The sequence below is a fragment of the Lactuca virosa genome, chromosome 5 (genome assembly GCF_052849685.1).
Source record: "Lactuca virosa cultivar CGN04683 chromosome 5, Lactuca_virosa_CGN04683_v6, whole genome shotgun sequence".
In the NCBI taxonomy this organism is placed as follows: Eukaryota; Viridiplantae; Streptophyta; class Magnoliopsida; order Asterales; family Asteraceae; genus Lactuca; species Lactuca virosa.
Window position 1 is genome coordinate 383147758 of NC_136430.1, and position 72089 is coordinate 383219846.

At 33.9% G+C, this 72089-nt stretch overlaps 2 protein-coding genes and 2 long non-coding RNA genes across 5 annotated transcripts; 2 read left to right on the forward strand and 2 right to left on the reverse strand.

The window, feature by feature from the left end:
* The first annotated feature begins 5174 nt into the window (after window positions 1–5174).
* Window positions 5175–12001, forward strand: LOC145117628 (putative RNA-dependent RNA polymerase 5). Its single transcript, XM_079053926.1, has 17 exons — window positions 5175–5670; window positions 6212–6806; window positions 6876–7014; window positions 7214–7288; window positions 7414–7600; window positions 7694–7919; window positions 7995–8082; window positions 8178–8321; window positions 8665–8736; window positions 8811–8882; window positions 8971–9077; window positions 9153–9301; window positions 9385–9610; window positions 9687–9912; window positions 10822–10964; window positions 11071–11378; window positions 11455–12001. Exons 1-17 carry the CDS (start codon window positions 5364–5366, stop codon window positions 11850–11852), a joined length of 3462 nt encoding a protein of 1153 aa, XP_078910052.1. The 5' UTR covers window positions 5175–5363; the 3' UTR covers window positions 11853–12001.
* An 8546-nt stretch (window positions 12002–20547) lies between these two features.
* Window positions 20548–21090, forward strand: LOC145116355 (uncharacterized). Its single transcript, XR_013712035.1, has 2 exons — window positions 20548–20623; window positions 20716–21090. It is a non-coding gene; the product is annotated as an uncharacterized LOC145116355 (long non-coding RNA).
* On the reverse strand, window positions 20918–22698 carry LOC145116354 (uncharacterized). 2 transcript variants are annotated; one of them, XR_013712034.1, is made up of 3 exons: window positions 22588–22698; window positions 21852–22117; window positions 20918–20976 (listed from the first exon to the last, which is right to left on the reverse strand). It is a non-coding gene; the product is annotated as an uncharacterized LOC145116354 (long non-coding RNA). The 2 variants fall into 2 exon arrangements; XR_013712033.1 differs by lacking the exon at window positions 20918–20976 and having other exon boundaries at window positions 21726–22117.
* A 46912-nt stretch (window positions 22699–69610) lies between these two features.
* LOC145115824 (uncharacterized) lies at window positions 69611–70460 on the reverse strand. The gene has a single exon (XM_079052178.1). It carries the CDS (start codon window positions 70402–70404, stop codon window positions 69712–69714), a length of 693 nt encoding a protein of 230 aa, XP_078908304.1. The 5' UTR covers window positions 70405–70460; the 3' UTR covers window positions 69611–69711.
* Between the last annotated feature and the right edge of the window lie 1629 nt (window positions 70461–72089).

Here is a 72089-nt window from a genome sequence, read left to right on the forward strand (position 1 = left end):
TATGGATTTTTGTTCAAGAATTTTTTTAGACCAAGATATTTAGATAATATTGTAGATCTTTTCAACACCTTTCCGTGGATACAAAGAATGTTGAAAACGGAGTTGGAACGAAGAAGTTACGACCGTTTGAAGTTATGACGGTTTTTGGGTTAGCCGCATATGCTGGGCGTACTAAGGCATTCCTAGTACGCTGGGCGTACGCGATCAGTGCCCAAACCCTATTTTCGTGGTTTGAGCCTTAGTTAAGCTCCTTAACTTCCCCAAACACACTCCATTCTCAACCTCCACCTCTCCAACACCCTCTCTTGAAACCCTAACCCTAGTTTGAGCCTTGTGAGCAAAATAAGGTGTTTTTAAGTGCTTTGGAGTGTTCTTGGTGCACCTTGGAGAAGAAGGAACTCATTGAAGAAGCGTTGGTTGCATTGAAGCTTGTAGGTCTAGACCTTGTTCACCTTGATCTTTCTTCTGGAGGTATAAAGTTTGGATCTTGATTATGAAATTGTTAGATCTAGCTAGTTTTGGGTGTTATGAGCTTTTGGTCACTTTAAGTGTATAAAGTTTAGATCTTGAAAGTTTTTGACCTTGTTATGGATAAAGTTAGAAACTTTATCCATCTAAACATCATATTGATTCAGATTTGAAGGTTGGAGACTTGGACTTAATGGATTAAGTTGAAAAAGATACACTTTTGGTCCCTTTGAGACTTAAGGACTAGATCTTGTTTGTTAGGACTATTCTAATAGATAAAGTTGGAAACTTTATCCATTATGGAGCTATTAGGAACCATAAAAATATGATCTTGGACCTTCTATCCCTTCCATACAAGAGTTGTGATGTCTTAATGAATTACTAAGTTAGGGTTTTAGCTTTTGGACCTTCCCTAGCCATGGAAAGTCATACAGGTGGAAACTTTATGAATTAAGACAATGTTTTGAGGCTATATCTGAGTTTGGGTGAAAAATCCTTAAGGGATTAAGTGCTTAATGGAAAGGATGGAACCAACTCGAGTACTTTGGGCGTACTAAGCCATCCCATGTATGCGGGGCGTAAGTTGAGTATGCAGGGCGTACTCAACCAGCCTTGGACTTTGACTTTTGTTGACTCCGTTGACCATTGACTTTTTGACCAAGTTTGACTTTAGGTCAAATTTGAGGGTTTTGATTGGTGATTGAGATTTTATATGGTTCTGATGTTAGTGGATCTGCAGGAGCAAGCAATGTAGCATGGAGCGTATCACAGTGTTCTCGGGTTTCTTCATTTTAGGTGAGTTTCGCCTAACTGTACCTATGGGTCGATGGCACCAATGTCGACCCACTAGTTTTGGTTATCTATTAGTAGAGGGATGCCTTAGGTACTATATATAGTAATGTAGGATAGACTGAGTACTCTAGATCTAGGCTCTTTTACATGTTCCTTGTTTGGTTGTGGTTCCAGAGTAGGATCACCTGTCTGGGTGTCTATCTCACCTCTGAGTATATACGGTTATGCATTCCTTGGATTATTGGTATTTAGTATGTTGCTATGTTGTAGTGATCGGTTAGATCTGTATCCTGGTATAAAGGATGTTCTTATGCTATTATGATCTGTTAGATCTGTATCCTGGTATATAATATGTTGCTATGCGGTAGTGATCTGTAGATCTGTATGTCTACCTGTAATTGCTGGTTATCATCTAGTGGAGTGCCCTAGGGACCGTAGGTGGTCATGTAGGATAGCCTGAGAACTCTTGATCTAGGCTTTCTTGCTTGTTCCTTGGTTGGTTGTGGCTTTAGAGTAGGCTTTCTTGCTTGTTCCTTGGTTGGTTGTGAAAATGGGACATTACACTGACCATTCAACATGACTTAGCAAACAATTATTTACTTTTCATTTTTGTGAGACATTTGATTTATTACATAACTTGTCCATTTATTTATTAAAAACGAAGCTTCATACGACATAAGTTTTTCAACATATTCCTCAACTATATATCAACTTATCCAAAAATCTAGGAATATACATTTACCTTCCTAGTCAATGGCAAATCATATGAAAAATTAGTTTCCGACCCACTTCCACTCGAGTTTCCATCAAACCAAGATGTAAGTACTTATGTATGGATCTTTGGGAAAAAAATGTTCAATATCAAACCAGAATTACTAAAGGAAAAGGCCTATATGGAAGGATAAGTAGTTAACCAATCCTTCATATCTCCTTTCATTACCGGTTCCTCTCATTACTTCTCCCCACTGCAACCTCTGAGTAAAGGTAAACAATAATAATGGAAATATTTTAAAGGGATATATACTTCTTGGTTAGATGAAAACCCTTTCTAAATTTTACTCACTTCCATTGTCAGTTCCCATGGCGTCGAAACATGCAACCCAAAAGCCATCATTTCTTAATCGTTATTTGATTGATAATTTAACTTGTATAAACAACACTAGACCATTATATACCAAATTTAACGAGTTATTAAGCAATAAATAACATTTTCAAGAGAAATATAATAGTAATGTAAAACTAATAGTTGTGAAGTTGTAATAATTATTTGTGAAATTGTTCAACATTAAGACATAATATCAAAATTAATAGGGTTACCTATTTGCTACCCAAAACAAATTGGAAAACACTATGTAAAAAGATTATAAAATGATGGGAAAAAGATGAACACATAAAGAGGGGTTAATTGTTATCTTCTGATAAATTAAGGCTTTTAATAGTCTTACAAACAATAAAACACAATGAGGGCCCATCCCAAAACACCCATGTACATCCCATAACTACAATGTTATATATGGTTTTAAGGTTTATTGGTTACCAAAAGTGAGATGTGGGAGAAAGGGTGGTTAATGATTGTGGGATGTGGGGGAGGGATGGTTTACCGAAAGTAGAATATAAGGGAGTTGGTGGTTAACGATCATGAGAGATAGGGGTAAGAGGGAGAACATGGTTCTGATAATGGTACAATGGTTGTTGAAAGCACAAATGGAAGTTATAGTAACCATAATATCGGAAGTGAAAGTTAAGGTATCGATCATGAAAGGTGAGGGATGGGTGGTCTACTAAAAGTGAAAGGTGATGGATGGGTGGTTACTGATCGTGGGAGGTGAAAGGGAGGAGTGGTTACCAATCATAAAAGGTGGGAGAGTGGGTGGTTACTAATCTAGTTATCATATATCTCTCTTTAATTCATGAAATAACTATATATAATGCTTATTTATTTTTACTTCTTAAAAATCAAGGTTGACGAATATGAACCCTAAGAAACAATGAAAGACTAACCCAAAACACCCACACGACTACAATGTTATATATGATTATGGTTTAGTTGTTACTAAAAGTGGGAGGTGGAGGTGGGGTGAGGGTGGCTACTAATTGTGGGAAGTGAGTGGAGTTGTGGTTTACCAAAAATGAGATGTGGGGGGAGTGTGTGGTTATTGATCGTTAAGTATGGATGGAAGGGAGATAATTATATGGGTTCGATAATGATACAGTGGAGGTTGAAACCACAAATGGAAGTTATAATAACTATAAAGGGAAATCTCCGATAAAATTCTAATATTTTAGGTCAATTTACGATTTAATCCTAACATTTATTTTTTGAATAAAAAAGTTATGATTATCTAATTTTATACGATAATCTATCATTTACTATTGAAAAAAAAATAAAGACTGTTTCGTTAATTTAGGTAAAATATTAAATCATCAAGACTTTTCTGTTCAAAAAATAAAAGTTAGGATTAAACCGTAACTCGCCTCAAAATATTGAGACTTTATTGAAGATTTTCCTAACTATAGCGCTGTGTTCTTGAGTTTAAATTTTAAAGAGGGGGAGGAAAGGGAGGGAAGGGGGAAGAAAGGGAAGAAGATGGAAGGAGTAAGAAGAGGGGATAGATGTGTTCTCGAGTTCAAGGGGAAGGAAAGGTAGTTTACAGTTAAATTACGTTTTTATCCCTGTTTAGGGTTCATCAACTTCAATGCTTCATCAAGGAAGAAGAAAGAGAAGATGAGGATAAAATCAATCATTTTCTTATTTCCTTCTCAATCCGCCTAAATTTGAGCGGAAAGAGAGTTTGCCTCTTTTCTTCTTCTTCCCTCCCTCTCACAATCCTCTCCTCCCATTTTCTTTCTCCCCTTAAAAAAAATCAAGAACACCTTTCTCCCTCTCAATCCTCTCATTTCCTTCAATTTCTCTCCTAAAAAAACTCAAGAACACAGTATAAATAAAAAAAGTGAGAGGTAGGGGAAAATAGTGGTTATCGATTGTGGGAGGTAAGGAGAAGATTGGTTATCGATCGTGGGATCGTGGGAGGTGAGGGGAAGGGTGGTCACCAATGTTTTAAAAACCGGTTTGAACCGGCCGGTCGAACCGGTTGGACCGGGAACAGGAGGAGGGAGCGATTCAACTATCACCGGTTTTACGTCGATTTCTGAACCGGATTGAACCGGCCGGTTTTTAAAAAAACCCAGTTGAACCGGTCAAAAAAAACCGGTTGAACCGGTTAAATCGAATAAAAATACATGAAAAGAACCATTTGCATAATAAACTTTGGTGATTTTTTCAAATCTATTTAGTTTTTTCTAAATAAAAACATATGGTAAATGTTATAAAGTTTTTTGATATGTTTGTATTCATCTAAAACTATATTTTGTTTCGGTATTATATATATATATATATATATATATATATTGACGTATATGAATTGATGTAAAACACTAAAACTTATGGTTATGTGTTATTTCAATGTATTTGGATTGATCTACAACTTATTTTTATATGTATTTTTAATGTTTGAACTTGTAAACGTCAAATTCATGATTCATATATGTATGTATGTATAAAATATAGAAAAAAAGATGAAAATTATAGAAACCGGTTAACCCTATGGTCGAACCGGTTAACCGGTTGAACCGGGAACCGGTCACCATGCCGGTTCAACTAAAAAACCGGTTTTTAAAACATTGGTGGTCACGAATCTTGTTATAATTTATTTCTTTATAATGCATCAAATCATTGTATACAATGCTTAATTATTTGTATTTATTAAATTTCACATTCAAGATTTGATGAATATTCTTTTATATATGAGCACTAATGGTAGTATACATAATTTTGGTAAACGACAAACTTGACTATCTTGCTATAGGGGGGACACTTTTGCTATACGGTATAAAAATATGAATATGAAATTAAAATGTAAATTGTCCGTTGAGAATGTTCTAATGAGAAAAATCTCTTCTTGCTAGCAGGTTCACAAAACCCTCTCCTTGCAGGAGTTTTCACCGACGACGACAATACACTGTTGCCGGCGATCAAAACTTTAGTAGAACAATAAAAAATAGTTATACACTTCAGATTATTACATTTTTCTTCGTTTATTGGAATGTTAGATTCTTCAACTGAAGTTCCTCTACAACCTTCAGTCGAGGAACTGATCAAGAAGATATCCGTAGAGAAACGCATAACGCCTCCCGATGTTTCCGCCCGGCGGTTACTCTCAACGATCACTGAAGCCTCAGCAATCGAAATTTTAAATATAATTGCTGCTTCGAGTAAGATCCGTACGTTTTCTGGTTTCATTATTCATATGGTGAAGGCGAGTTCAGCTGGGGTTTCTTCCCCTAACGGCGTTTGTAGTTCACCACATAAACGATCTCCTTCTCCTTCTTCCGCTTCCGGAAGTCCCAACAGTAATTATTCTTTCTCTTCAAAGCATTTCGAAGTGTCATGATTCTCACTTTTGTCTTTCGTCACGATCCTTGTTTTAGATCGTAGTGATCTCTCATATCATGAGTGTTGCGTTTGTTTTTCTTTGTGTTTCTGTTGTGATTTAGGGTTTATGCATCTTCAATTTCTTGTATACATTCATATGAATAATTTTGTTTGAGAGGAGTCTCTAAAGTATTTCGAATATTCGGATTAATGGACAGTATATTTGGTAATGTACACAGTTCGAATAAAGTTACTTCTTGTACGATGGAGGATATCAGTAGTACAATGAATAGATTTTGGTGCTCAAAATGCAAAGAAATTAATATCATCCCTTGAGTTCGGATGATTCTGTATCTGGTTTAATCTTTTTCATATCAAGACCTCAGTGTCAATTTCCAAAAAGCTCTAATAGCACACCTTAATTCAATCAAATAAGTTTCATTCTGATATAAAGTTGAATTGTAGTAAGGAAATCTTGTATATGTTGCAATGCTAACTTGTGTTCATCTTTATGTGCAGAATATGCACGCCATGTTTCTCCAAATTCCAAGGAGTCTGTAGACTCGCCTTTTTCCAGTTCAAAGACCAGAACCATTCCTCAATACTTCCCTAGATCTCCACATGACTGTGGTTCTTCACTTTCAAAGCAAATTACATGTTTGAAGGATGCAACTCCTAACACCACTACTTATCACCTGGCTGAATCATCAAAGGCCACTCATATTGTTTCAGCCCAAAAGCAACTTACATTCTCACCATGCTCTAGTTTAAAAGATTCAAACCCTTCAAACCCCAATGTTCTTAGATCTACTGTAAACAAACGACTTGCATTCTCACCTAATTGTACTTTGGATGGTGCTAATTCTAATAAGGGAAAACAGCAGTTTTTTGACACTCCAAATGTCATCTATCATTCTCCTTCAGTCCAAAACCAGCAAACACTGTTGCAGTGTTCTAGTTCAAAGGGTACTTTTGGAGGGCCCACTCCTGGGAATATTTTATCAACTTCAAACCATTCAGACCATACAAGTAGTCTTGCAATTAGCCTACAATCATTGGTCCTTGATGAACTTGAATTCAGGAAACTGTTCATGGTTCATAGTTATCTTGGGAGGTTAGTACACTTGTGAATTCTAATGCTTTCATTTTCACTTACTTAAAATTTAGCTAAAGTTTTGCACAGGAAAAAGCTTGAAGATGTTGTCTCTGATGAAGATGCTGTTGAAATAAAAAAAATGAAAAATTTGTCGATGATTGATTTTGAGGCTAAACTCTGGGCCAAGTATGGCCGGACATATTGTGAACCCTGTGATAGGGCAATGGTATGTAAGACATTTCATGACTTTCCATTACGATTATTAATAATGTAGGCATCGAAAAAGGTCATTTTATCAAAAAAAAAAAACTTTCAAAAAGATAACTTGCATTAGTAATGTATAGTTGCCCTTTTACTTTACAACTTTCTATAGTCAGATAACATTGTTTCATATTGCAAGATTTTGATTATCTTTCTTTTTGCAGCATCTTGATTGGGATTCTGGAAAGACGTATCTTTATCATTGTTATGTGAGTGCAGATGGAAATCACCAATTTAAGGTTTGTATTTTCTTCTTCCTTATCTTTATTTTGCAGCATCTTGATTACTATATAAAACATATCAATAGTTTTTTGTTTCTTCAATATCTTCTTGCTATGTTATGGGATGCTATTCCTTATTTCAGGGACCATATCTTAATACTAGAAGAACTCATCTCCAAAGGGTATTAGGAGATGACAATGTATTGATTGTCCAATTTACAGATGACCCTGAGACATCTGACACACCATCCAATTATTGTAACTGGATTGCAGCTTATCAGAGGATTTCTGGAGGGATTTCTATTGGCTTGCGCCATTATCGTCTTTTCGGTGAGCTATTTACGGATTTACCCTTCTTTTGTAACTTCATTCTACTATGCATTAGTTTTTACTTTTTACCCCATGCTATCTTTATCTTGTCAGCATTTAAAGATGGTAGAGGAGATAACAAGAATCCTAAAGCATACAGTAAGAAGAAACAAGTGTCTTCATGGGCTGTGAAATGCTATTTTGTTAGAAAAGAATCTATTCATGCACCATGGAAAGACAAAAATGACCCTTACATTTTGTTCAAAAAGACAAACCATGAGGCAAGATGTTTATTCATGCATGTGCATATGGTCTCAAACATGGCTAAATACATCTCTAGGTGAGTCTACAACAAACTCTATTTATTCCATTTGCTTATTCACTTATTCGCTGTTTCATTCTGTTTTGGTTGCAGATGTTCACTTGCTCTATCAAATACAATAAAGCTTCGTGTTGATCTTTCTTCTGTGCATGTTGAAAGAATTCCAGATATCCCTTGTCGTGTGTGTATATCTATAATTCTTTATCCTTTTTTTTATATCTTAATTTGTTCTATAAACTGTGTTTATAAATTGTAATGAGTTTTTCTGGATTACAGGATGAAAATGGGAATGTTGTTTGTGATAAAGATGGTGAAACACTCATACATACAGATGGGACAGGGTTTATTTCAGAAGATTTGGCAATGTTGTGTGCAAAAGATTTCATTGAAGCAAAGGGCAAACATGATGGAAGTTTTGAGGTGAATATTTTCACATTTACATTACTTCCATTACTCATATATAAAGAAAGAGTCACACTCACACTTCATGCTTTCAGAGTTTAAGTCTTTCACCACTGATATTTTTGTCCGATTGTTATCCTTTTGGGTCTTTAACTTGGTTTTTTGATCTAGGGCAAATCACACAAAAAACATTATATTGTGGGCAGTTTTGATTACAGAATTACTGGTGATACCTGATGTAAAGGTTGAAATGGTTATTTTGGAAAATGTCTGAATCTTTTATGGTTTGATTGGATTAAACCACAAAACTGCACAAAATACAAACTTTTATCTAATTATTGTTTTTCCAATTTATTACAAGTTTGTTGATCTTCTCAAGCTTGAGGAAGAAGCATTGGGATCGAAAGGCACAGAAACTTGCATTAGAGAATCGGTAAACAAAATTATTTCTTAATTTGTAGAATCTTCTAGAATCTTCCATAATATTATTACCTTTTGTACTACTAGCCTTTACTTGTCCAATGCCGATTGTTTAAAGAAGGTTATGCTGTCAAAGGAACACTTCTTGTAAACAAAAAGGTAGTGAAATAACATCACTTACCTTTTACCTTTTGTATGTAGTGAAATAATTTAAATTTAATTCCTTTTCTTGACTATTTCTTTAAAGCTTAAACCCCAAACAATTCAAGTCAGACCTTCAATGATAAAGGTGGAGAAAGATTCTAGGCTTTCAGATTCAGATTCATTCAGTTCTTTAGAGATAGTTTCCATAAGGTAAATTTTCATTTGCTTTTATCACATTACACAATATGATCTTTATATTTTATTTATTTATTTATTTAATTTCAGTCGAAGACCAAGGAAAGCTAATCTCTCAAAGAACTTGATTGCACTTCTAAGTGTAGGAGGTGTTCCTAAAGAATACTTTTTAGGTTTACTTGAAACTACATTACAAGAAGCTCAAAAAGTATCCTCAAGTATGCGTGCAGCAGTTAGAGGTAACTTTTTTTTTTCAATATAGAATTTGCAATTATTCTTATTTCTTAATATATTGATTGACATAGTAATCTTGTTTTTATAGTTGGACTTAACTATGGACAAATGGATGATTCTGCAACATCTGTAGCAATGATTGGATCTGGAATTCCACTTGATGAACCCTATCTTCAATATCGTTTGTCAATTTTAGCAAATGAAGAAAGAAAAGGTCTTTGTGGTGGAAAGCTTCCAGTCAATGAAAGTTTTTATCTTATAGGAACAGCTGACCCTACAGGAATCTTGAATAGTGATGAAGTCTGCATTATTCTGTATGTATTAATTTTCTACTTTAATAAGTTATTCTCATGTTATTAGATTTAGTAATTATGATTTTTTTTTTGATAGTGAAAATGGTCAGATATCAGGAAAAGTGTTGGTGTATAGAAATCCAGGGCTCCATTTTGGGGATATACACATTTTAAATGCAAGATATGTAGTGGAATTGGAAGAATTTGTTGGAAATGCTAAATATGGTATTTTCTTTTCCACCAAGGGTAAGAGATCAGTGGGAAGTGAAATTGCTAATGGTGACTTTGATGGAGATCTTTATTGGGTCTCTAAAAGCCCACAGGTAATTATTATTATTATTATAAATTAAAACAAATTGGCTTAGGAATAGTATAGTTTTATGGTTTTAGACTTTGGCCACAAAAGTTTCTTATTTTAGACTCTGGCCACAAAAAGTTTTAGGGTTTTAGACTTTGGCCACATAACTTTCTTTTGTTGGCAGATTTGGTCCCTAGACTTTCATACGTTTGCACTTTCCACCCCCTGACCTCCTTACTTTATAAAATGTCACTTTTACACCCTCAAATTTGAACACTGACATTTTCAACCCCTTTATTATATTTATAATTATAACCCATCTCTGAATGGCTTGTAATTCGGGGACTAAAATGTTAAGAGAAAGTGAAATAGGGACGAAAAATGCAAAAAGGTTGTTTTTTTGGACTTTTAGAGAAATTGATATACCACAGGGACCAAAAGTGTATTTTACTAAAAAAAACGAAGGGTGTCGAAGAGGGAATGGAATTGAGCATTAAAAATCTCAGAACTTCAATTAAATTATATATAGTTTTTGAAGTTTTCCAAAACTAACTAAAAATAAATTTTATTATAATTCTATTTTAAGGTTTCAAAGTAATTATTATTTCTTTTTGCGAAGAATTTTGTTTAAATACATATAGTATATCTATTAAACGACATGAAATATGTTTATATGCAATTTATTTATTGATATATCTTTATTTGGTTAATTTTTTTTTTCTATGAAATAATATATTTTGTTTTATTTAGTTTTCTAATTATGCATAATAAACTAAATGTTTGATTGACTTGACTTGACTCATTCCATTCCTTCAACCCAAACATGACAACGGAGTGTCATATTCCATTCCTTCCATTAACCTTGCCCTTTCAATTACATTGTTGATTCCATTCCATTCCATTCCATCATACCAAACAAACTGTACACTCTCAGCTGTTGCATTACTTCCAAGTAAGCAAACCATGGGAAAGGCTTCACTCTACACCAAGTGGGCCCAGCAAAAAACCCAGTGACCTCTCATATGAGGAATTGGAGACTGAGCTTTTTACTCAACTTTTTGCTACACAAAAACAGAGGTACATTTTCCAACATTTTTCTACTTCTCATAATATTAACAAATAACAACACCCCATTTTATCACTTAATAAAAATAATGTTTGACTTTTTTTTTTTCTTTTTCAGTATTGTAGCTGGTAAAGCAGCTGATGCATGGCTTACATGGATGGATCAATATCTGAGTTTGGGAGAAAATGATGTTCATAATAAGCATGTGATTAATGAAAAACTACTCAAGTTAGTTGACTTGTATTATGATGCTCTAGATGCACCAAAAAGTGGGAAAACAGTTGAAATTCCTAAATATTTATTGCCACAAAAATATCCCCATTTTCTTGAAAAGAAAATCGACAAGACGTATAATTCCTCTTCTGTTTTAGGAATAATTTATGATACTGCAAAGGGATATCTACCTGATAATGCATCAATACAAGGTGATTTTATTTTATGTTGTCTAAATTATACCCTTTTTTTAAGGAATTTCACTAAAGCATATTTTCATTCTTATAGACATCTGGAAACTTCCGTGCTTCAATGTGGAGATTGCAGAGGCTTGTTTAGATTTGTGGAAGAAATGGTACAGCTCATACAGGCATGAAATGTCTGATGCTATGAATTCAGGAGATGAATCAAAACACAACTCTGCAAATATTGTGATTAAAAAATATAAACAGTTGTTGTATGGGACTGAGGATTTTGCAACAAGTAGTAGGAAGATTGATGATATTTACAATGAAGCCCTTGCAATTTATCATGTAAGTTATGATTATGCTCGGAGTTATGGAGATGTAAAGAAGTGTGGGTTTGCATGGAAGGTAGCTGGTGAAGCCCTCTGTTCATTTCATGAAATGAAGACTCCTGGAAAGTCTATTCCTTTCAAAGTAGCTGTTTTATCCATGTTTATTTAACATTTAGAAGTGGATTTACGTATGTAACATGTATAGCTATGTAGGTGTGTATGTATGTGTTTGTTGTATGAAGGGATTAATTAATGGCAACGATTGAGTCCCTGTGTTGGTTGGTAGTGAATAATATATAAAATCAAATGTATTTTTTATTGATGATGTTGATGGGTCTATAGCTTTCTTTGCTCTTTTTGTCCATGGAGTATGTGAAGCTGTAAGGGGAGACTTAGGAGCATACCAGAGGACCAACGGGTGATTGTAAGGGGAGACTTCAATTGTCATATAGGAAGAGAGATCGATGGATATGGGGTGTGGTGTACATACTAGGATTCATGTGTGACACTCGTTCCTTGAGTTTGCAATTACACACAATTTGACTAACAAATTCCTTTAGAAAGAGGGATGAATGGATTACCTTCCAAAGTGGTGGCCATAACACTCAAATTGACTACAACTTGGTGCACAAAGGAGACCTAAGGGATTGCATGGATGCACGGTGTAACTGGGAATGGCATGCACATGACAACATGAAAACCCTTGGGGATATGATTATATATGTTGTGATGCTCCACTATGTTAATAAGTTAGAAACAAATAGTAAATGATAAACGATTATGTTTTGTTTAACAAATTTTAGCTTTAATTTAAGGTCATCCATAAAGTTTGACAGCGAAACTGGTTGGCTGTGGTACTATGAGCTGATAACAAGCAACGTGAAATCGAAGTTAGACATGTCGATAATTTTTATGTCTCGCCATAAAATTTTATGTGCAGTTTGTGATGCTATCTTGACCATGTCTGAGAGAGAGAGAGAGAGAGAGAGAGAGAGAGAGAGAGAGAGAGAGAGAGAGAGAGAGAGAGAGAGAGAGAGAGAGAGAGAGAGAGAGAGAGAGAGAGAGAGAGAGAGAGAGAGAGAGAGAGAGAGAGAGAGAGAGAGATGCGATGACGATGCAACAACAATGACAGGTGGCCGATGGTTGATGGTACGGGTGAGCAAAAACCGAACCGCAAACCGAAAAACCGCAAAATAACTGAAAAACCGAAACCAAATACAAAACCGATGGTGCGGTTTTAAATTTTAGAAAAACCGCAATTTTCGGTGCAGTGTGGTTTTATACTGTCAAACCTCCACCATAAAAGCGAAAAACGCAATATTTAATATATATATATATATATATATATATATATATATATATATATATATATATATCAATTTAATAAAAAGATATTTTGCTAAAAAATTGTGTATTCTTCTCCACTGTATAACAACTATGCTTTTCTAGTTTGCTTTACAATTTGAGCATCTGTATAATTACATACCATTAACATTTTTCATTTTGCTTATGACAAGCATAATACAATTCAAATCAAAAGACATCTTTATATATAAGCAATAATGATTGCCCTAGCAATGTAGTTTGAGATTATAAAATCAAATCCTTTGTAAGGCCATATATAATGCAGGTCTCAAAATCTTAATATCATATATATATATATATATATATATATATATATATATATATATATATATATATATATATATATATATAGAGTCAAGATCAAATAAGAAGGAAATTTTTGGTAGGAAGGTAAGAAGTTTTTTTTCTATATATTTTTTTCGCGAACAACCAAAATGAATCATTAGATGATTCATTTGTAAGATGATTCACAAGAAAAAATTCTCAAAAAAACATCTCGATGATTCATTTATACAATGATTTTGTTGTTATTCACTAAAATTTGTAGTAAAAATGAATTTTTTCTTAGTTTACTTAAAAATGAATCATAAAGATGTTTTTTTGGGAATTTTTTCTTGTGAATCATCTTACAAATGAATCATCTAGTGATTCATTTTGTTTGTTCGTCAAAAAAATATGTAGAAAAAAAAACTTCTTACCTTCCTACCAAAAAAATTTTCTTACCGGATCTATATCATATATATATATATATATATATATATATATATATATATATATATATATATATAATTTTTGATCGGAATTTACCAAATAACATAAAACTATTTCATAGGCATCTTAAATACATTTAAATTGGTCAAAATGGTGATTATTTGTAACAAAAATATGAAAATAAAATAAAGTCCACAAAATTCTACATTTAAACCGTACCATTTTAACCACAAAACCAAACTATAACACCCAGTTTTGAAAGTACTCGATTGTGATTTCGGAGGACAAGGGGATAGGTGTAATGTGACGATTCGGTCTTTTATGGGTCTTGGGTCTTATTCGGAAGGTTTTAGGCTTGGGGGTGTAGCTAGGAGCGTAGGGCGTCCCGCCACCTTTTCGTGGATATAAAGTTCGTCAGAAAAGAACTTAGAATGAAGAAGTTATAGCACTTTGAAGTTATTGGCATTATTGGTCCCTAATGGAGAAAAGTGGCAAGAAGGTACCATGCATGCAAGGTGGCCAGCGCGGAAGTACGCCCAACGTAGAGGAGTAAGTGGACGCGGGTGTGGGAGGAGTACGCCCAACGTACGCTCAGAGTTCCTAAACCCAAATATTGGGGCTAAGCACTATATAAAGAACATAATGCCCTAGATATCAGCCTCCCTTTCACCCTTAGACAGCCACCACGAAACCCTAACCCTTCTTTGAGTGTTCTTGGAGCTTAGAAGGCCATTGGAGAGCATTTTGGTGTGGTGAATCCATTTTCCAAGCAAGTGAAGAGCAAAGCAAGGTGGTGGTTCAAAGGAGAAGCTGTAGATCCGAGATTGTTGTTCCATTTTAGATCATCTTGAGGTATAAAGCCTTGAACTTTCCTCAAGTATGCTTAGATATAGTGTAGTGATGTTTTGGACATTTTTGGTCCCAAGAATGGAGCTTTATGGTTCAAATCTGATTCCTAGGCTTAGAGTTGCCACTCTCAGTGCCAAATGAGTCCCCAAGATAGAAAGTTGCCATCTTGGATGTCTTAATGGGTTCATGCATGAGTTAAGATAACTTTCATGGAAATAGAATACCATTTTTGGGAGTTGGGTTTATTTGGGTCATGTAAAGTCACCAAGTTAGTGACTTTATGGATTAAGACGTTGAAGAGGACCTGGATATGTGATTATAGCCTTTGGAATAGAGTATTATGTGCTTAATGGGAAAAGTGACTTAACAGAGACGTACGTTGGGCGTACATGCATGTACGCGCAGCGTACAAGCCATATAGCGTGTACGCTTAGCGTACAAAGGACTACCCCTCGTGTACTCATCAAATATGGGCTTGCCGTGTTTTGGGCCTCAGATTGGGCCATACATTAGACTTTGGTTATTTGGGCCTTAGTGGGCCATCAGAAGTCAGACAATTTGGGCCAAGAATATGTTTGGGCTTAGGGTAAGGCCTATTAGAGGGATTGGGCTCAATTTAGCAAATTGGGCCATTAGTGGGCTTGGGAAGTCTACCTAGTATTGGGCCTTTCATATTATGGTTTTTGGGCCTTAGTTTTGGACCAATTTAGATAAGGGGTAAAATGGTCATTTTACCCTAAGGAGGATTGTTGGTTTGGACTAATTGTTATTTTGGTAAAGGTAGCTCGGGGAGTCGAGAGATCAGCAGTTCAGGGATCTGCCAGCTAGCAGCTAGAGGTTTATTCGCAGGATTCTACAGTCAGCTTGTGAGGTGAGTTTTCTCCTGTAGGAATGGGTCTAAGGCACCAATGCCGAGCCGTTTATGTAAGTTAGTGCATACCAGATTTAGATCCGATGCCGGGGTTAGCCCGATGTAGTTTATATGCTTCCAGATTACGATCCGATGCCGGGCGAGGCCCGAGGAAGGTTTATATGTATGTTTCCGAACTAAGGTTCGATGCCAGGTGGTACCCGAGGAAGAAATGCATGTTTAGTTATACTTGTTGTCTTTGTGATACTTGTATGTGCCTGGTAAGGAGGTGAGTATGGGCGGGGGCCTGTATCTCATCACTAGCTAAGTGTGGACGGGGTTCCATATCTCATTATTAGCAGAGTAGGGGCGGGGCCCAAGATAGGCGGGGCAGTGAGACTAGCAGTTATAATGTTGTGTTTGTCTGTTATGTACTAGCATGATTATGATTATATGTTTGTATATGTATAGCGGGCGGGGCCCAGAGACAGGCGGGGCCTGGTAGAAACAGATCTGTATACCGAGCGAGGCTTGATGCCTGGCGGGACCTGATGCCGGATTCGTCCGATGCCGGGCGGGGCCCGAGGTAGCGGGCTAGGCCCAATGTATGTGGTTATGTGATTATGTGTATGGTATGTGGTAGTGTAGGGAGACTCACTAAGCTTTGTGCTTACAGTTTTCAGTTTTGGTTTCAGGTACTTCTAGTAGCAGAGGGAAGAGCTCGGGATGACTGCATTGCACACACCATGATGATTTAGCCTGGGATGATTACTCTAATGTTTTGATATGATACTCTGATAATGTTTTGAATTACTTTACTTATATTTTGATGAAATGATTGATAACTATGGTTTATTAAATGGTTTAAAACGAAATTTTTGGTCTAGAATTTTGGGATGTTCCAAGTTGGTATCAGAGCCTTGGTTTGAGGGATTCGGGCACACTCTCGGGTGTGTCTGAACTCAAACTGAGGACTTTGTATGAAAATTTTCAAAAGAAAATCATTTTTATAAAAAGAACTTTGAGAAAAAGAAAAGAATTTTGAAAAGAGAAAAGAACTTTGAAAAAGAGAAAACAGTGTGGTGCATGCAATCAGCCGAGCTCAAGTAAGTACTCCCAAATTACCCATACAAGTTTATGTTATGATATGTTATGAGAACTGCATGCTAGAGTAGGACTAAGGATCTAGGAAGGATGCCTTAGATGCCTGTTATATGTATCTCAGCTTTATGAACTGCATGCTAGTACAAATTAGTCAGGGATGGCCTGAATGAGATATGCTTGATTATGTTTACTCGATGCTCGAATGCTGCTTGCTTTGTGCTTTTAGGAGTTCTAGTTATCTTTTACTAACTAGTAAACGAATATGTTAAGTTACATATTGTGAGGACTAAATAATTTCAGAAGGTTAGGTCTAGTTCTATTCCGCAGCTCTTGTTTGAGTCCAACCGTTGTAGGGTAGGACCTCTCATTCGAAGAATTATCTAGTCTTAGTAATATGTAATAGTATTCGCGAGCTAGTTAGGGGAAGATAGCAGAGGCTTCTTATGCACGAAAACCGCACCAAACCGCACCATGCTCACCCCTAGTTTGATGATGAGGTGGTTGAAAAAGAATGAAATGGAATAAATGTTGGTCTTTATTCTCAATGTCAGAAACATGGAGAAGATAATAGGTTTTTGTATTTTATTATTGCTTTTATATATAGAAAGAGGATAAAATAAATCATAGCATACACTTGACAAATTAGATTGATGGTTAAAAATAAGGACCAAAACCACAATAAAACATGTTTATAAAGACATTATTTGCAAATTTTGAACTTGAGGGAGTTAGACCTTTTTTTTTTTTACTAACATAGAAACCAAATTTATAGTTTCCGTTTATGGTAAATAGCACAAAAGACACTAAGTTTACATCAAAGTTCTAATTTGACACTATGTTATTTTTTGTCTCAAATTTGACACTGTGTTTTTCAATTTGTTACAATATTGATAACTTGACTGGTCAACCCTGTTACTTGCTGATGTGGCATGATAACGTGTCAGTCTTGATGACGTGACACACTGACATAACATGCCGACGTGTCAAATTTGATATTTTTTCCACAAAAAACACTAAATTTTCATTTTTTTCGATTTTGACACTAAGTTTATTTTTTTTTCCAATTTTGACACTCTATTTTTTTGTTCCAAATCGAACATTATTTTTTTCAATTTTGTTCAATGCTGACCATTTTCTATTTGAAACCGTATAAATATTTTTTATTACATTTTAAACCGTATAAATACATTTTTTTCATTTAAACACCATATTTTATTTTATTTTTTGTTGTAGATTTTACACATATTTTTATTTACGATTAAATAATTATATTAGGTATATATTGATGTTGCATCTAACGTTCGTTTGCAGCATTGAAGAAAATGTGAGAAATATAGAACAAAATACCAAAATTTAATTTGAATACTAAAATAGATGTAATAATGACCATATTTATCATTCATCAATATTTTTGAAAAAATTGTGCTGAAAAATATGATTTAATGGGAGTTACACCATGAGATTCAAGATGTTCCTAATAATATTATGAATATTATATTAGATGTAAAAATTTCACGGGTTGCAAACCTAACCTCTGGGCCTTGATCGACTACACGTCTCCAAACCTCCAAACTCATGTTAAACTTGTGTAAAAATACAGTTTTTATATAACTAAGGGGTCGTTTGATAGTTGCTGACTGGGTGAGAGCTGACTGGGTTAGAAGCTGACTGGGTGAGAACTTCTGACTGAGTTAACTTTTGACTGAAACTTGTTGTTTGATTTTACAGCTGACTGATAATGCAAAATGACTATATTACCCACACACATTATTTTTTATAATAATTCATTTATGATTTACCATTTAATTTATAATAATTCATGTTTTTTTATAAATACATTCATTAATTATGTAATAATAGAATAGCATATTCAAAGTAACAAATGACACAAAAAACAACGATTTCATTAATTATGAAAAACAAGTCCCTTATACAATTAATCTTAAGCATGTGCAGCTATTGTTCCGGCAACCTTGCAACTTGGTTGCAGGGGTTTTGAATTTGATCTTCAGTCTCACATGAAAAACAAAGAACAAGCAGGAAAACTGATGGAAGTAGTCTTCTCAAACCACTGCACATGATATTTTACATATCTGGATCAGCTTTTCATAATAACTCTATATAAACAGGCCTTCCTTCTGATCTACACCATGATAGGATAGTGTTCCAGAACTTCTTACAGCTCAGTAAACTCAAAATCCTGAAAGATATTGTCAACACCAAATGTTTTTCTCCATTGAAACATGTTATCCCACATATGTTTTGATTTTTCAATATCAATGTTCCTAATTTTTAAGAACCTGTATATATAAGATTTTATTAATCTTACATATACAATAAGTCCATAATCAATTAAGATTTGAATTTATAATATTAGAATACAGAAATCAACTATAGGCAAATAAATCGTTACAAGTTACAACCTCTCTTTCTCTACAGTCTACATATATAGCCATAATCAATAGCAAATCTGTTTTCATAAAATCAGATTCATTAACATAGAAAATCGAATGATGAACTCCAAATTCAAACATAATTCGAATTCTTTGACTCAAACAATGACTTGTGATCGAATTAATAAACAACCCTTCATGATTTCAAGCATTAAGAAAATCGATTTCAACCAATGATTTCAGAAAATCGAGAGATAAAACTTTCCGATGGGAGGGGAGGCGATGGAGGGGCAGGGGAAGGAGGGTGGAAAGCGCTGGTTGAGGGATGGTGTTTGGCGAGTGAAGAAGGAAGAAGGAGGAGATGTGTACCGGTGTAAGAAGATACAGCGAGAGGAATAGAAAGGTGGAGGAGGCGGAAACAGAAAGGAAAAAGAGGGAAAATAAGAGTTATATCTCGGTCAGCTATATATTTTTGGAGGACCCGATCAGAGAATTATTAGCCTTCTACTGACCGAGTAAGAGCAAATACCTTGTTATCAAACGGCTTGACTCGGACTGAGTCAGATAAAAGGTCTGATCGGCTGGGTCAGAGGGAAATCAAACAACCCCTAATACATATTTATATATAATATTATGGTTTGAATGTAAAAAAAACTTGTATTTATATACAAATATGGTTTTTAAATGAAAAAATGTCTTTATACGGTTTAAGATGTATTAAAAAAATGTTTATAAGGTTTCAAATGGAAAATGATCAGCATTGAACAAAATTGGAAAAAATGATTTTCGATTTGGAACAAAAAAATAGAATATCAAAATTGAAAAAAAAAGACCTTAATGTCAAAATCGAAAAAAAGTGAAAACTTAGTGCCTTTTGTGGAAAAAAATCAATTTTGACATGTCAGCATGTCATGTCAGCATGCCACGTCATCAAAACTGACACGTCATCATGCCACGTCAGCAAGTAACCGGGTTGACCGGTCAAGTTGTCAGAATTGTAACAAATTAGAAAACACAGTGTCAATTGAGACAAAAAATAACACATTATCAAATTAGAATTTTGGTGTAAACTTAGTGTCTTTTGTTATTTATTTTTTCGTTTAAAATATATAATATATCTAGAGTATACTTTTTAATGACAAAATGATATATAATTGGAGATGAAATATTATTTATATAATTTTGTTTAATTTCATTTTAGTGCTCTATTATTGATGTAACGAAGGCCAATCAAACAAGTTAGTTTTACTTTTCCAAATTCTATTTTTAAAGGGTAATGAGTTTTTTATTCTTGGGTATTCTAGTTTCTTAATTGATGGATAATATCCAACTTTCATTGCGTTTCTTGCAAAGTCTTTGACTTGTGACAACAAAAAATTCATATTGTTGGTATCCCTTACTGATTCATTGGAGTATAGAAAGATAATCTTATATGAACAATAGTAAAAAAAAAATAATAAAAGAAAATTCGAAAACCAAATACAATTGGATTGCATTTTCCATCATCGATAAGCTTCTAGAAGTCAATTATTCCCCACTAAAAAATATATAAATGTGTAATACTTTTCGAACCTTCTTACTAAACATATATTCAAGTTTGTGATGCAGGATTTGAGAACCAGACCATCTCCTTTAGCCCTTGAGTCGGTCTTCCTTGGCTAACAAATTGTAAGTATAAAGTAGTAAACATATGCTTGTAACATCAACTTTAAACAATTGTGTTGCACTCAACATGCGACTTAGTGGTTTTTTGTGATCAGTGAGATATATTTTGTGCTGGTAGAGTTGCTGAAGATGATCTTCAACATGTTGCAGCTACAAGTGGTGCTACTATGTAGTCATGAACATTTTATTCATGTTAAATATAGGTTGCAAAAGTAGTTGATGAATTGCTCCATGTTGATATGGAGAAGGGTGTGATGATGTAACGTCATCTCATGTCCCTAGCAAATCATATCAGGTGTGGTTGTTAACTTCTTCTTGCTCAATAGCCTAAGGCTGAATTGAGTCACCCAATGACCCTATGCAACAAGCATAACATATTTAGTTTGTTGATTATAGCGTCATGATTTTATTTCTTCATGTTATAGCATTATACTCTGAAAATGTATCGAATTGGAATTTGTTCTTGTTTTTTTAGCTGGTCCTTTACTTTTACAACTTTGTTTTTACAAATTCCTAATTTTTTTTTTAAAACATTGTTTTCTAAATATTTTTTAATGTTAGTTTATATACAACTTTAAAGATTTTTTGTTTTTACAGATTTTTTTACAAATTCATTTTCTAAGTTTTTTTATATACCTGTTATGATTCTTGTAAAAACTATAAAAGAGCACGCAAAATAAATATTCGTTTTTACAAATACGATTGATAAATTCATTCAAGGGTGCTTATTCTTTCTATTATGGAATGGAATGGAAAATTATAGTATGGCTTATTTTCTAAGTTTTCTTAAATATTTGTTTTTATGCATGTAAATATTCGTTTTACAAATTTATTGTCGAAGTTTTTGCATGTAAAGGTTAAAAAAGAGCATGTAAATATTATTTTTTTATAAATTCCTCTACGTGGTGTTTTTTTGCTTTTCTAATTTCTATGGAGAAAATTAGTAATTTTTAATGAGTGTTCTATTATGTTCTTTCAGAACTTCTTTGTAACATTTAGTTTCAGTAGTTTGTCTGGACATGCATGTGTCCCTTGTATTCTAGATGAACACATATCTCGTACCTATATGTTGCTCATTTGCATACCCATTAATATTATTATGACATTTGTCAATCTTTTACGATTCCATTTAATTATAGTTGATATGCCCAAATTACCCTTAACGAGACAATTAAAAAAACATAAAAGAAAAAGCAAAATCACGTAAGATGAATGATCAGATGAAGGACACCTGCAATACAAATCAATCCCAATTCCGTCTCAAGCCCTTCTTCCCGTCTACTGTTGCACACCAGAAATCGCTGCCCAGCGCCAACAGCAACAACCATCATCAGGTAATTTATGTTTCTTTTTAAATCTTTGTCTTTGATAAAAATAAAACAAACAACCATGGAACAAGAAAAATATACATTGATTTAGGAATAGTGGCGAGATGCTTTGCAGTATTGGGGATGAATTGTCAAATGTGTCCTTGATAATCTTTCTTTCTCTGTTTCCCTGCATACCAAATGTTTGATTTAAGTCCTCAAAGAAATCAAAACTCTTTTTAGCATCTGTGATATGATGATGACGATCAAATTAAGAGTTTGTTTAATGTGTTTTGGTATATTGCAATGTATATTAAACACCTTTTTTTATTGTGATTTAGGTAATGAAAATGATCTATCAAGCACTAATCATAATTGGTTTTCTCATTCTTATAATCAGAATAACAAAGTTCCTCATTACTATATCTGTTTTAAAAATACTGTTTTAATAATCAAGTAACTTTTCTTGAACTGCTCTACACACCCTTCCAGCTCTTTTCTTGATTTCAAATTATGGTCCTTTAGTTGTGACAATAGAGAATTCGATTCACATAAACCATGTTGAAGCAAACCGTTTTCTGCATTCAGTCCTGTTTGCAAGAGTATTCCCATATGACACACATGTAGATGTAGCACTGACACATGAATGAATTAACTTACTTGAATCATGAAGGTGAGAATTTAAACTAATTATCCAATTTCTCGTTATCAAATTGAGCAGGAATCCGAGAAGGTTGTTGATTTTTATTCAAGTAGAAAAGCTTGTTGGAAGCCGATTGAAGATCAGAAGGCGGAAATTCCTGATGTTGATGGTGGCTCCGGTGTCAATTGAAGATCAATAGACGATAAGAATTGGAGACAAGAAGAAGGGTTGGGGAAGTAATGGAAGAGATCATCGATTCAGATTTCTCTTTTTTTCTCTTTTGTTTACGTGATCTTTTCTCTTTTTTTCTTTCTTTTCTTTTTGTTTTTTATTTTTCAATTAGATAATAAGGGTATATTAGGGATATCAATAAAATTAAATGAGACGGAAGAATGGTGACAAATGTCAAAATTTGAATTGATAGGAAGATTTGTAGGTATAAAAGAAAGAAGACAATTTAATTTCTCTATTTTTATTTAATGAAAGACTATTTGATAGGTTATTTATGTAGGGGATAGAGAATATGAGGCTGCTTGTGTATGTATTAATAGATGTAGAACCTAACAAAATGATGTCGTTTAAGTTAGACCCTTAGTTTGTACACCTCAGATTTTCTTCTTTCATTCCTTTATTCTCGCTCTTCTTCTTTCGCTCACTTAATATGAATCCTTTATTTTTGGTTTATGAATTTCGTTACTTCCGTCGAGATCATCAAAACGACCCGACTAAAAAACTTAATATGATTGTCTTCCTTTGTCTATCCTCTGTTATATCTTCTTCCCTGATGTTGTGATAAACATTTTCTCAATTTAATACTCCCTTCTTGTTTATTCTTGTTTATGTAGATACAGTTTTGAATCATTCTAATGTAGCTCTAGATATTTGGCCACTACTTCTATTATTAATTAAATAAAAACTTTTTCGGGAAAGGTAAAAACTTGATATAGTTCTCATAGATTGTCAGATGAATAATAATAGCATTTGTAACACCCTCGAAAAATCAAGCCAATTTAAAACTTTTTCAACCATTCAAAACCATTAAGTTATTACAAATCGTTTTCAAAATAGTTTAGATATCAGAGTATCCCAGAAATCAAGATCATAAAAATGAGAGGAGGTGCACGATCATGCATTTGCCTTCCCGCGATCATCTGAAGTACCTGAAACAAAATCCAAAACTGTAAGCCCGAAGCTTAGTGAGTTCCCCCAAAATACCCATACACACAACAATATACATATAATCACAAACAGCATACTATGGGTCCAATCAACCATCGGGTTGGAATGCCAACATACTATGGGTCCAATCAACCATCAGGTTGGAATACCCCAGGCCCTCAACCATCGGGTTGGAATGCCAACATACTATGGGTCCAGTCATCCTCGGGATGGTATACCCTCGGCCCACAACCATCGGGTTGGAATGCCCACATACTATGAGTCCAATCATCCTCGGGATGGAATACTCACGGCCCACAACCATCGGGTTGGAATGCCCACATACTACGAGTCCAATCATCCTCGGGATGGAATACTCACGGCCCACAACCATCGGGTTGGAATGCCCAGGTCTGTTGGCTCTCGCACAAAGCAGATAAGCCTCAACCACCAATCAAACATGTGCACATATAGCAGATAATTACACAACAATCTATAGACAGACAAACCGATCTAACATATCATAACAACATAATAACATCCTATCTACCAGGATACCGATCTAACAGATCATACTAGCATAATATCATCCTATCTACCAGGATACCGATCTAACAAATAATACGATACTCGAGCATATAACATATCAGGATAGCAATCCAAAAAGGGCCGGCCTTGGTGCCTTAGACCCTTGAGTATAGTAAGGAAAACTCACCTCACAATGTCGAACTGAACTGAAAGAATCAAGCTCCCGAATCACCATCACGAACTCCACCACCTATAACCACCATGGACCAAGTCCATCAAAACCCCAAATTACCAAAATACCATCAAAAGTCCAACTGGTCAACCCTTGGTCAAAGTCAAAGTCAACGGTCAAAGTCAATAGTCCATGTTAACCCAACTCGTCGAGTGTAACTAGCAACTCGTCGAGTTCCTTAAGAACTCAGGAAATCATAAAAACCCTAATTGACTCGCCGAGTTTCCAACCAACTCGCCGAGTCCATGTGTGTCCAATTGTCAGGGGAAAACCCTAACTGGCTCTTCGAGTCCTCTTACTGACTTGCTGAGTTCATGCCGAATCAATATAGGCAATCTTTATCCGACTCGTCGATTCGGCTATGCGACTCGTCGAGTCCCTTCAGTCCATTTCTCATCCAGACGTTTTTAAGCCACCACAAAGCTCCATATTGCAGATCTAACCTCCTAGGGCATGGTTTCCACGTAAAGTTGCAAACTTTACATACATGCAGGAATGACTTGTCGATTCGCATTTTTTCAAACGCATGGGATGCAGGAATGAAAATGTTGTAACATCCCGATTTCCAGGAATGAGATTTCAGGGATTTTCAGGCAAATAAGAAAGCCTACTCGACGAGTTGGAGGCCCTAACTCGTCATGTAGATATTAGTTATCCCGCGTGAATTTCAGGATCTACTCGACGAGTTGGAGGACCCAACTCGACGAGTAGGAGCTGGAAAGTGAAAACCCTAATTTTTAGGGTTTGCACCCTATTTAAAGACCCTTAACTTCTCTCCTTAGCCTCCCTTACCATCTTCACGACCAGAAAAGAACCCTAAGCGATCCAGCCTCTAGTTTTGAGTGTGTGAAGTTAAAAGGGAGTGTGTTTGGAGCATTTCTTGAAGAGTCAAGAGCTTGGAACAAGGAAGAGCTTGTAGATCCGGCCTTTCCATTGTTGTGGCAGCAAGATTGAGGTATAAATCTACCACCTTGACATTTCATGGCTTAGATCTTCCCTTGTGAAAGAAAATGGTTATTCTAGGGCAAAATGGAGTTACTTTCGGGTTTGAGCTTGTCACAAGGACATGGCTTCAGATCTGGACTCCTCTAGGCCCCCATAATCATAAAGTTCTAGTCTTTAGCAAGTTATGGCCTTATCCTTACCTAAAATGCCAAACTCTTGAAAGTTTTGAATGAAGGACGTTTCGCCTCCCCTTTTGAAGATTCTCTGGTGGCTTTCTCTTTACCTTTATCACTATCCTTTTTGTGTTCTTCGAGAGTCTGCCGAATAACACCAGTAAGTTTATCCACAAGTCGCTCCTCACGAGGGGATATTGGAGTATTTACTTCATCAGGTTGAGGATCTGCACCCACATCAGGTGTATGGCTACCCACCTGTTCAGCCATAGTTCTAAAAATTTGGAGTAATATAGTATTTTAGAATATTAGGATTTATTATTACCTAATACTTTACTTAAGTCTTTCCTATGGTTTGTATCCATATACTTACAATGAATCCGTTCATATATTGAACTTCAAATAGTTTAAGTCTAAATACCAATCCGTGAGATTTAGTTCACTTCAACCACTGCTCTGATACCATGATTGAAAGACCCCTTTCATACTTAACATTATTACTCCAAACATGCTACATGCATATTCATAATATAATTTACAAAAGTTTGGATACAAACCAAGTATTAAAATTTTTACAAAGTTTTATATATTACATAAGTTCCCAGGAATTTATACACTAAGTACAAAAGTGATAATATTAACTATTCTACATCTTCTTACAGTATATTACTATTCTGGATGCTTATCACTTGCAATAGTTAAACATTGAAAGGGATAAGCGGGTGACACTTAGTTAGTTCAATAACTGTTACAATATAACGTTACACCATATATATATATATATATATATATATATATATATATATATATATATATATATATCAATATGACTGAAGCAAAGAGGGACAAAGAACAACAAAGGCAAATGAGTATCATATGACATGCTTTCCATATCAATGAATAATCTGATTCAAAGATTTACAATCAATAAAATACAACAATTTCAACATGATATACATCAATAAGACTTCAGCCCAAGTGGCATAGAAAATACGATTTCGGATTATCATTTAGCTAGTATTTACAGGCTTTCAGCCCTACCTAGCCTTCTGCCAATGCCAAAGTGATGCTTAATCATTCACTTCATGGTCAAAGGCTTCATGCCAATACCAAAGTGATGCTTAGTAATTCACTTCATGGTCAAAGGTATAGCTCCATTATCATAATAACACAGGAAAGCACATTGCACATATAACACATAACATACACTTGTCCCTATATTGAACTCACCGTGAAATAACCGAATGATAAAATGATAATTTAGGCAGCACTTCGTTCCTAAAAATGACTTTCTTTGACGAAACCGGGGATTATAGTTGAAAACCGGGCTTTGTGCGGGCAGAGTTGCAACTTGAAAAGATTATTTTTTCGGGTCTTCGGTGCGTCGGGACTTGCTTCAGGTGTCGGGGATGTTTCCTAGGCTTCGGGGGGTGTTAGGGTAACTTGAGAGAGAATAGGGGGTGTAAAAGTGTGAAAATTGTAAACTAAATTCGGGCAGCCTTGCACTTCTATTTATAGTAGCCGAAGTCCAGCATTACGCTGGGCGTAAATTTCATGTAGGCGGGGCGTACTGCCTTGCGAGGTTCTACGCTGGGCGTAACTTCGTACGCTAGGCGTACGAAGTGGATGAGCTCGGAAGCGTAAAGGCTATGACACGTGTCCATCATGCGAAGGAGTAGGGGGGCTCTCGGACTCCGGATCACTTACACGAGTACGTTGGGCGAACTCCTTTGGACCAGCCTCGAAGTTTGTGCCCAAAACTTCAAAAATTCGTAACTTTCGCATACGAACTCCGTTTTTGATGTTCTTTTTACCCACGCGTAGGTGAAATTATGCTCTACAAGTTTTGTTTAGACTCTGTCGGCTAATTTTGACTTTATTTTTAAAGTTATATTTTTAACAGGTCGGGACAGGAAAAGTCCGTTAAAAATTCATAACTTCTTCATCCGACATCCGTTTTCTTCTGTCTTTTTACCGTTGTACTACTATTGACGAGATCTTAGATTCTCATTTAGGTTGTGTCGGCTAAAAATCACTCGATCTTTATTTCGAGTTTCAGGTTGTGTACTGCTATGCCGAATCTTAGAAAAATCATAACTTCCTCATACGAAGTTAGATTTGGACGTTCTTTTTATGAAAGTTCTGAGTTTAACGAATACTACGACTTTCATTTAGATCACAAAGGCTAAAAAGTAGTTTATCGTAAACTCACTTTTTACGTCATATGGCGTCGTGCCGGTTCTGTTGCGAAACTTCAATAAGTCACAACTTCTTCATTATAACTCGGATTTTAGTGAGGTTTTCGCCTAAATGTTTCTAACGAGATAATCTACAGCTTTCAATAACATTATTTTTACTTATTTCCAACTTTATATTTTCGTTAATTTTGATAATTGACTTTTGATTGGAATCTCATAAGACTTGCAATACTTCTCGAATGATTCTAAACATAGTTTTACTTCAAGTCTCTTAAAACTATCTTGTTAGAACTCAACGCTCGAAATCATATAATATTCATTAATATTCACTTTTAAGCTACCAAGCTTATAAAACACGATAATTATACATGGTTATAAACGTGTATGTTACATATACAAACTAATTTGACTGATGATATTTTCTATCATGAGGTTCCATAACAATTCAACTGATTCTTGTACATAAGAATGTGGTTCAGGGACCCAATATAATCTGTCACATTAATGTGCACTTTCCTTTTACCAAAAATTATTACACATACAAGAAAGAATACATAAATATATGTGCATAGATTAAGGATTAACCATCGACATTTAAGAACTTGTTCAACCTTATAACAATGTAAGTTGCAAGCACAGTCTAGGCTCCCAACTAGTAGTTATGATGGCCACTTTATCGATAATTATACCTCTAAATAATACAGTTGCTGCTGCTGATACGGGATTGGTTGTTTTTTCGAACAGATCATACCCATAAAGAGAAAAAATAGGCTAAGGGAAGACAAAATGCTATTAAATTACAAGCATAAGAGACGATGGAAGATCTAAAACTGAAAGCATGACCAAAATGATTTAATGTAATTTGTTTTAAATGACATGTTTTGGAATATGTGGGGATAGGTTCAAGGAGGGACTAGGGTAAACTATACATCGTACAACGTATATGATAAACTAATGAAGGTAGCTTTCTAACATTTATTTGATATCACAAAGAGCCTTGCATCCTACCTATGACGATGTTTTCGAATTAAACAAGGAGCTATATGTGAATTAATCTGGATCTGGTGAGCATGGGTGGTGATACAGTCATTCCATCGGCGAGAAATTATGCGACCAATGTTCAAGACATGTGAGATGGATGACAACCTTTGATGACATTGACACCCTCCTTGTTTGCACACTAACTAAATTTTGACCATGCTAATGCAAATGAAACAAGAATTACACACTTCATTATAAAACTTCAATGCATAAATAAATTCATAAAAGCCATTATCCATAAAGATTGAATTTTTGAGCTTAAGTGAATTGCAAAAAAGTTAGTGGCGCACACAGAGAAACGATGCCCCAATAATGTAATGTATCCAAATGATTGCAATTCGACATCATGGATGGGAAAATCAATAAGGAACAAAAGAAAATAGTAAGGATACAATTAATTGTAGGAAAAAAACAGATGATTGTAATTCAATTTTTTTGAATGAAAAAACAACATTTAAAATTAAAAAATATGAAAAATAAACAATATTAACATATAGAAATTTGATTACATGGATCTTTTAATTAATAAATTACATGGATGAATGATGATAATTGCAGATTGCAGTGATGGAGAACAAATATAACATGGATCGATTGTTGATTGCAATAATTGAGAACGACTACTGTCGGATGCTCGTAAGATGAGAAACGATGATTGGATAAACAAAGAAGAGGAGAAGGCGAACAAGAAGTAAGCAACCCTCAAAACCTGGAAACAAATTAGATGAATTTATATTAGAACGACCATGTTTAAGGGTTTTACACCTAACACTACATATAGTATCATACTCTTATTTCTTTTTACTAGTACATATACTATCGAAATTCACTTATTAAATCATTGTATTATGAAAAAAACATCCAAATATGACATTGTACTTTCAATGTTTTTGTGAAAGTAACCCAATTTACCCTTTGTATGAAAGACCTGACCATATTTTTCCACGGTGACTCATGCTAAGCACGGGTCTCTCTCTCTCTCTCTATATATATATATATATATATATATATATATATATATATATATATATATATATATATATATATATATATATATATCAAAAACATAAAAAAGTTGAAAACATGAGAACAATTCACGACCAATCATTTCATTAAGGTAAATTAGTAATTGTATATTTAATTTAAATTATAAGAAATTAAAATTGCACTTACCTAAATACAGAACTTCACAGATTTTTATTTATTATGGAAGATAAAATTATTATTTTTATTAATTTTTTTCTCAAAATTAAAAAAAAAAGTCAACATTTTTTTTAATTTATCATTTCATTGGAATGCTGTTAATCCTATAAGAATAAAACACATTTGTAATCATAAAAAAATACATTTGTAATCCTAAATGAATAAAACATAATTTAGAGACAACATTCATTTACAAATGGAAAATCAATAATTTAGTATTTTGATTTTCTATTTTTATTATATAAACCAACGTTATATTCATAAATAAATTTGCTAAGGACCGTTCATACATTTATATAGTTGTATTCTAAAATGAATATGCCAAAACTAAGTTCATAGATTTATACATGATTATATTCAATAACACTTAAACCATTTAGGGAAAAGGTTGCAAAATTTATCCATATGCCAACCATTTTCTTGAATTGATCGCAACGACCATTCTTCCTTTCAAATTAAATCGTAGCCTAAAATAATTTAAAATTGGTCATCACCTCTAAAATGATAATGATATTAAAAAACAATATATATTGTGTAATTTGCGAGCTTGTGTAAACGAGTAGTTAAACAAAAAATTACAGCACCATTTCTTTAACGCATCTCTACAAAATGACAATAACATGTAAACACAATTAAAATATCAACAAAATGTTAAAATGAATGATTAATAGTAAAAATATGTTTTTTGTGTAATCATAAATGATTGTAACCAATGTTCCAATCATTTATGTTGCCCATAGTTATAATCATAAATGATTATAAGTGGCATTTTAATCATTTATCCAACCATAGTTATAATCATAAATGATTTTGAAAAATAGTGAAATTACATGTTATATATTTTTTTAGTTTGTTGCATCATGTAAAAACATGAGAAATTTACTGGTGGGTTGTCAAGTCCACCAAGCAAATTACACCTTTTGTTTGCAAATAAAACATAATATAATGGTAAAAATGGGTATCGATCCTGGGGGAAATGGTTGTATTCAATCACCAATGCAATCTAAAAGAACTATTGTAAATAAACTAACTAACTACAATTAAACTAAAAAAAGGGGGGGGGGTGTTATGATTGCTTTAAAACTAAAAGACTTGAATAACTAAAAACTTGCAATTAAGCAAGATAGTGAGATGCTCAAATGTTGGGAACAATTGGTTAACCAAGGCAATTCAACACAATGAACATTTGTGTGCTTATCATTAGGATCCAACATGAAGCTTATCATTCATCCCAAATTGGTTATAGCAATCATGAAGCATGATATGCCAAGATTCCTCTTAGGTAGTATGGAGGTTGGGGAAGCCCACAACACACCTTCTTAATCAAGATCAAGGGTTTAATTGAAGCAATTGAACCCAAGAAGTTAATTAGCCTTAAGAGAGAAGGAATCCCCAATTCCTAGAGGATGTCAATGCTTACACATCCATAAATGAGCTATGATTCATAAACTAGAGATGATTTTTACCATCATAAAGCCCTTGTTCTAAGTTAATTCAATGATTCAATGCAAAACCAAAGAAATAAACTAACAATAGCTCATTCAAGTGCGAAGCTCATGATCAAAGCAGTAAACAAGCATAAGAAATATGATCTAGAACCATAAACATAAGATAATTGATAATCTAGCATGAATCCTTCAAAAACCCACAAACATTCAAAGGTTTTAACCAAAGTTAACCAATATAGATAAATTAGCCACTCATGGCAATAGAACAACAATCACAAAAGTCTAATTGCATAAAGAAACTACCTAAGACTTGGAAAGATGAAAGGAAATGGGTTTCTAGCTCCAAAATCGCCTCTTCCAGGTCTCCAATGGTGTAAAATCGAAGTTATGGCTGCTACATCTGATTCCCCAAGGTAATGGCAAGCCAAATGACCAAAATGCCCAAACTGGGTAGTTGCGCGGGTACCCGCGCGACGAGAATTCCACCCGCGCAAATGTTGCTGTAATGCTATTGGTCCTTCATTCCACCACTCCACCCTTCCACTACCAAAGATTCCTTTGGTCCCCTCCATATCCATGTGATTCAAATCAACCAATCATCTTTTAGCTTCAAATGTGGATGCTCCAAACCCAAATTAAATATCCATGATCCATCTTCACAAGCCCAAAATATCCAAGTCTTCAACTCTTTAAGGCCCAATTCTTCTTTGTTGGATCCGCTAAGCCCAATAATGCATCGAAAGCCCACAAGTCCATCTTCACTCTAATCCACAATCGCGATAAGCTCCAAAACCCTGCAAAATACCTCATGCAACATAAAAAGCACCCGGTACGATCCATACTAAAGAAAAATAAATAAAATACAATGCAATAATGATAAAAAGATATAAAAATCTAAAATAAACTAATAAAAATAAGGAAATAAAATAAGCTATCAAATCACCCCAAGCTTAAACCTAACTTGTCCTCAAGTTAGAACAAGACTAATATGAGATCGGGATGAGCTAAACTAAAAAGGAAAAAGAAAGGTACCATAGAACTTGGTCAACATCAGTCAACATGGTCAGAATTAGTCCTTCATGGACCCTACGCATCCTCAAAATGTTCCCCGCTTTAGAGCCATAAACCACATTCTCAACCACTTGATGGGCGAATAGATCACGGCTGGATGTAGTCGCAGTGTGCAAGACAAAGGAAACAGAGATGCGCCCAGTGGGGACACTTTAAATCACCAATGTAGACCATAGTGCACGAAGGAAAGGCGCCTCTTCACACACTATGATTCCTACATTTGTCAGGCTAAAGTGTATAGTACGAAATAGGGCTTTGCAGCGCGGCCTCCGGGCAAACATCCGGTTTCAGAGGTTTATCCCTTGTACTGTCCTTTACAGTCTACCGTCTCATCGTCAAGGCCTTTTCTCACCAAAAATCAAAAATAAAATAAAATAAAAAAAATTCTACTTAACCTAAAATTAAACCTAACAACTTAAATCTTCAATCTTGAACTTCGGTTATTTGGTCTTTAGCCTCTTTGTTGCTTGATATTCAGTCTTCTTAAATCTTCAATTTTTTTTTTTGATCTATAGAAAGAAAGTCTTGAACTTGGATTCTTGTTCTTCTTTTTGTGCTGCTCTTTTTCTTCATTTTTCTTCTTTGTTTTTGTTGCTTTTCTTTAATCTTCTTCATTGTTTTTTTTTTTCACTTTTCCAATTTCTTCATTTTTTTGTGTTTTCTTCTTGGAAGGTCTAAGGAATTTCACCATGTAACAAAGGATGGAGGCTAACATGAACACCTAAAGATCATTGACAATGTGCCAAGATCAACTAAAAAGGGGTGGGGAATGACTCAAAAATGGGTGTTACCGAAAAGACTTGGTCCCAAAAGATGTGAATTGGGGGACCCACTTCAAAGTTCATCAAGCACCTTAATGCAAGGTGTGATAAACAAAATCTATCTAGCTATCTACTCTAAACTCCTAAAAAAATAACGTATCTTAAAAAGGTGGTGAGAATCTAACTAAGCAGGGCTCGGACGAGACTCGGGTGTACTAAAGGGTACTCCCTCCAAAATCAAGATGCGAGTCTTCAATATCTTCAATGTCTTCATAATACCTTACCGGGCTAATTTTTGCTCGCACACATTGGCATGACCAACCACATCCCTCCGCACCTAGACCCAATCAAGCTACCTGCATCTGACCCCCACACAAGCGGTCTTAAAATGGTCTGTGAGGCTCAAAACGTGTCCCACTTATCAAATACAAGGAATTCCATATCAAGACCCGGGACCAATCTATGATTCAATACTTATGACTCGGTGCTCTGGTACCTGTAGGGATGAGAAGACAAGAGAGAACAAAAATGCATGAACTTAAACTAGAATGCATCTAAAAAGAATGAAAATTAGAAAAGAAAGAAAGAAAATATGCAATATTTTTGGAATTTTTTATGCAATTTTTATGAATGACCTAAATGCCTTACTCTAAATGCAACTATATACAACCTAAATGCAATAAAAAAAATAAAATATAAGAATACCTCACCCCAAGCTTAAAATTAATCATTGTCCTCAATGCTTAGGATGAGAGTAAGGAAGGATCATACCGGGATCAAGGTGGAGGAGGCCCGCGAGGACGGTATGGAAGCAACACATGGGTTGTACAATGATGTGTGGATGGAGTTCTTGGCCACCTAAATACACATGGATGAAAGCTTGGTCGCGCAAAGGAAGCATATGCAATGACTCAAAATTTTCTTATGAAGTGACACATTTGCGCGGGTACCCTCGCAAACTTTACGCGGGTGGTGGTTGGGTCGTGCAAATAAAGAATTAGCATCATTGGTCCCGCAAAGAAAGGGAAGGATTTGGTCTTGGCCGCGCAACAATTTGTGAGGGTGGAAGGCAGCCGCGCAATTAGTTGCGAGGGTGGCAGTCGGCCGCGCAGAACTTGCACGGGTGGGGGAGCCGGCCGCGCAAACTAATCAGATGCAACCCCATGTTGGGGTAATTTGGAACTCGGAACCTGCGCGGCTGGGGGCCGGTCGCGCAAAGTCTGCGCGGGCACCCGCGCAAGTTGCAGATTTTTGACACTTTTTTGCATACTTTACCAAGATCATTGCTAAACCTCAAGATGCTTATTTTTAACCAACTTCAAGCTTAGAAACACCAAAACTTCAAACAAGATTATTTATTTACAATGCATTTATTTAACGTCTTTGCCAAGACATAGCCCCGCTTCCGTCAATCTTCATAAATCGGGATTTCCAATGTTACGTTGTCGAATTATCCCGTGTCAAAGCCTTCATAAAATGGTTTCAAACATTTTCCATTCACTTTGAAGATTTGATTCATTTCCAAACTCTTGATTTCAACCGCACCATGATCAAACACTTTTAAAACAATGAAAGGTCCGTGCCATCGAGATCGCAATTTTCCCGGGAATAACTTTAAACGTGAATGATAAAGAAGAACTTTTTGACCCGAAACAAAGTGCTTTTGGGTTATGTGCTTGTCATGAAATGCCTTTTTCTTCTCTTTGCACCTTTTGAACCTTTTAATTATATTCTTCTTGACCACTTCCATCATTGGAGGATTCAATCTTCTTTGAGCCTCTCTCCTAGGCTTACAATAATCTTCCATAAAAATCTTGTGTGTGCATACATTAGGGCTTATCCCGTTTATTGGCTCAATCACATCAACCCGGTACAATGGAGAAATGTTGCTAGGGTACCTCATTGACTCAAAGATGTTGAAGTGAATGATTTTGTCCATCAAACTCCATTGTAATTTTCCCTTTATGGACATCAATGATCGTGTGAGCGGTATTCATGAAAGGTCTTCCAAGGAGGATCATAGATGATGTGGAAGGAGTCTTCTCTTCAATATCAATGACATAAAAATCCACGGGAAAAACAAGTTGATTAACTTGTACTAACACATCCTCCAACACTCCTCTTGGAGACACACTTGACTTGTCCGCTAATTGAATGATGACTCCGGTTTCTTCCAAAGGACCAACATTGAGAGATTGAAAAACCGAATATGGCATGACATTGATTGAGGCTCCAAGGTCTAACATGGCACTTTCAACATGTAAATCACCAATGGTACAAGGGATAGCAAATATTCCCGGATCCTTGCATTTGGGAGGTAACTTCTTTTGGATAACCGCAGACACATTTGCATTGACTAGAATCTTTTCATTCGCTTTGAATTTCCTCTTCTTGGTGCACAAATCCTTGAGGAATTTTGCATAACTTGGAATTTGCTTAATAGCATTCAATAGTGGAATGTTGATTTGGACCTTGCGGAAAGTTTCAAAGAATTCATTTTCTTCCTCTATCTTCTTGGAAAAGGCTAACCGGGAAGGGAAGGGTGGTGGTATGACCAATGGCTTGATAGGCTTGTTGGAATATTCGGGTTGCTCAATGTTTGGAACAACCGGTTCCTTTGGAGGAACTACCACTTTCGAAGGTTCAACAATAATAACTTCATCTTCGTCTTCTTTTGAAACTCTTTTAGGGTTGCTTTCTCCAAGGGTTTTCCCACTTCTTAAGGTTATTGCACTCACATTGGGGTTCTTCTCGGTTTGAGATGGGAGTTTACCCCTTTGTTCCATCTTGTTGAGAGCGGTGGCCAAGTCTCCAATTTGTGCTTGAATGTTTGAGAAAGTGTTCTTGGTCTCTTGTTGAAATTGAGTTTGGCTTTGAGCAAGAGAAGTGACAAGTTCTTGAAGGCTCATTTGGTGGGTACCACTTGATTGGCCTTGTTGATGAGGTGGTTGGTAATTTGGAGGGAGGTGAGATGTTTGTGGATATGGAGGTTTTTGGGAAGGATATGGCGGATGTTGGGGTCTCATCAAAATGTTTGTTGGATTTTGCTTTGGTGGGTATGGATTGTTTGGGTTATTCCTCCAATTTGGGTTGAAATTGTTTTGAAATCCCATGGGTCTTGGTTGACCTTGATATCCGCCCATTGCATTCACATCTTCCGGTTCACTTCCAAGAGTGGGACACTTATCCGTATAATGCCCCGTCATGGCACAAATACCGCATACCATCAATTGTTGACCACTTCCCACCACCATTTGACTTAATACATTAGTCAAATCTAAGAGCTTTGATTCCAAGTGTTGAGTGTTGCTAACTTCACCAACCACTTGTGGAGAATTTCTCTTCATGTCATTTCTAGTCCCAAAGTTCCTTTGATTTTGAGAAATGGTTCCAAAAAGTGATCTTATCTCTTGAGGGGTTTTGTTGAAGATGTCACCACCACTTGAAGCATCAATCATCCTTCGATCTTTTTCATTCATACCCTCATAAAATTGTTGAAGAAGTAATTGTTCGGGAAAACATTGTTGAGGACAACTTGTACACAAGTTGTTGAATCGTTCCCAAAAATCATGAAAAGTCTCATTCTCTCCTTGACGAATCCCCAAAATGTCACTTCTTTGACTTGAAATTCGGGAGGTGGGATAGAACTTGCTATTGAAGGCTTTGAGTAACTCTTCCCATGTGTGAATAGATCCCAGTGGTAAGTTGAATAACCACTCTCTAGCTTTATCTTCCAAGGTGAGCGGGAAGGCGGTTAACTTGAAATCATCCAATGTCACATTTTCGGGCAACATGCTAACACATATCATATGAAAGGACTTCAAATGCCTTTGAGGATCTTCTCTATCCAAACCATGGAACTTGGTGAGTTGATGTATGAAACTTGACTTCAATTCAATCCCTCGGCGGTTTGCGGGATAAACAATACCAAGAGGTGTGTGAGTAACATCCGTATCCATCATTTGTCGAAGTGTCAACTCTTGAGGGGGGTTGGGTGGATTGGGGTTATTGGGATATTGTTGCAAGTAATTGGGTGGTTGTTGGTAAGGTGGATATGGGTATTGTTGGGGATTGTAGATTGGTGGTGGATAAGGTTGGTAGTTAGGATATTGGTTGTAGGGGGGTTGTTGTTGGGGGTACATTGGGTTTTGGTACATTGGAGGGTGTTGGTAATTGGGTTGATTTGGGTAATGTATTTGTTGTTGAACTTGAAAAGCATTGGTTTGAGGTTGGTTGTTTTGGTGGAATTGTTGGTTTTGTGGTTATGGTTGTTGATAATTGGGTTGGTTTTGAGGAGGGGCTTGATTCCAAGGTGGCATATCAATGAGAGGTTCTTATGGTTGTTGTCTTGGTTGATGGGGTGGTGTATTGGCATCTTGATTGTTTGGGTTTGGGTTGGGATTGTGAGGTGGAGTGTGATTCATGGCTATGTAGTTTTCAAACGGAATGTCTTCAAAGGAATGACCAACAATTGGAGAACTCGGCTCGGTGTCGGTATCACTTGAAGTATGAACTTGGTCTTCTATGTTGATTAGTGGAGAAGAGGAAGAAGCTTGAACTAGTTGTTGTTGCTTCGCTTGTTTGGCTAACTTTTTCAACCTTTTTTGCTTCTTTTTCAATTTCCGGATTGTAGAGTAGTTCACCGGTTCTTGTAGACCTAGGCATAAACAATCAAATAACAATAACCAATTTCCCCGGCAACGGCGCCAAAACTTGGTGGGTTGTCAAGTCCACCAAGCAAATTACACCCTTTGTTTGCAAATAAAACATAATATAATGGTAAAAAGGGGTATCGATCCTCGGGGAAATGGTTGTATTCAATCACCAATGCAATCTAAAAGAACTATTGTAAATAAACTAACTAACTACAATTAAACTAAAAAAGGGGGGGGGGGGTGTTATGATTGCTTTAAAACTAAAAGACTTGAATAACTAAAAACTTGCAATTAAGCAAGATAGTGAGATGCTCAAATGTTGGGAACAATTGGTTAACCAAGGCAATTCAACACAATGAACATTTGTGTGCTTATCATTAGGATCCAACATGAAGCTTATCATTCATCTCAAATTGGTTATAGCAATCATGAAGCATGATATGCCAAGATTCCTCTTAGGTAGTATGGAGGTTGGGGAAGCCCACAACACACCTTCTTAATCAAGATCAAGGGTTTAATTGAAGCAATTGAACCCAAGAAGTTAATTAGTCTTAAGAGAGAAGGAATCCCCAATTCCTAGAGGATGTTAATGCTTACACATCCATAAAGGAGCTATGATTCATAAACTAGAGATGATTTTACCATCATAAAGCCCTTGTTCTAAGTTAATTCAATGATTCAATGCAAAACCAAAGAAATAACCTAACAATAGCTCATTCAAGTGTCAAGCTCATGATCAAAGCATTAAACAAGCATAAGAAATATGATCTAGAACCATAAACATAAGATAATTGATAATCTAGCATGAATCCTTCAAAAACCCACAAACATTCAAAGGAAAAATAATGCATCGAAAGCCCAATAATGCATTGAAAGCCCACAAGTCCGTCTTCACTCTAATCCACAATCGTGATAAGCTCCAAAACCCTGCAAAATACCCCATGCAACATAAAAAGCACCCGGTACGATCCATACTAAAGAAAAATAAATAAAATACAATGCAATAATGATAAAAAGATCTAAAAATCTAAAATAAACTAATAAAAATAAGGAAATAAAATAAGCTATCATTTACAACAATCTTAGTATCGGAAATTCATGTAAATGGGACAAAAAGACTATAACTAAATTTACACACAACCAAATTTATTTAGCTTAGTAAATTATTCATAAATTTACGTTTAGTCTTTTACTTGAATTTAGAAAGCATAATTCATCATATCTTGACTATGTCATATTTACCTTTAGTCTTTTAATTTAAGAAAAAGTATCTAACTATGAGTGAGATTATAGTTTATTGGGTGAGATGGCCTGGCCTTTGTTTTGAATCCTTGCCAATTTAGTAGGCTAAACTTGAGTTCATTCACATTTAACACAAGGACATAAGTTTTATAATTGTTTATGTTAGACAATGATGCAAAATGATATAAATAACAAAGGGATAAAAAATGATTTTTACAGGGACAAAAGATGTAATTTACACTACCATTTATTACATGGACAAAAATTGTAATTTACTTTACTCTACCAGTTAAGTTAACACACGTTGATAAGAAAAAATGAAAATAAGCAAAGGCATCAAAGACACTTGATAAAAAAGGCAGCAAAGACAATTAAGCCTAAAAAATCACACTTTTCGCAACTATGTCTTCAGAAATTAAAAACCCAACTTTATTCTTCAGAAAAAAAAAATGAAGCAACACTTTATTCAGGTCAAAAACAATTGCAACAATAAGAAGATAGAGAAATCGAACCTAAAATCAGACACAACAGAATATTAAAGTCGCATCCCCTTTCCGTTCATTTACTCAAGTTGTATGTCGTCTAAAAGAAATTGAGAACTGGTTGTCGTTCCAAACACCGATCACCAACAACAGGGAAATCGATTTGTCGTCATAAGGCATCTACGTGTTCTTCAAATTAGGAGAGCTTAGGTTTTTTTTTCTCTCACAAATATGAACAAAAAAAGGAGACGAAATGATATAATATGAAAAAAGGGCCGCTTGCGTGGTGACGGTGTTTGATTGTAGCTACTGAAATTAAAAAACACTGCAAAAATATAGATGACCTAAGTTATATTGTACGTATAAATATATGTAACTAAACATATATATTAATTAAGAAAAAAAAGATAAAATAAGCATAGTGATATCATTGGAAATGATATAAGATATAAAAATAGAGTCTTAAAAGCAAATTAGCTACATAAAATTTAAAATCCTAAAACTTACGGCTAAAATTATTATATCTCAATTTTGAAATATTGTTTTTTATAACATTTCATTATTTTAATTCATGTAAAAAAAAATCATAATAAATGTTTTTAGTATTAGAAAAACACAAACTATTTAGTATTATATTCATTTTGTGGAAAAAAATATATTTATATTAAATAACAAATGTTTCAATAGTTATAGTTAATAATTACGGTGTTGATTTACATATTTAATATAATGAATACTTTACATATATAATAAAAGTATTAATTCAGTGGAATTGATTAATTATTATAATTAATAAAAAAAATAAAAATCGCACACAATAAATGTGAAATTTATATAATTTAAAAATCTCACATAATAACATGAAATTTTTTTGAAAAAATAACATGTGTCAAAATGATTTCATTTGTTAGGGTAAATTTAGATTTGTTCCCGCCCTCTCGAATTTTCTAATGTTCTTAATTTAATCTCACTCACTCACTCACTCTCTCTCTCTCTCTCTCTCTCTCTCTCTCTCTCTATATATATATATATATATATATATATATATATATATATATATATATATATATATATATATATATTATTTTTTAGTGAATACTATATGGATTTTTATCCAACCGGACAAAGGAACTATTTGTACTTTGATTTCCACATATATTTGGGGTATCTTGATATGCAATCATGTAAATGTTTTTTAAATATACAAATTAGAATCTTGCTCGATTAAATTTATTATAACTAAAGCTGTGCTTTATTTAAAGAATTAAAAGAAGATATAATATTATAATATCATTATGATGACTTTTATTCTTTTTTTTTATTTCAATCCCCCATAAAAATGTTATATTTGTTTGTTTGTGCATTTTTAGTAGCTTATTAACCTTGTAAAACCTTTTTTTTTTTTTTTTTTTTTTTTAACTTTCAATCTTTCTTTCGAGCCGCAACCATCAACATGTTTGATTAATATAATATTGCCAAAGATGAACAGAACAGTTTTGGAACATGATTTTGATTTCCCGATTACACTCGTTATATGTCTTTTAAATGGGTCATATATCATATACATTTTTTATAACGGCAAACATTTTATAAAATTAGCGAGTCACTAGAGTGAAAGTTATATATTAAGAGCAGGAAACGGTAGGGATGTCAAAAAATCCCGTGATACCCGATCCCGTATGGGGTATATTTGTTGAAATAATCGGGGGCGGGAGCAGGGACGGGGGAAAGGTTACCGCCGTTTTAATTTCGGGGGCGGGGACGGGGATGAACAGTCCCGTCCCGAACTTCGAATGGGGTCTCCGTTAATATATTATTTACATTAATATATATTAATAATATAAATATAATAAGTAATAGCAATGATTTTGAGCTGCCAAAATTCAGCAAAATACAATGTTTTTAAGTTGCTAATATAATGTTTTTGAGATATTATAATATTTTTATTTTTAACATTTAAAATTATGTTATAAGTAATCCTGTGATTCAGGGAGGTAATCCTGTGATAAGGGGCGGGAGCGGGGGAACAAGGGAATTTCAGGGGTGGGGGGCGGGGATGCAATCCCCGCTCCGTTTGCCTCGTTGACATCCCTAGGAAACAGAGAAGCACGATTGACGAATCTAAATTGAGATTTTTAGCCATAAGTTTATACAAATAAAACATAGAATTTTCAACTTGTCAAATCCTCTTTAATAAATGAAAGATTTTTTTTGCCACTTGTCACATTCTCATTCAATTTGTCAAATGTCATTTTGTGGTTATTTTGAAATAATTTTTTTCCACATGTCATTTTATTAGTTTTTCTATTTTATTAAATTCCACATATTATTTAATATAATAATTACAATAAATATAATAATAAATGGATATCAGTTTCATTAATAAACTTACCTTTTAATTTCAAATTCCCAAAATTAAAGCTCATTAGTTTTTTATTTATTTAAATTATTTTTTTAAATTTAAAAGATAAAAAAATTTCCATCATAATAATTCATTTTTTTTATTTTCTTATAAATTCAAAGTTAATTATCAAATATTTAGACTTTTATATTTAATTTTTTTTTTAAATTAACCCATGTAATACATAGGTCTCACAACTAGTAGCAAATATATGAAGTGTTGGAATCCACTCTTGCATTGGTGAATTCTCGCGTATATCTGATTTAAATGAACTGCAAATATAAAGGGGTCGAAATTTTTTGTTATTAGGTCAAATCATTATAATATCATCTAAAACAACTATACATTTGATTGTAATACAAAATATCACACATAATTTAGAAAATACTTGTAACGTCTTACAATTATTAATAACGTGTTTTCATATTTTAAAAACAAACTACATTATGTGTTTATTTATTATCATGAGATAAAAACTTGTTTTACCTCTATTTTATTTATAAAAAAATCTAATATAAATCATGATATCTATAACTAAAAAGCTTTTATTTGTTAGCCACATCCTAAAATACATATACATGTTAATGAATAAAAAAAATTCAAAGCTAATATATATATATATATATATATATATATATATATATATATATATATATATATATATATTTATTTTGTTTTGTGTTGCTCTTCTCACAAGTTAGAGTGTCCATCTATATTCTATAACAGAAGGGCCGAATCCAATGTAGAGTCCGGTATAGCCCGAGATGCCCTTCAAGTTCTTTTCGGTAGTGAAATTTTTTAGGAAAATTTTGTTTTATGTAGTTTATATATACATCCCCTCAAAACTAACCATGAAGGTTCGACCGGCCATAAAAGCTTGTTCGATGTTGGACCACTGATAAAAAAAAAAAGACAGAATCCAAATCGGAGCTAACATTCTCGCCTGATATAAATAACGTTAAGAAACCTAAGAAATCAGTATGAGATATGAAGAAAAAAGACTGAAAGAGTTGAAAAAAGATAGAAAACTTGAGAAATTCTGAATAGAAAAATGACAGAAAGAAGATAACGAGCGGCCGAAATAATGTGTTTGATTTGAACACCCTAAACATTCTTTTCTTTACACTCCATATATATATATATATATATATATATATATATATATATATATATATATATATATATATATATATATATATATATATATATATATATATATATATATACCAAAGTGGCCCTCTAAGTTTCGGTCCTTATTCACATTGGTAATTGGTTTATCATTTTTTTAATGTGCAGCCCAACAACTAACATAAACATATTTTTATCGAATTATATTATTATTTGTATTTTTTCCTAATAAATTTAATATATGATATCATCCGGTTTTTTGCACCAGTCCAACCGGTTGGACCAGTCTAACCATCGATTCAAGTATCAAAAGATACTTCAACTTTATGTTTATATAACAAGACTTGGGGTTAGTTAAGGATTCGATTAAGGTTTGAGTTTAAAATCGAAACCAAAATAGGGAAACCCAAGTACAAACCGAAAACCGAAACACCGAACCGATGGGTTTGGGTTCAGTTCGGTTTAAAAGTTTCAAAACCGAGGCTGTCGGTTTTGGGTTCGATTTTAGGTAAAAACCGACCCAACCCATGCTCAGCCGTTGCAGTGACACCTCGAAAAAGGTTTTTGAGATACCCCTTTACTTTAGCCATGGTTACGCCACAATATAATAGATGTATTGTAATCTAGAAAAAGAATTAAGACAAAATTGCAAAAATGGTCCCTGTGGTATGCAAATTTTTGGGGTTTTAGTCTAAACCCCAAGTTTTTTGGATTCATGGTCCTTTTGAAGTGGTTTGTATGTGAAAATAATCCCTCCGAAAATTGAAATGACTATAATACCCTTAGGGTATTTATTTTTCATTTTTCTTTCATTTATCTTAAAATTTAATATTTATTTATTTATATTAACAATTAAAAAAATAAAAAGGGGCCCACCTCTCTCTCCCTCTCTCTCTCTCTCTATGCTTTTCACGACTTCATTCCTACTAGGCACAACCCCAAGTTCATATTCTCTAGCTGGAGGAAAATCCTAATCGCCATCTTCACTAGTGTTCAGGGAGACCAAAATTACCCAGCTTCATCACCATCTTAACCACCAAAAATCACCACCTGGTCCACCATCATCGCCATCTTCACCGCTGTTTTAAGCTAGCAAACATCATCCAATCATCAAGTTCACCTTATAGTACTCATCAGTTATTTACCATGTCCAGATGGGATTTCACTATGGAAATTGTGTTGCTTCTATGTTTAATTGCATAAGGCTAACAAGTAACAACAAGAACTGAAACCCCAAATGAGTTCATTTGTTCTTGATTATCAAAAACATGTTCTTGATTATCAAAAATAGTGAGTTTGGAAATGATTTAAACCTCCCTAAATGTGATTTCCTGTTGTTTGGGTTGCAAACGAACAAAAACCCCAGAAGAATTTGATTACTCCTCTTTTACAAACGAAGGGCATAATTAGAAAAGCACAAAACACATCCCTCTTCTTTGCGTAAAGTGTCTTGTGTGCATGTTCTTTCTAATAGCCTAAGAACTCCATAACACTAAAGAGATATCTCTCTACCTTGATTTCTGATTTGTGGGTTGAAGTCAAGAACAGGGGATGTAAATGGTAGTGACGACCATCCCAAAACCAGGAAATCTAAAATAAAACCCATAAAAATTATCAACCAAAAACCCATAAATTCTTTTCTTAGCAGCCCGTCGGTGCTTCCGGCGAAGATTGGAGATGAGATGTTGGGGTTGAGTCCAGGTGGGATGAATCCCATCGGACCTTCTTTGGTGGGGACCTCCCCTGTCGCTGCAACCTTGATGGTGGTGAAACGGTGGTGGTTTTGGATGGTTTGACGTTGTTGAAGGAGATGGGTTGCGATTGTTTCCATGGGGAGGTTTGATTGGGGATTACGAGTGCAAAGAGGGAAGATTGGGTAGCAATGCCTGGTGGATAATTGGAACCAAGAAGATGAAGAAATGGGGAAATATTTTTCATACAGTAGAATACACACTCAAACAGAGAGAGAGAGAGAGAGAGAGAGAGGTGGGTCCCTTTTTATTTTTTTAATTGTTAAAATAAATAAATAAATATTAAATTTTAAGAAAAATAAAAGAAAAATGAAAAATAAATACCCTAAGGGTATTATAGTCATTTCAATTTTCGGAGGGACCATTTTCACATACAAACCACTCCAAAAGGACCATGAATCCAAAAAACTCGGGGTTTGGACTAAAACCCCAAAAATCTGCATACCACAGGGACCATTTTTGCAATTTTGTCAAAAATTAATAAACCAAGGGTGTCTATGGGCACCCTTAAGATGCATGTGGGCTCCTCGTTAACTTGCTCGTGAAACGAAGCAATTCATCATGATTGGGGTCCAACCGGTTCAAAAAGCCCATTCCATCATAAATTGTTGCTACCACAATTGCTTAATATTATTATTTTGGAGACACACAATTGATTAATATAATTATTTTGGAGACGAATAATCCATGAGTTGAATATTTTAGAAATACCAGGTGGATTTTCTGTCAATCGGTGGAGTTGTGGGCTTTGGACTTGGACTTGTTTTTGAGGTTGAGATTTGCTGTTTTGGGCCTTGGTGGGCTTGCCTTGTTGGGCCTAAGGAGTTATTGAGTTGGGCCTTAGTGGGCCTAGTTTGGGTTTGGGCCTGTTTAGATTGGGCCTTGTGCTTTGGGTATAACCCTAAATGTTATTTGAGAATGATCTTGTTTGCTCAGTGTGTGGAGCCGTTGTGTAGCAGACACGAGTGTAGGATTTGCTATCTATCACCTAGGTGAGTCTTCTCACTATACTTACCTGTGTGGTACTTTATGTGTGACCGGAGGGTCTTATTCGTGTTATTGACCGGAGGGTCTTATTTGTATTATTGACCGGGGGGTCTTATTTTCTTATACTGAGATATGTGTTATTATGCATTCTGTGTATATATTGAGTTATGACCGGATGGTCCATACCGAGACGTGAGACTGGAGGGTCTTCACTGAGACACATGACCGGAGGGTCCTTATCGAGATTTAGCCATGAGAGGCTAATTATTTGTGTATGTGGTATTTTGGGGAACTCACTAAGCTTCGTGATTACAATGTTGACTTAAATGTGTTTCAGGTACTCTTGTAGATTCCAAAAAGGCGGAGGCATGAGTGTACACATTCGTCGGCTTATGATGTCTTGTGGATTTTGGGATACTCTGATATTTTGATAATGATTTAAAATTTTGTGATGACTTGGATTTATGAAAAATGTTTGGTGAATTAAAAATGAAAAATTAGTTTGAAATCCGAGGTGTTACACATATACATATGCATATATGTACATACTGAAATTAATATGCATATGAATATATATAAAATAAATATTGATGTTTAAATATTCAAATGCATATGCATACACACATGTTGAACATGATTATTACAATTTCCTTATTTTTAATTAATTGGGTGAATGTTCACTGCATAATTAATATGAGAAATAAACTTAAGAAAAAAAATATACGAATATAATAATATACTTCACCAACAACTTAAAAGTGTAATTTATGAAATGAAAATTGAATCTAAAATGCCATATGATGTTTCAAATTGTTCGGCTCAAACTTTGATCATAAAATAAACATAATTATGCATCTATTCAAATTATTTAGCTTAAACTTTAATTATAGAAAAAACATGAGATTTGTGCATATGTTTTAAATAAGCAATAAGTGTGAACTTCCTCATAATTTTTGTATTTCATACTAAAGGAAATATAGACTTTGCACACATTTATTTCTTTTCAGGTAACTGTACAAGTGTTCATTGCACAACTAATATGAGCTATAAATTTAAGAAAAATATAAGAAAATAGTAATATACTTCACATAGAATATAGAAATGCAAATTGAATCTAAAGTTTTATTTGGTGTTTTAAATTGTTCATCTCAAATTTTGAATATAGAAGAAACAACAGTATGCATCTGTTTAATGCATAGAAATTATCTTTGTACTGTAAAAGTTTTTCTTTACATAAAAATCGCATGTTTATTAAAATACAAGGAATGATTCTCATCAATACCTAATCCAATCTTTGTATTTGAATATTATTTTAGTTGTGAAATGCAAATTGAATCTAAAAATTTCATTGGTGTTTCAAATTGTTGAGTTCAAAATTTGAATATGGAAGAAACAAAACTATGCATCTGTTCGATTCACATAAATTATCTTTGTACTGTAAAAATAATTTTACATAAAAATCGACGATACGCTTAGTGTTCCAATTGAACCATGATTCTTTATTAATCTTGTAGTATAAGTACAATTACATATAAAAAATTATGATTAAGAATCCATCCTATCTATAATTACATATAACAAACTATGTTTTTGTTTTTTTTTTCAAGTAAACTTAAAAAAAATCTTATGAATTTGATTGATGCATTGATTTTCTTTTCCTATTTGTTTCACTGAAACATGATTGAACTTTTGAAGTTCTGTTTTTTCATTAATTGACATTGAGTAAATATATTATTTATCAATTGATTGAGAGAGGTGACTTACAGAGAATGTGAGAGGAGACAGACAAAATAAGGAGGTGTTGATTGGAGCAACAACGTGAGAGATGACATCGACACCTACATATTAAGAGGATGGAACTACACATTTCTGAATCAATTGAGTGGTGGTTGTCAGATCATCGATTGTGGCGACTGATGTTAAGACCTGGTGACCGTGTTGCCTCAATTTCATACGGGACCAACGGAAAACTCCATTGAATGAGCGAATCAACGAATTGACCAAGTCAATCATTGTTCTAATCGTAACTGAGCTTAGATTAGAAAATCATTTCAGCTTCTGATTACTCATAATTAAAGGAAATAACGAACAAACTAATTTCTAAATCATTGTTTGTAATGCCCACAAGATAGGACTAGATGATTAAAGAAGAATAGGATAATTGTTTGTCACAGTGATAAATAGATATTATCAATGGAAGGTTATTTAGGGAAAATAATATAAACAAAAGTCATAGTAGTTGTTAAACCGAGAGCGTGCATATATAGAACGTCCAAATCTGACTTCATATGAGAAAGTTATGATTTTTTTCGAAGTTTCAACGCAACAAGGAAACCGAAATACAAATTGGTTGATTGTTAGCCAAAACAATCTAAACGAGAGTTGAAGATCTCGTCAATACCTATCCGTCGATATAAAGACAGTTGAGAACAGATATCCTAAGAGAGACTTATGATTTTTATACGAACTTTAACAGTCTAAGACTGTTAAAAAAAGTGAGAATTAGCCGACCTAGGTTAAATGATAGTTGTAGGTCTCTGCGATAGCTATACATGTATATAAAGAACGTAAAAAACGAAGCTCGTATGAAGAAGATACAATTTTTCAAAGTTTATACTAGCGAGCCTGAGCACGCGCGGTACGTGGCGCACACTGAAAAGTGGGCATGGACCAGCAGAAAGATGACACGTGTCGCATTTCATGAGGATCGACGTGGCTGGAGCGTGCAATGCGCACCTCTACAAGCGCGACGCGCAAGGTCGAGATTCATCCTATAAATATTCCCACCTCAGCCCTCATTCCTACTCACATCACTTCATAAACTTTCCTAAGAAGTATTTAACTTTAGGTCCGAATTATCTTTAGATTCCAGGGTATTTTAACTATCGAGAGTCTCTGAGAGCCCGACGAATAGAAGCTCTCGAGTCGGAGTTTTGCCACTGCAATTTCCGGACTTTTGTCAGGAAAATCTCTGTAAGTTAATCTACACTTGTATCACTTTCAGTGTAACGTATATTTATAATCATAATCGTTATTATGAACCTATAAATAAGAGTTATCAGTGATTCCAAGTCATTATACCGATTGATCTACTTACGAGAATGATGTCTAGGCTGGATTTAGTGAGGTGTTTAAAGTGGGATTTCCAAACAGTATACTCTGTATACCAAACGGACCCGACCTCTAATATGATCCTACCTAGTTGTTCCTTACTTGATAGATATTGATGCAGACATTGGGATTAGTGAGGAATATAGACTACCATTAGTCAATAGAAATATTAGACTAAGACTCAGTATAAATCATACTTAGGTCACGTCAATGGAAAAGTCAGGGTGTTAGGCGAAGCTCTGCCAAATTCACCAATCATCCACTTTTTAAAAAGTGAGTGCATAGTTATTTTCATATTACACATAGATATTAAGTATTTAGATAATTGAATGCTATATGTGCTTATATGCAAAAATGTTCTATGTTAGATGAAATATTATAAAGATAAATTTTATACGGTTTATACCATATATGTATTTTCATATATATAATATATTGGATAGTGATGGGTAACGAGGGATGGATAACAAAATGAGGGAGATGGATGATGAGAGATGAACATAATAATAATAAGCCTTAACTTACTAGTACTGTTGTACTAAGCGATGTAGTCATCTAACAAAATATAGATGACGACCACCAGACTATTGATGACGGTCCTGTGGAACGCAGGCAGGTTTATAACCTATAAGCGATAGACTATGTGTCCATGTGATGTACTCTACTTCCTATTGACATGTATTGCTGAGAAATCCATGAAACAATATTATCAGCAACGATGATTTTGATGATCCTTGGGATAGATCCTTAAGAATGAATATAAAAGAAAACTTACTGATATGTATTGCAGAGAAATCCCTGAAACAGTATTGCCAACAACGATGATTATGATGATCCTTAGGCTAGATCCTTAAGAATAAAAGTAGAAGAAAATAGGGATGGGTAATCGGGTTAACTGTTTGATAACTAAGCATATTAATTATATTATTGTGGGTTAAAAACCCTATGTACTTACCAGGTTTTCCAACCTGACCCATTCAGTTTCTTTGTAGCACAGGAAGCCGTACAAAGATAATGATGTTTGGATTCACCTTAATTGGTGATTGGGGTTGTGTTGGATATGTTCAATGTGAGGAGCTTTCGTAGCAGCAGCTCGAGTGTGAGATTATCTGACTACCGATCGAGGTGAGTCTCTTCATTGTACTCGTGGGTCGAAGGCACCAATGCCGACCCGTTGGATTGTGTTAGGTTTGATGCTAGCTGTCTTTGTGACTTTGCATACATATGATAGGCTGGTCCCTTAATTTGTATGATGGGATATGCCCTTCATCTGTATGTGGGGTTGGGCTCGTTTTACATGTTGAGCGGGACCCGTTACGTATGCTTGGGGAGCCCGTTATGTATATTGGGAGGGGCCCAAATGTATGTTAGATGGGGTCTGTTGGGTGGGCGGGGCCCAAGATTATGTATGGTATAAGGTATTTTGGGGAACTCACTAAGCTTTGTGCTTACGGTTTTATGCTTATGGTTTCAAGTACTTCCGATTCCAAGAGGATGAACTCGACGTGATTGTACCACATCCACCAGTGTTCCACATGATTTGACTTGTTTTGTACTTTGATGATTATTTGATATGTTTTTATACTCTGATGAGATTTCTAATTGAATGAATGGTTGTTGTTGATCGATTTAAAGAAAACATTTCACTAAGAATTATTGGGACGTTACGTGAGAGATGGCGACAATAGCTACATATTTAGAGGATGAAGCAATAACTTTTTGAAATTAGTCGATCGGTGGTTTTGCGGATCGTCGATTGTATCGACTAATGTAAGAAATCAGAGACCTTGTTGCATCATTCAATGTAATTAGAAGATAAATTGAATTTAAGGGTTGTTATTGACTTCGTTAGTTCGTTCGCATGATTTAAGTTCTATGTTGAACTTCATTATATATATATATATATATATATATATATATATATATATATATATATATATATATATATATATATAGATTCAATTTTAATGATCCAATTTTTTTTCCAATTTTTTTATCTCGGACATAGATCTATGCTCAGTTTTATGATTTGTATTATTTTAGATTTTTTTTTCAATTTTTTTAAAGTGTCCTAACGAGTCCTCACTTTAAAATGAGTCCTCACCCGATCCTGTTTCTATATATATATATATATATATATATATATATATATATATATATATATATATATATATATATATATATATATATATATATTCGGTAATAATTATTTTTTGATAGGAAGGTAAGAAGTTTTTTTTGGCATATTTTTTTTGGCGAAAAAAACAAATGAATCACTAGATGAATAAAAATTAACATGATTTATAAAAAGTTCTCGAAAAAACATCTCGTTGATTCATTTTTACGATAATTTTGTAGATATTGAATAAAATTGTTATAAAAGTGCTTATTTTCTTGATTTACTTAAAAATGAATCATGAATGTGTTTTTTCAGAACTTTTTCTTATAAATTATGTTACTTTTGAATCATCTAATCTAATGATTCATTTTGTTTTTTTGCTAAAAAAATATGTATACAAAATAGTTCCTACGTTCCTATCAAAATTTTTCCTTCTTATTTGATCTTGGATATATATATATATATATATATATATATATATATATATATATATATATATATATATATTGTTCAATAGAGAACTATTATTAACCATTGAACAAAGGAAACAATCTTTTTTTTCAACTTATAGAGATTACTTTTTATCAAAAAAAAAAAAAAACTAAAAATACATAAATTCATAATTTTACATTCTTTTTCCAATTATATCAAATTCGATAAAAAAATTTACTTTTTTTTCTTCAAATTCACACTGTGAATCTGTACTCTGAATTTATACGGTGCATCATAAAGCTATATAATCTATGTTTTAGCATTCACAATGTGAAGTTACGAATTCACATAGTTTTTAATTTTTTTCGATAAAGAATAAGCTCTAAAACTTGAAAAATATTTGGTTCTTTGGAGAACCATTAATCTATTGAACTTTTCTATATATATATATATATATATATATATATATATATATATATATATATATATATATATATATATATATATATATATAGAGAGAGAGAGAGAGAGAGAGAGAGATGTAGGTTCAAATGTTTCTCACATCTATTGTATGCTAGAATGCACCAATAGGAATTTAGTATTAATTATATGTATATTAAATGTTATACATACTTATAACTCATTTTTATGGAAACTAATTAAAATCGTCATTAATGTCAACAATAATATTCTTGAAGAATGAATTTATATCTAGAAGAATGAGAGTGTATTCCAGCAGAATGAGAGTGTATTCTAGCACATAATAAAAACTGGATGCGAATTCATTCTGAAAGAATGTTATTGCTGACATTAATGACGGATTTAATTAGTTTCCATAAAAAGAGAATTATAATTATGGTTATCATTTAATATACATATAACTATGGAAATCATTTAATATCTATATTTATTTTATTAAATAATTATTTAATTTACTAAATTTCTATTGGTGTATTTTAGCACATAATAAATGTAAGAAACAAAATAACCTAGCCCTATATATATATATATATATATATATATATATATATATATATATATATATATATATATATATATATATATATATATATATATAGATAGATAGATAGAGAGAGAGAGAGAGAGAGAGAGGTGAGATCGGTTGAGAACTCATAGTTTCCCGAGAATCCGAGAACTAAAGGTGGAGCGTTAGATCAAAATTAACTCATTAAAGACATGATTGTCATCTTACCGATCTCATTTAATGTTTAATTTTTTTTATTAATTGAAATATTAATAAAATGTTCTAAAAACTAACATAATAAATCAAATTTCGGATTTTTTAAAAATTATTTTTGATTTTTTTTAAATGAAGAGTTTTTACTTATTTCAGAAAAACATGAATTTTTAAAAAAAAATTGAAAAAAATATATTTTTGAAAAAAACTGTAATTTTTTTTAAAAACAACATTTTTAAAAATAAAAAAACTGCAATTTTTTCAAAAAAACATCTACTTTTTTCAAAAAAACTGCATTTTTGTAAAAAATAAATATTTAAAAATCAGTAAATTTTTTTTTAAAAAAAAATCAACGTTTTAGGTGCATATATGCATATTTTTTCAAATGCATATACGCATATTTATTATACTATAATATTCGTAAGTAAATCATAAAAAATCTCAATTTTATTAATCAATCTATAAACATAATAATACAAGAATTTTATTTGATACAAAATAAAATATAAAAAATAAAAAATGTTACAAAGGTTCACAGTGTTGTCATTTCTTCATATCAAAATTTCCATATTTTATTCAACTTATCACTTTTCACCTCTTCAATATTTTCCACAAAATCTTCAAAATCTACAATAAAATTTAAAAAAATTGATTAATGCAAGAACACTCACAAAAATGCACATGTATATATATATATATATATATATATATATATATATATATCATGTAAGATTCACATGTGATTATATAATGTGATATTCACATGTGATTGCATATTTTAAGATTCAAATGTGAAATTGACAAGAAAATTTTAAAATATAATTAACGAAGAACACACACACAAAATGCATGTGTGCATATAGACGTAATTCAAGCTATTTAATTGAAAGTTATTTATTTAAATTATGAGATTTTACGTGAGGGTGTTTCGTTAGGAAAGGTGAAAGTCAAAACCTCCAACAAAGCCGACATTTTCCGCCAGAATTCACGGCCCAAAAAAATTACTCATCCAATTCTTTAATAATCTCCAAAAGGTCCTATTAGAAAGAAGATAAAATAAACATAAACAAAAATCATCTTGCATCAGCCAATCAAATCAATAAGAATTAACCTATCTCACGATTTATAGATCCACCAATGTCTCATGTCAAATTTCACTCAAAACTTCAAAAAAAATCTCAAATTTTGTTACATGGATGAAATATATGATTTTTATATACTTTCAAATTGCACGACAATAATAAAATACCAAATGGTTCATAATCTTTTTCAGAAATGTACTTCTGTAATGAAAAAAAAAAAGATTAATGGATCATGGAATATTTTTCTATAACAAAAGAGCACAAAAATGTTATAGTTTTTTACCAACATTATGGTTTCCTAATTTTTATGTAACCAAATATTCAACTTTTTACTTTCTAATACAACACCAACTTTGAAAAATATATATAAAAAGAGCACCAAGACCAATTACAACTGCCCTAAACTGGAAAAATATGTATTTTTTATTCCAATTCCAAATTGAAAAAAAGAAAAGAAAAAAAATTGCAAAAGTTCTTACTGTTGTTCCAGATGATGTCATTCTTTCAAGGTATAAAGAGATGAACATAAATCCAGATATTATTCCAGAATGATAAGAACTTGCTAAATATCCATGATCAACATTTTAATAATTGCTTGAATCTATTACATCAAAAAACCAAAGCAAGATCAGATTTTGTTGGACAACATAGTAGTTGAGTTTCCTTATACTTTGCATAACCATCAAATGAATACATGCATGTTTTTACTAGATGCAGTTTAAAATCATATTGTGGTGCACAAATATGGCTCTCTCCTCCTACATTTCTCAAAATATAACAAAAAAAATTGTTCAGAATCCTAAATTGGAATTGGTTCATCATTCATGAAGTCAAAGTGAAGTTAACATGTGATATTTCTCATTGAGGCATTTCATCGAACATGTTGAGTGCAAACAAATATCTATATTTTTCAACAACACATGTGTCTATTTTTATACCTACAATCAACACAATGATTTTAACTATTTTTAAAAACATATTGACTAAACTGGTTCAACTTAACGATTAGGAAAAAACAATTCATAAAGGTCAAACAAAAGGTCAGGAGTCAAGAAATTACCTTATGTTTACGGTTTCAAAATGAAAAATACCTCCTGAGTTGAGGGATGAAAGTCGAACTTCAACTCCATCAAATCTTCCAACTCCAATCAAATCTGAATACCATTATGAGAGATGATGAATCAACAATCAGAATATACCACTCTAAAAATCAGGAATTAGATTTCTTAGTGAGATAAAAAAAACGTACCTCTTGAAGGCCTATGATCTTCTCTTTTCAGAATCGGATGGTTATCACTCTGGAATTTGGCGTCCCTTGTACAATAAACCACCATGAATCAGATTGCATCACTCAGAGAGAAAACAAAACTTAACCATCGGACCAGAAGTTAGGAATTAGAGGATTCAGAACTTCAAATTACTAAAATTGGAGTATTAAGAAATCAGAAATCGACTGATAGACACTAGACTAAGATAGAAATCGATTCTTACTTCTTATCTAAAGAAATTCGAACATGAACACGATGTGGCAAGAAACCGATTGTAGAAATTGGTAGGCGTTAGAAATCGGCTTGAAAACGATTGCAGAAATCGATTACATACAACGAGAAAACGATTGTATAAATCGATTGTAAAAATTATAGGAACAGATGTGTGAGAGAGATCATTGTTCTCTCCGACTTCGACTTGCATCAGGTCAACACAAACAAATATGTACTGATTCTGTTCTAGCATCTTCACCTTCACCATCAATAGTGCTCGTTAATGTAATAAAAACATTGATCGGACTGGACCATCGCAACAACGAGATCGATCGGCAATGGCAGATTCGAGGTTAAAAAGTTAGGAGATGGGATGAAGGGTAGAAAGAGACACGTGATGATTGAGAGATAAAGAGCATACAAATTTTGTTTGACCTGAATCACGAATTGAATCTGATTTAGGGGTATAAATTATGTTATCCCAAAATGCCCCTGGTTTATTTTAGTTTGATACCCCCGTCTCTTCTCTTTTCTAATTATTTATAAAATTGCCATAAATCATCTTGCTTTTATTATTTTGATCTAACGAGCCTAATTTAGTTCACGGGTTCTCGGGAAACTATAAGTTCTCAAATGATCATTCATATATATATATATATATATATATATATATATATATATATATATATATATATATATATATATATATATATATAGGAGAGATCATGCGAAAATGCAAATAATTTGCGAAAACGCGAAAACAACGAAAAACTATGAGATTGTGCCACCTCAACCTTATATTTTGGACAAGAATCCATCTAAACTTTGAACGACATGATGATAATCGATGATACATGAGAAATTGTTTCATATTAGCAAAGCATGTTTTTTGACATTTTTATTATGAACACTTTAATTTAATAGTGCTTAAGGATATGGAAAAAAACAGTTGTTAAAACCACATTTAAATCTATATTACCATAACACCCTCCAATATAAACTTATTATCCTTAATTTATTGCTAATAAATTTAATTTCTAAAATATATATGTTTGATTTTCGGTAGGTCAAATGAAAGGAAGGAAATTCATATTCAGAGATGTGATCAAATTGTTGTTTTATGCAGTTTAAATAAGTTAGTTTTATATTTTGTTCTAACTTTTATATGACGATTTTGGAAAGAAGTCAAACACACGCTTATGAAACACAAACTCATCATCCACTCATATATAATGGTATAAAATATTTGAATTTTGGTATGTAGTTTTGTATATGTGATTGTAATTAACTAACTATGTTGTAAATTCACACTTTTATGAGACAGTTTGAATATTCTTTTAGTTAATTGTTTATGTGCTTCTTTTAACTGTAAATTCTTTAAACTTTCAAATTTCTTTGAAATCCTTGGTTATGACTTTGTTAAAGATGATTGTAAATTTATTCTTTAAACCGAAATCGAAAAACCATACCAATTTAACAGGAGCCCATTATTTTAATTATTTTGATGTGAACCAATCATATGGTAGTTGATTGTTAGTGTTCTATACGTAAAAATTTGCTCGATTTGCTACCGATCATTCCTTCGTATTTTATGCCATTAGTTTATTTAAAAGAAAAATTAATATGAAATTTTAAATATTTAAATTTATAAGAAAGATGAAAAAATATTGAATTATTAAAATTAAAGTGTTTTTTTTTTCTATTTTAAATTTAAAGAAATAATTTAAATAAATAAACAAAGAAAACTAATGAGGCTTTAATTTATTAATTTTGAAATTAGAAGAAAACTCTATTAATGAAATTGATATGCATTTATTAATATTTATTACATTAAATACTATGTGAAATTTAATAAAATAAAATAAAAACCATAAAATGACATGTGGAAAAAATAAAATAAAAATAATAAAAAAAGTCATGTGACATAATGCATTAGAAGATGACAAGTGGCAAAATAATTTTTATTTATTAGGTATGATGTCTATTTTTGACTTCTTGATATTCAACCTCAGCCACATATTTCACATCTGCCGTTTCTAACCCTTCAGCGTACCAACGCGACAACCTGTTATAATCATAAATGATTATATAGCGCCGCTTGTTCCTTTCTCCACCACCACCATAACCACCACCGCCACCACCATTACCACCGCCCCTGACACCAGCTGACTCCACCACTGTTACCTCCGTCACTTATACCACCACCACCTCTGTCACCACCACCTCTTCTGCCACCAATTGTCATAATTATATATGATTACTCGTGAACAGACATATATGTATAACCATTTATGATTAGACATATACATAGTGTTGCAAAACTCGGCCTACTCGGCCGAGCACTTGGCCGATTACTCGGAATCGGCCCTCCACCGAGGCGAGTAATGTGAACTCGGCAAAAAAACTCGCATTAAGTCAAACTCGGTCAAAAATCGGTCAAAATCGGTCAAAAATCGGTCAATATCTCTCTAACTCGGGCCTACTCGGTATTACTCGGGCCTACTCGGTCAAACTCGGCCAACTCGGTCAAAATCGGTCAAACTCGGTCAAAGGGTTAAAATTGTCATAAAAAGAGAAAAAAATCAAGAATTTCAAAATTAATATGTATAATACACTTAATGATTTATTATTTAACATACATGTGATTACTACTACATATATATCTTAAATTTTTAGTAATTATTTATGAAGTGAGACATTTATGTGTATTTCAGTTTTTATGTATTCACATGTATCTAATTTTGTTATATATTTCAATCAAATTATGATTTGAACTTATGATTTTGACATATATAATTTTCCTAAAAATATTTCTACATGAATTACCGAATCCGAGTACTCCCCGAGTACTCCCGAGTACTCGCTACTCCCCAGTCGGCCGAGCAGGTACCGAGTAGCGAGTTCTACAACCTTGCATATACGTATAAACATGTATACTCATATATGATTATACATCTCTGCCATATAATCATTTATGATTAGGCATACCCTGCTGCTGCCGGTACGCTGGAGCGTTAAAGCGGCAAATGAGAAATATGTGACTCATGTTGAATCTCAAGATCTCTACTTTTTTTTAATATCAAGTGAACCATCCCCTATATATATATATATATATATATATATATATATATATATATATATATATATATATATATATATATATATATATATAGGTGTGTTCAACACATAACAATTATATCACATAACCACATAACTACCTTCATGACCGTTAGATTGGATTTAAGACAAAAGGATACCATGGTCAAAACTAAAACTGAAAAAATTGAAATCAAATGCTACTAAAATATCCAATATCCAATTTTGCTTCAATCCAAATTTACAAATGATGTGCACAGAAGTATCTACTAGTTTTAAATTTATAATCTAACAAAACTTAACTAACTCTGCACGTACATGCAATGTATATAGTCGGATTATAGAATAATAAGTAAGTCGGGTGTCGAACATAAGGAACACAATTTAATTATTTAAGATAACTGCTTCTAATTAAACTAAGAAAACAAACTTAAAGTAGAGGTTTTTTTTACTGATTTTGCAAGATCATAAGAACTTAATTCAAACTATTATCAAATTAACAAATAAACAAACAAAGAAAACAAATTTACTTCAAGGTTTAAAAAGTACTTCTGTTCAGTTTCGGTTTCCTATTCTCCTATGGTTGATTTCTAGTGGATGGAATATATTGATTACCAATTCATTAACTAGTTATTATGATCAAATACCAATATGTATCAATTTATGAATTACCATGCAATGTTTAGGCACAGGTTAAACACAGAAACGATATGAGCACAACTTGGACTATGAAGGATAAATATAATATCTACTCTATTATGATTAAGTTAAGCAACCAACCAAAAATTAAGATTAATTATGCTCTCTAACACAGTTAAAGTTACTAGCTTTAATTACCTGGTCTAAGATGTGATTAATCCCAACTGTAATTATTTAATGATCATAAATAATTAGGTAACAAATTCATGAAACTAGATTGATCATTTACCACACAGAACTTGATTAATAGGCAATATAAACTAGAACTTTAACATGCTAGGATTTTAATTATCAAACATAAGTAAAATCAACATATAACATCCAAAAGTCGAAATCAACACAATAAGATCAGGTTCATCTTCAACAAACAGGAGTATAAGGTTTTTAGCCTCTCATACTAACATAAAAACACACAAAATCCATGCAAATAAGATTAGACATGAGTAATGGTTAGCAAACCGAATAGATCTATGTGGATTTCTTCTAGACCTCTTCAATTCTTGAACTCCAATCAAATTCTGATCTTCCAAGAGTTTTCCAGAAGGTTTTAGTCGCAATCCTCCCCAGAAAATCGGCCAGAAGTCCCTCCATTCGACCTAATGTTCGGATATATATAGTTGCCATATATCTGATCACCATGTCGTGGTGAATAGGCACCATGTTGTGGTCTTCGTAGATATCCTGTATTCTCCAAGTCAGCATTAATGATCACTAATCTTCCATTCGCCACGTCGTGGTGGATGATCACCACGTCGTGGTCTTCTATTTTCAAGTCTTCTTTGTCTTCTTTTTTGACTTAGCCTGTATTTTCCTACTTCCAGCTCCTCGTTTTCTTCATTTTCATCCTGAGAATGTCTTTGCTACTACAAAACAAATTTCAACCATAATAAGTACCTTTTGTATCAAAATAAGCATAATAGTAGCTAAAAGTATTAGAAATATGCAAGAAATATATGAATAAATATGCCTATATTAAAATACCCCACACTTGGATTTTGTTTGTCCTCAAGCAAAACTGATTTTTATCATTATCATACCATCACATCATAACACTGGCTTCCAACATCATACAAGACAATCCATTTGGAGCCTCTCCATTACATCAAGACCGCAATGCATGTATTTGTGTCTAGTTTTCCTAAAAACCTCCCCAATCCTAAATACTCACAATCTTCATAAACACTTACCCACTTCTTTTTTTTGAACAACATTCATTTTATGCATCCCTCCGAATCCATCCCCAGAAAACTTTCTTAAACTCAAGGTATTTTTGGTTAAACTCCCAAGCATACATAAGGACAAATAACCTAGAAAGAAAAATTACAAATAATAATAACTTGGCAAATTGCCTTATTCTTGAGTCTTTGATTTTTGAAGTTTTCTTCATATTTCTTGATCTTCATAGCTTTGTAGACTCTTATTCTCTTAAACTTTTGCAAATATTTTTTTCTATTTTTTTTTCTCTCTTTTTATTTCACTCAAAACGAAAAATCCTAAAAAAACATATGCTTAAGCAAGGGAACTTAACGTCAACCTTTATTGGTTAGATGTATTAGTCTAAGGTGCAATGACTATATAAGCTCTCCTAGATACATTTATGGTATACGATGCTAAGCATATTATGGCCCTGAAACAAAGCATGGTCGTGTTTTTGTTACATGATTAAACTAGGATAGGGAAGCCACAAATATACTATAAGATATATTGGCTCAAATAAACATTGATACCCGCATCGGAACGTCCCACACAATGCTAACAACCTAGATCTCAACATAATAATATAACACTTTTTTTTAACTAGATTCAATTTTAGATTATTATTTCAAATCTTTGTAATAATTTTTTTATAAATCCTAGTCATTTTTAAAATTTTTATCAGTATGCTTGTATCTTAAATTCAATCCCATACCCCACACTTAATTGATGCAAAGTCCCTATTGCATTCTTAAACAATAAAAGTAAAACGTAGGAACTGGAACAAACTCCCCTTGGGTAGTAGTGGCGAGATCGAATTCTGAAACTTGTGTGGTGGACATCTCGTATAATGGCTAGAAACAGTACTTCTGGACTCTTTTCTCGTGAATGTAAATGTATCGGATCAAAGTAAACCAAAGCACCATCTTCAAAAAGTGTGCTGAACCTCAACCACGACGTGGGAAAGCAACGCCACATCGTGGTGTCGAGTAAGAAGTCATCATCGTGAAAGATTAGAGCACCACGACGTGGTCTAATGATGCCACATCGTGGAAATAGGTTTGACGGAATTCAATCGTGATAATAACAAATGCCACGACGTAGAGATGATGACCACATTGTGGTGACTTCTCAGAATGTCATTAAGAGCCAAAATAATGCATCTTTTCTTATTAATGGCTTAGGACCATTCCAAACCTTTTCTTTCTGTAAAATTCGTCAAAACTATTCTCTTCATTTAGTGGGAACCCCATACTTATTCAAAAATATGGTCTTCAATTATAATCTTCCAAAAATATCACGACTTGTTCATCAATCAAGCTCCTTCACTGCTTCATTTTCTTACTACAAATAAGATCAAAAGCCTAGAGAAACACATGATCATTAGGTTAAACTAAATTAAAAACTAAAAATGGAAACAAAAACTAAAAAGAAATCAAAAGTAAAAGAAAATGCAAACTCTTAAAACATCGGGTTGCCTCCCGAGAAGCGATTCCTTTAGTGGAGTCGTGATCCGAACTCCTTCTAACTCTACGTTGTTGCGGGTGGGAGTGGGATCTTCCTTTTCTCCTTTTTCTCTTTCCATATTCTATTTTATGCTTGTACCCTTCGTATGTACGCTATCTTCGAGTTTTCCTTCTTCTTTGGATCGACGCTTTCTTCATGCTTGCGATTCAATACCTTGTTTTTCCCTTTTATCCTTGTATTCTTTTTCTCTTATTCTTTATGATTTTCCTTGTCTAACTCCATTTTGACAATTACTGACTCTTCTATTTCCTCACCTAGATCCTTGTCATTTATCTCCCCAGTCTCACCCGAATTGCCTTCTTCTTCGTCACTTTCCTCTTCCACTTGAACCTTAGGTGTACTGAACGCAAACACCTCAAATGTCATAGGAATTGAAGATGCTGGTTTTAAACACCCTACTGCTTCCACTGTAGGCTTCTCCCAAGCTTTCAACTCTTCTTCCATCTAGCTCATTAATATTTTCTCCTTCCAAATTATTCATCCTTAACACTTCATCTCTAGGCTTGTCGTAATTCACTTTTTGATTCAAAAGTGAATTCTTCATTTTCTACACGAAGTGTGAGCTTTAAGTCATGGATGTCGACTATGGATCTTGCGGTGCTCAAGAATGGTCTTCCCAAAACTATGGGCAGTTATTCATCTTCTTTCATATCCAATACCAAAAAAATCAAATGGAAAGATAAATTTTCCAACCTTCACCAATAAATCTTCAATGATCCCACGTGGATGGGTGATTGAGCGATCCGTCATTCGAAGTGTCATCCTGGTGTTTTGTAGTGGTGGGAGATCGAGCTTCTTGTAAAAAGAATATGGCATAAGATTAATGCTAGCTCCTGAATCGGATAAAACATTTATTGAGGTAGAATTGCAAAATTCACAAGGCAAAGTTAATCGGCATGGATCTTCCATATTTATTGGCAATCCATTAATTATTGCAACTAAACATATCTCATTAAGCACGATTGTGGATGCTTTCTCTAATTCTTTTCGATTAGTCATCACCATCTTTAGCAAACCTAGGAAGCTTGGCCATGGATTTGAGGAATGGAGCATTAATTGAGAGAGATAGTACTTCTTTATTGAACTTCTTCTGCCTTGAATCCATATTGTGCTTAAGAGCTCGAGATGGGAATGGCAAAGGAGGCTAGTAAAAATTTAAAGGAGAAGAATTTTGGTTTTCCAGTAACCACAACATGGAAAGGTCACCACGATGTGGTAAAGGAACAGAACTCGACACAGATTTTGCTTTTTGTGCTGCAAGCTTCTCTTCTTCCAAATATGGACCAGGTTGTATAGTAGTTGCATCATGGATCACTAATGGATCAGAATGAACTTCTTTTTCAGTGTAAATCGCCATTACTTGAGGTTGTGATTTAGGGTCGGGATTTTTGGGTGGTAACTTTTTGTTAACAAGTGTTGTTAATTGCCAAGTTGAGTCTCAATGTTTTTGATGGAAGCTTGATGATTTCTCATGGTAGAATCAGTAGCATCATGCCTTTTTTCAGAGGCTTCCATAAACCTATTAAGCATTGACTCAAAATCCATCTTCCTCTCAGGTGGTGGTTGCTCTTTTTGGTAGTAGCCTCGACCGGTTTGCCTATACTTCTAATCCTTTTGCTTCTTGTACTCGTCATAAGACAATCACCCCTTCTTCGGCTTTCTCCAATATTCATCATATTTATCAGACCTAGAGTAAAACACTTGCGCTTTATTATTCTCGTGCTCATCCAAATCGCAATCCTCCATTAAATGCGGCCCATTGTAACTGTCACATCCAACTCTTATGGCATGTATAGATTGATCCAATTTTGTCATTCGCCTATCCATATTCTCTATTTTAGCCATGATTGCAGCCATGTTCTCGTTCCCTCCATCTCATTTACATATTGTAACATCTTCGCGCGAATTATGGTATTCTCGTGAGTGTTTTGAGAATTCTTCAATGAGCTTGTAACGTCCTAAAATTAAGACCAAAAGGTTTCATTTTTAAATTAATAAAACAATTATCCCAAAACATCAACATAAAACCATGGTGGAGCAAATTGTATCAAATAAATCATAAAACATCAGAGTAATCATAAAATGCGGAACGAGGTGGTGTGTGCACTGCAATCATCCCAAGCTCTTCTCTTTCAAACCAGAAGTACCTGAAACATAAGCTGAAAACCGTAATCACAAAGCTTAGTGAGTTACCCAAAATACCACATACCATACATAATAAACACATAATAGGCCACACCCGTCATCGGGCCCCAACCGGCATCGGGCCCCGCCCGAAATCAAGCCCCACTCGGTATATAGATCTGTCAATCATCGGGCGCCGCCCGATATACATATAAACATATAAACATATAATCATACAACACATGCAATAATCACAAAGATAATAGCATACAAAATAGTTATCGGGCCCCGCCAGGCATCGGGCCTTGCCCGGTAAACATATAAGCACATAACACATGCAAGAGTCACGCAGACCTCTAGTAACCTAACATAATAAACCATGGGCCAACATTGGTGCCTTCGACCCGCGAAACATAGTGATGAATCTCACCTCTAGCTGCTGAATCACTCAAAAGAATCTCTGTCAGCTGGTCTGGAAAATCCCCGTGCTATCACCATCAAAATAACATCCAATTATTAATTGGATCTAGACCCATAACCAGAGTCTAAGATACTTGGCCTATAACCAGGGTAAAATACCATTTTACCCTTTATCTAACTTGACCCAAAGCCAAGGCCCAACCCGATTACTCAAAAGGCCCAAATCCTAAATTGCAACCCAAAGCCCACTTATGGCCCAATCTTCCAAATTGGGCTCAAAACCCATCATGGGCCTAAATCCATTGAAGTCCAACATACTAGACCCAAATCCATAATAGAATTTTGATGGCCCAACAAGGCCCAACTATGAAAGCCCAAACTATGGCCCAATATCGAAAATGGCCAAGCCCAAAACGCCCCCTGTTGAGTACGCGAGGCGTACTCAAATCGTACGCCCATCGTACTCCCCTGTCCACATGTCTTCTTCATTAAGCACTTAAACAGTTAAGCCCTTTCTCCAAACTCTCAGATCTGGTCCCTCAAGGTGACTTATCACGTAAAGTTGGCAACTTTATATACATGCATGGCTTAATGGGATTAAAAAGCTCAAAAAGTGCTTAACAAAGGTCTTAATACGTGCATGGATCAAAATCATCCATAAAGTTTACATTTTTATGAACATTGGGACTAAATGGAGCTAAGATCTAGCATCCATTGCTTCTGGAGTAGATCAAAAGATCACCTTTAACACAAAAGACTCAAAAGGGCACAAAATACCCCATAAACTAGATGTAACATATATGATCATCAAGGTGTGAGCTTTTTACCTCAAAAATCTTGCAAATGAGAAGCTAACCCCGGATCTACAAGCTCAATCCACTCCATCAAGTGTTCCTCTTCTTCTTCTCCTTCACAAACCACCAACAAACACTCTTTCAAGCTCAAAACTCACCAAATCACTCTAGGGTTTCGATTTCTGGGACAAGGAGGATGGAAGCTGGTTTAAATGTCCAAAAGATGAGTTTAAGTCCTTTAAATAGCGCACAAACCTTAAAACTTAGGGTTTATCCTAGCCTTGCGTACTTTATGTACGCCCCGCGTACGTGGATGGAATCCACGATCAACATTAGGCTAGTACGCTAAGCTTACTCATAGAGTACGACCCACATACTCGCAAGGGTCTAAATTGATAATAAATTGCATTAAGGGTTGAAAGAGAAACTTACCAAAACTTGAATGTTACAATTCTCCCCCACTTAATCAGACTTCGTCCTCGAAGTCCGCTACTCAAAATAACTCCTGGTAGTGCTCCCCCATCTCATCCTCCGGCTCCCACGTCCATTATGAAACCTTGCGATGCTGCCACTGGACCTTCACCAACTCAACAGCCTTGTTCCTCAAGGTTTTTGTCTTCTGGTCAAGAATCGCTACCGGTCTCTCGATGTAATTCAGGCGGTCATCCACCTGAATATCCTCCAATGGAACAAGCGCAGAATCATCCACTAAACATTTCCGCAACTGAGAGACATGGAAAGTTTTATGCATCCGACTGAGCTCCTCGGGAAGATCCAAGCGATAAGCAACCCGAACCACCCTGGCCAAAACCCCGAAAGGATATCCTCCAAGGTCTGAATAGTCCGCTCGCGCTACCCGTCAGTCTGCGGATGGAACGCCGTGCTGAAATGGAGACGAGTACCTAACTCGTCGTGGAACCTCTTCCAAAATCTCTAAGTGAACTGAACATCCCTGTCTGAAACCACCAAAATTGGCACCTCATGCTGTGCTATAACCTCCCTGATGTATACCTCAGCCAACTTCTCCGTAGAGATACTCTCCTGAATCGGGATAAAATGCGAGCTCTTGGTTAATCGATCCACGATGACCCAAATCGAATGCACTCCGCACGCAGTCCGAGGTAACTTTGTAAGGAAATCCATGGTAATCTCGTCCCATTTCCAAACGGGAATATCCAACGAGTGCATCTTGCTGTGAGGTCGCTGATGCACGGCCTTGAATTTCATGCAAGTCAAGCACCTCTCTACATACCAAGCCATATCCCGCTTTATGCAGGGCCACCAATAATCAGGACGAAGATCTCTATACATATTCGTCGCCCCGAGATGAATGGAGAACCTCGATTTGTGTGCCTCCTCCATCAGAACCTAAGGCACACCACCCCAATACGGAACCCATACTCTCCGATGAGTGGTCAATAACCTTCGACTATCATAATCAAAGGAAGCCACCTGACCCACAATGGGCTCATCTTCCGGTGCTCTTCCTTCATAACCTCGATATGAGCCTCACGAATCCGCTTAAAAAGCGGATTAATCACGGTCATCCTCAAATAAATATCCCTGATCGGAGCATCGACCACCACACTGGCCTTCCTCGGAAAGTAAAGAATCTCACAATCATAATCCTTCACCACATCCAACCACCGGAGCTGCCTCATATTCAGATTCAGCTAATCCATTAGATACCTCAGGCTCTTGTGGTCTGTGTAAATAGTACAACGGACCCCATAGAGGTAATGTTGCAAAATCTTGAGGGTGAAAACGACAGCCCCCGACTCCAAATCATGTGTCGGACAATTCCGCTCATGAGACTTTAGCTGCCTCGAAGCGTAAGCGATCACGCGACCCCTCTGCATCAGAACTGCCCCCAAACCCATGATAGAAGAATCACAATAAACCACAAAGTCCTAAACACCATCTGACATGGTCAAAATCGATGCCTCACACAATCTCTGCCTCAGGGTCTCAAAAGTTGCCTACTGCTTAGGCCCCAACTATTTTTTTCATTTTTTTAAATTCATGATTTCTAAATAAAATTAAAAAATCTGCATTTTTTTATAAAATCAATTTTTTTATTTTTATAAAAAAAATCCAAAATTTTGATTTAGTATTTTAATTTTTAGACCTCTTTATTAATATTTTCAATAACATAAAAAATTAAACATCAAATGAGATTGATAAGATGACGATCATGCCCTTAATAAGATAGTTTTGATGTAACGCTCCACCTTTAGTTCTCGAGTTCTCAGGAAATTATGAGTTCTCAATCGATATCCCCCATATATATATATATATATATATATATATATATATATATATATATATATATAGAGAGAGAGAGAGAGAGAGAGAGAGAGCTATGTTCAAATGTGGATTGACACGTATTGTGCGGACATGTGGACAATGCAATTATGTGAGAATAACAAAGAAAATATGTTGCTTGATAATGTGAATACGTTCAATCTTACATAACTATTGTCATTATTACACATTATCACTAATTAAATTGTCTATAAGGTTATTATAGATTTATTATTATTATTATTATTCTCATTCTGTCAGAATGTTGTCACAATGTTTATTGAGTCGTATTCTGTAAGAATGAAAATGAGTGAAAAACGATGAATGAGAACAAAAATGAATAAGAATTAGTGAGAATGCGTGAAAATGACAATAGTTGTGTGAGGTTGAATGTATTCACATCAGTAAACAACATATTCTCTTAGTAATTCTTATAGAATAAGATTGTCTATACGTCCGTACAATAGTTGTCCATTCACATTATAACCTCTCTCTCTCTCTCTCTCTATATATATATATATATATATATATATATATATATATATATATATATATATATATAGGGCTAGGTTATTTTGTTTCTTACATTTATTGTGTGCTAGAATGCACCAATAGGAATTTAGTAAATTAAATAATTATTTAATTAAATAAATATAGATATTAAATTATTTCCATAATTATATGTATATTAAATGATATCCATAATTATAATTTTCTTTTTATGGAAACTAATTAAATCCGTCATTAATGTCAGCAATAACATTCTTTCAGAATGAATTTGCATTTAGGTTTTTATATATGAGTTCGTATTTTGTTTTAGAACTCATTCACTTAAAATACAATAAAGTTGCATTGAATATGAAGAACGAGAGTGTATTCTACTAGAATACACTCTCATTCTGCTGTAATACACTCTCATTATTCTAGATATGAATTCATTCTGAAAGAATATTATTGTTGACATTAATGACGAATTTAATTAGTTTCCATAAAAATGAGTTATAAGTATGGATAACATTTAATATACATATAATTAATACTAAATTTCTATTGGTGCATTTTAAACATTTGAACCTACATCTCTCTCTCTCTCTCTATATATATATATATATATATATATATATATATATATATATATATATATATATATATATATGGGATAATTCAAATAAAAACAGTAAATAGTGTGAGAATAATATACAATACACATATACAATATTCATTCTTTCACATGTATAGATGTGTGTTATGTGTGTGTGTGTTTATGTATATGTGTTGCGACATTTAAAAATAAATGACAACCTAATTAGTCATAGTAAACATGTATGCATGAAATCGACTCAACCGATATCTTATTGATCTTTTTAAGCGTGATGATAACAAAGTTGGAGACTTAACACCAACGTATGTATTTTCTTTGTTTATGGTTCTCTTTATAAAACAATATTAATGAAACGGGCTTAAACTGTAGTTTTCTGAAGTAACTTGATCATTGATAGGAAAATATCTTCCCAACCACTTTTTTACAACTATAACCACCATGGAAACGACAACCATGCATCTTAAAGACCAAACACCAGACAAACCCATTTATGCACCAACTATATTCATCCTAGTCTTTTCACCCAAAAAAGTGGATTTATATTTCATTGGACATAGATTGATTTTCTATATATAAAAAAAAGTAGTCATTTTTCAGTTTAAATAGTATTAACGAATCAGATAGTAAAAACTAAAAGATTAGCTATAACAGAAACAAGTTAAAGGATTCGATTAAAAATATTTTATAACATGTCAATTTTGTTGTATTAAATAATAAAATGTTATTTTATTGATAGCTTCTGTAACTATTTTTAATATATTAATTATTTGTATAATTTGAAATAGACTTCTTATACGTATTTTTGGTTGATTTCGTTGATAAATTTAGATATTCTGTGTTGATTCCGTACGTTGTAATCAGTTAATCACAGCTTAAAACAGAGATCCTAAAGACTTAAAGAGTAAAGACATTAGACAAGTGTTCAAGTTTTGTGAATAAATTTTAAAAGTCGATTAAAAAAAAACTTTTATTATTTGTAACATAAACGTTAAGGAACAAAATGTGTTACAGAATAAAGAAATTAAACTACAACAAGAAAAGAAACACCAAGAACTTATCGGAGTAGACCCCATTTTTGATAATTAGGTGACGGCGACAGCAACGGCGACGGTGGTTGAACGGCAGCTCTTTTCTTTTGTTGTTTCAAGTCGTTATAAAAATTCTTAATGAATTCCTCCGCCGCCTTATCCACCTGAAGAGTGTCCTCCTCCGTGTTATTCACCGGAAAAGGCGAGTCTGTCACCCGTAGCTGCCGTACATTCTGACTTCCTCCAAACCCCAGTAGCGTCAACGGCGATTTTTCTGGCTCTACCATCGTCGCCGCTTCGTAATTATTTAAAATATCGAACACCCTTTTGACATTATCAACGCTTAAGTCATGATCCTTATGTGACCGCCGGTATAACGCACCGTGGTGGTGGTTGCTGGCGAAGTAATGGCGGCGGTTGTTTTTACGTTTAGAGTGAAAAAGAGGGGTGTCACTGCAACTGAATTCGTATTCACGAGGAGAGATGAAGGTGGCACGGATGTTGTTGGGGCGGCAGGTGAGGGCGGAGGAGAGTGTTTGGTGTTCAAGAAGGAGGTTTCCGATAGCCTTTCCGGCGATCTTGGTGGATCTTTTTAGCATCATGTGGAATTCAAGCCATGGTATGTTTTTTGATAAGCCTCTTTTCACCATGTAGAGAATTGCTCTTATTATGCCCCAGAGCTTCTTGGCCATCAGCGGCGCCGTTTGTTCGATCTCCATAGTTGTGGGAGAGAGAGAAGGAAGGGTAGGGAGAGAGATATAGAAGGGGTGTATATATAAGTCATATTAAAGGAAAAGAAACAGAAAATAACTACTAATTCAACGAAATATGAATTATAAATGTTAACATTATTATGGACAAAATTAATACATTGATCCTATAAATAATAAAATTTGGGACGTTTTTGTCATTGATAGTGAAATTAAATATTTAGATTTAGATGAAAATCTATAATTATGTATTATTTGAAATTGTGCTAATTGTTTAATTAGTTATTAAGTGTTTAATAAATTTTTATTGAAGTATTAGAATCGTCGACACCAAATGGGCTTCTAGCCCAGCGGTATCCGATATTGTCTTCTCTCATTGAGGCTGATGGTTCAAATCCAATTGTTGAAATAAATTTACAATTAGTTTAATATATTTGTTGTTTAAAAAAAAATAGAATCATCGACCTATGATAATTCTTAAAAAAATCAATTAACAAAAAACTTAATAGTTAATCATTTGTTATAAATTAACTAACTTATCTCCTTATATCATAAGTTACTTTAGTTTTTTTCCGTCTATATTTTCATCTTCAACTTGTTAAACTGTACACATTCAGTCCTTATGACCGGCTACTCCTAGCTGAGAAAAATGACTTAATAGGGTAATATATTTTTCACTTTGTACACATTTAGTCATTGATATTTTTTGCACATTTAGTCCTTGATATATTTTTTTGTTGCAAAATAAGTCATTTTTGCTTTTGTACTCATTCAGTACTTATGACTGATTTCCTTAGGTTTTTCTCACGACATCTTATGTGGGACAATCATTAATGAGGTGTTTGGGGGCTGTTGATGCTTATATCTATCACGATCTCGACTGCTTGGTTGGTTAGGTCTTGTGGTTTGTCTTAAGTCTTGTGTTCTGAATGTTGCAACTTCTTCATGCGATATCAGATTTTAACGATCTTTATATCCATGTGTTCGTTTTTGAGTCTACTACAACTTTCGTTAAGATTAATCCTGTAAAAATGTAATATATTTTTATAGGAATAATCTAAACGAAAGTTGTAGTAGACTCGAAAAACGAATACGTGTATACAATGACCGTTAAAATATGATATCGTATGAAGAAGTTATGACGTTCAGAATACAAGACCTAAGACAAACTACAAGACCTAAGCAACAAAGCAGTCGAGATCACGATGGACATAAGTATCAACGGCCCCAAACACCTCATTAATAATTGTTCCACGTAAGATGACGTGAGAAAAACCTATAGAAATCAATAATAAGTACTCAATGGATACAAAAAAATGAATTATTTTGCAACAAAAAAATATTAATGACTAAATATGTAAAAAAAATATCAAGGGCTAAATGTGTACAAAATAAAAAATATATTACCCTATTAAGTCATTTTTCCCGGCTAACCTGGAGTAGCGGGTTATAAGGGGTACAGATTGAAAAATATATTACCCTTTTAAGTCATTATCCCTTTAAAATAATAAAATTAGAGCTAAAAGCTTTGCAAAACTACTTTAAGTAATTTTTTAGTTATTAGTTTTTTGTTTAAAACGAAAATCAAAACCTTTTAATGCTAAACAAAGTTTTTTTTTCTTAAAAGCTTTCAAAAGCTTCAAGATTGAACACACTCAAAGTCTTTTTATATAATTTGTCATTTTTTAGCAAAC

Coding starts and splice junctions, on each gene's coding strand:
- LOC145117628 (XM_079053926.1), top strand. CDS start 5,364: ATGTTAGATTCTTCAACTGAAGTTCCTCTACAACCTTCAGTCGAGGAA. Junction 8,083..8,177: donor TTCCAGATATCCCTTGTCGT/GTGTGTATATCT, acceptor TCTGGATTACAG/GATGAAAATGGGAATGTTGT. Junction 9,611..9,686: donor GATGAAGTCTGCATTATTCT/GTATGTATTAAT, acceptor TTTTTTTGATAG/TGAAAATGGTCAGATATCAG.
- LOC145115824 (XM_079052178.1), bottom strand. CDS start 70,404: ATGGAGATCGAACAAACGGCGCCGCTGATGGCCAAGAAGCTCTGGGGC.